Below are 51,789 nucleotides of genomic sequence, written 5' to 3'. Positions count from 1 at the left end.
ACAAATAAAGAAGTTGTTGAATAATTTAACAGTAAAAAAAAAAGAATTTATATTTGAGATGTCAACATTATCCCTACAAGCCAATGGAAAATGGATCCATCATGACTCCTACATACCGATTACTCTTCAAATATGTTTAAGAACGCAGTGCAAACCGCGTTTCTAAAATATTTATTTTTTTATTAAAATTTAATATGTTTTATATGTTTTAAATTGTTTTGATGTGTTGATGTTAAAAATAATTTTTAAAAAATAAAAAAAATTATTAACATGTATTTCAGCACGAAAAGTTATTTAAAAAGCAACCACAACTATACTGTAAAATACACTCTTCATGGAATGGATGTCAAGCCAACGCTAGAAATAGTAAGTCATGTACCTTTTACACTCTTGTTAAAAGAAATTACAAGAAACAATTGTTTAGTTCATTATTAAATTAGCATGTGCATGTAAACTGCAATGGACATTCTACATGAAAATAAAAAGAAAAGCAATTTCTTGAATTGCTAGTTTTACAAAGAAAGATTTGGTCCAAAATCCAAATACACCAAAGGCGTGAATAATATTACCAAATGAAAAAAACTGTTTAGACTCGTTATAACAATAATTAAAAGGGGTATTGTTACCTAAACATAAATTATTATAGATTAAAGTAGTGTAATGACAAAATTATTCTTGCTAAAAAAACTTGCTAAGCATACAGTTGAGAGTGAAATTGTTTTTTTCATGGAATATATTTGATATTGAAAGAATGATTGGGGACAAAATAATCTATTCGAGTTTTTTTGGCTGCAATATAAATACTCGTTTGTCCTTTAAGGGACAAAATTTATAACTTTTGGGTTGGGATCTATTTTTGTCTTTTTAAAAAAATAATAAACAGTAAAGATACAACCATTCCTCTAAGGAGGAGCAATATACATGTGTCGAGGGGCTTCATCGTCTTTTCTTTTTTTAAAACAGTTCAAATACAAAATTATCCTTAGGTTTCAACAAAAACAAGACTGCATGTATGAGTGTTTTCATTATTTTTATATAATTGCCAGACCCAAGTACCAAGATCTGACATAATTGCCAGACAAGAGTTTTTTTTTTTGTTTTTCCATTCTTTATGTATAATTAAAACATGTATTTGATCTTAGAAAAGACCTAAGATAAGGTTTGTATTCGAGAATATTTTTATACTTTCACATAGATTTATAAGAGTAATTACCAAGATCACGAGGGGTGCTTTAAGAATTGAAAATACAAATATAAAAATCATTTATCCCAACATAAATGAGATTAATCTCACGCTTACATACATTTCAAAGGTTACATACCACGCATGTATATCAAAACTAAAACTTATAATATTTTTACGAATGAGATTAATTTAACGTAAATATATCACTTTTTTTAAGAAATTAATGATGAAACTTGAATTACAAAGCCTACAGGTTGAATGAGTCCTTTCCTACCATTTAAGTTATATGTATTGAAGAAATTTTTTACTACTTTAAGAACAATGACTAATATTTAGTACATGTGTTCACTTTGAAGAGAGAAACAAACATTGAAAGAAAAAAATCTAATCAAAATTGATATTTTGACAAGAATATTTTTAGTTAGAACTAAAATATATATATATATATATATATATATATATATATATATATATATATATATATATTTTAGTTTTCTCTTCATCTCTTAAGTCCTCGTGGCTAGTATTATTAAACTCCGCCTATACCGGCGGATTAACTAGACACTTGATAACCCAACCATCTTACCAGGTCAAGTTGACATCAAAGACTGAAACTAGTCCAATCTAGTACGGACCCACCAGTTTAATCGGTGGTCAATTATTGATCTAGTTAAAAAGAAAAACTTGCAACTCTTGAGGCTTTTGAACTTGGTACTTGTAGGTTCTAAAATTATGCATTTACCACTTTATAATATCTTGTTTATGTTTTATATATTGTAAAATAAATTTATATTATTATACAACCAATGACATGTTATTATAATATAACCAAACTGATTTTTTAAAAAAAAAAACTGAAACCGGTTCTGGTTCGGTCTGGTTTTTTAGGACAAAAACTGGTTCAAACCGGTTTGGTTTGGTTTTTTCAGTTTGGCTCGGTTTTATTGTCGGTTTGACTCGGTTTTTTTCGGTTTGGGTTCGGTTCGGTTTTTTTGGTTTCAGACTTATAAAACCGAAACCGAACCGGTCGGTTTTTTCAAAATTTTAATCGGTTTTTTTTCACGGTTTGGTTTTTTCTGTTATTTTTTTCCGGTTTTCTCGGTTTAATCTGTTTTTTGATTTTTTTGCTCACCCCTAAATAGCACAATAGCTTAATAAGGTTGATGATTAAGTTAATTTTTATTTATTTATGGGTATTCGAACCAGTTTACATATAGGTTGATGATTAAGTTAATTTTTTATTTATTTATGGGTATTCGAACCAGTTTACATATATCTCGACTAAATTTTTAAAATTCTAAAATTAATAACCATATAAATCTCCAACATAATATCTTTCTTCTATGAAATAACTATAGTTACTTTTGAAATAATATAAAATCTCACCAGCGACTATACATATTGCATAATTTTTAAATTACATGCATTAAATTTAATAGGTTGAGCTACAAACACCAAGGGTTATTTTCCTTAGTAATTTTAAAGATTTAATATATATATAAAATTTCTTAAGGCAAGGACATTTCATAACCTATGTTGTTAGCGACTTGTACTAAAGAATACCGGATTGGTATTTTTCTTATTTTAAGGGTACGAATAATTTTTAAATAATACTTATCAGATTGAAAGATTATTCATTATTCAAACTCTAGTTTTTTATTATTCATATATAATAATAAACTGGTATTTTTCTTCATTATTCAAATAATTTTACATCCTAGCTGTTGATTTAGAAAACCAATCTAAGCTCGCCCACACCCAATCAAAACCCAAATAGATCACAATTGTAGGTTCAATTTAGAATCATTTAGATCTGGATCGTTTGATCAAATCAAGCACGATTGAATTGTCAAACCACATGAGCTCATGGATCCACCACGCCACACCTGAGCCTAATCCATGTCTCTTTCTCTCGTGTGTTTGACAGTGTGGTAGCGGTTACTTTTCAAATAACTTTTCATACTGAAATACATGCCAATGATGTTTTTTCATTTTTTAAAATTATTTTTGACATCAGCATATCAAAACGATCCAAAAAGTACAAACCGCACTCAATTTTAGTAAAAATAAAAAAAATTTTCAAAATTTGATGAAACGCAGTTACAAACACAATGCCAAACGGTCTTGTTTGACGGTGAAATAAGCTACCGTTTCTCCTATGTCCGACCAGCATACAGATATGCCTTCACTCCGACCAAAACTCGAGGAGTCCCCGTCGTCAACATCGCCATTAGTAGCAGATAAAAGCAAGAACGAGCTTCATCTCCGCTGATCTCCCTCCCTGGTTGGTTGTGATATACACGACCATTAACGGACGAGATTGAGAGCTCGGTAGTGGTCGTTCGATGCGCCAACACCTTGTTAGAATCGATGTCGAGCCACCGACAGTGGCGGTGCATGACACACACGCCGAGTAGACAGTGCAGGTGCACAATCAGTGGCTTAATCGTAATTTTGAAATCTGACAGGGCAAAATAGTAATTTCACTTAAATCAGGGGCATTTCGATGATTCATCATTCACATAGACAAATCCTATATATTTAATTTTAAACTTATGCAGATAAAAAGTTAGAAAGTTTTTTTTTTATTATTTCTTTTTAATTTTATTCTAGATTTTTATTATTGATTTTTATTTATAAATTAATTAAATTAACTGAATTATATTAAAATAAATCTTGCATGTTTAATTCTAAACTAGGTTAGGTTAGGTAAAGAGTCAAGCTTTCAATTTAGTGTTTTTTTATATTTTTTTTAATAATTATTTAAGTTATTAATTTTAAATGTAAACTAAATAAAAAATTAGATAAAAAAGTTTTAAGGTATTTAATATGTGTTTAAGATTATGGTTTTTTTAAAAATATTTTTTTTATATTATAATATTAAAATCATAAAAAAATAAATATCAATTTAATATTTTTTAAAACCAAAAATATTTTAAAAAAGCATTCAAAAGCAAAAACCAAGCATTTTAAATACATTCTTAGCCTTGGGCTGTATTTTTATATTAAAAATAAAAAAAAATATTATTTTAATATATTTATAAATAAAAATTCTTTTAAAAAATCGTTAAATATTTCGTTTTAGATATTTTTTTTTGGGTTATGTTTAACCCACAATGAAGTGGTGACACGTAAACAAGTAATTTGCTACAAAATGTAACTATAAGAGGCTGGCAAAGCAACAAAAATCACGCACCTTTGAAAGACCAACCCAAAACAAAAACAAAACAAACAAATTACCCGACGCACATATTTACGGACGCGCTTGCATAATCAGTTGAAGAGTTAGAGATAGAGCGACAAAACGATGGGGTCCAGAGACAAGGACCAAACGACACCGCATCACCAGCCTCTCCTTAGCAGCCTCGTTGTACGTCCATCCGTCAGAGACGGCGGTGATGGCGCAGGAGGTGGAGGCCTCACAGGTGGTAGCGATTACGAGCCTGGAGAGTTCCTCCGTGAACCCCCATCCTATTCTCGCCCCGAACGATACTCTGATGATCCTGGTTCGTCTCTTTCTTCTTAATTTTAGTTTGTTTACTTTTTTTTTGTATCTCTTCATATTTTAATTAAGATGCGCATATACGAATTTTTTTTTAATCATGAAATCTAGATCGAAGTAGTAGAGTTATTTGAGTCATAATATAATGATACAGTTGATTAATTCTTCCAGTGATATTTTTATTTGTAGATTTATTGAAGTTCTTGACCTAGTGTATCGAAAGCTATGTTTTCTTTTGTTACTTGATTATTTTATGAATTACGTTTGAAGAGTTGGACTAAAGAGTGATTTGAGGAGGAACTTTCAGAAAAATAATAAAATTCATGACATTAATGAAATTGCTATTGTTATTTAAGGTTGTAATCTGCACTTTTTATTTTTTTAATTTACGGAAAACAACTTTAATTATGTGTGAAGTCTTCTATGATTGATAGTGGGACTAATATTAATTCACTGGAAGGCTTTTTCTATGGAACCTAGCTTTTATCTCAAAGAATGAGAACATGTTAGTGTAAGTGAGCAACTTTTTGGATATATCTTAGTTATCCCGTGGTGCTTTTCATTTCTCTTACATTCTCTCCTTGTTTCGTTCTTAATTTTATTTTATTATATATATATATATTTTTTTTTTTCTTCCAAATAATGGTTTTGTAATCATGTATTGCTTCATTAGTTGCCTTCATAAAAGCTGATGGTGGAAATCATTTGACAGTTTGATGTTAAGCTGCCAAATAATTGAAGTATGGGAAACTTACTGTGGATAATAGCTTTGGGTATGGTTAAACATTTCCTTCTAGCATATGATAAAAGTTTTAAGCATTAAAATGGGAACGCCGAGTATTTTTGCAATATTTGAAGATTCAAGCAGGATGATTACTAGGATGTTTGGCATGACTTTTTAATTATGATTTTTGACATTGAGTTATAATCCAAAAGTTGTTTTTCAAATAATTGATGATAAAAATAAGTTAAAATGATTTTAAGTTAGAAATATATTTGGTGAAAATGACTCAAATCAACTTTTTTGAAGAATATATGTAGTCTAAGCTAAAATCTATAAGTTAAAAGTTTTAACTTTTGACTAAATAAAAAAATTGACTCAATTATGTAACAGATTTTTTATTCAAGTCAAGTTATTTCCAGCCAAAAATGGTTTTGACTTTTCTATTCATCAAAAGTTAAAGAACAACGCATATCGGCCTTTCGTTCTATTATATACCTCATTGTTATCATCCTATTCTTTCTTTACTATAAATATGTGAATGTTGTTTCTAATTTATTGAATGGACAACTAATCCTGTAAGTGAATGTCTTAATCACATTTAACTTTTCAGAGGTTAGATAGATCATTGAAAATATCGAGGATATGTTGGATACTTTTGGAGTATTTCAGCTGTTACTCAAGATAGGTTTCTTGATGTTGTGTGTTGCATTTCATGTTGAGCTTGTGGATCTACTACCATATGAGTGTCGAATTGCAAGTAAATTTTGCTGTTGTGTGTTACAGCTTGCCTACAATAACTTGGGTCTCAAGGAAGGCATGTTGGTGTGAGTGCACTCTTGGATCATGATCCCTGGGGATTTGGTTTCTGTATTATGGCTAGTATATTAATGGGAAATGCAACTATCATTATTTTGAGTGGTATGGGAACTCTTTGAATGCTGTGTCATTTTGCTGGAAAGCCATTTTTGTGTATGTGCAGGGATGTTAGGGAACTACGTGTTATGGTTTGGTATAGTATGGGGAAAACAAATATTGCATTTTACAAGGAATTTTCTCTCAAGGGTAACTGAGATGCAAACATGGCCTGTGAGTGGCTTTGGAATACCCACCATTATCAAGTGCAATTGTAACCTTGATTTTACATGGCAAGCAACAAAAAGGGTGGCATGTTTGGGGTGTGATCAAGTGTGTAGGCTTTGTTTTGACACCTGGCATTTTTGCAGCTAGCTGATGGGTATTTGGCGCAGGTTCTGTTTGTTTGCATTTTTTAAGTTGGTGTTAAATTGCTGGTAACTGGTAAATTCCAGAAGGTATTTGTATTTGTGTTGGAATTATTGTTGTGAGAACCAGTGGCTTGATTGGGCTTTTCATTATTGTAATGTACTCTTCAACATTTGGATGGTTGAATCGGGTTAAGTTGAGTGGTTCTTAGTAGCTACTAAGGAATTCTACTTTTCAGTGTTGTTATATCAAGTCTTAAGTCTATAAGAATTGTGGAATTCCACTACCATCCCATTTTTCTAGTCTCTGCTGTGCTGTTTAGGTCTTTGTTATTTGTTGTTGTTTAATGGGTTTCGTCTGGGAAGTTGCTGCATACCTCTTTAAAATCTTGGGTGGTCTCCATTGGGTTCTGATTTCCAATTTAGTTTCACTGGCTGTTCGGGGTGAGTACAGACGGTGCATATTGGACATGACAAAGTACCTTTTGGGTTCAGGAAGATCGTTATGGCTTCTGTCCACCATGTTGCTTTGAACTATTGGGTACTGTGGTTGCGTGGAATATATAATGTTACCTTATTTCTAATAATTCACAGTTGGTTGTGAAGATAATCTAATAATTCACAGTTGGTTGTGAAGATAATCGGATTAAATTGGTTGCCACTTAATTTGTGAATTATTAAGCTACTGTGAACCTTGCTGTCTTCTACTGGTGGAATGCTTGTTGGTCTTGCTGCCCTTGAAGCTTGTTTTTGACTGAAGTTATCGGGACATACTTGTGCTTGGGTTATGGTGGTCTGTGTTGGGCTTCACATATCAACCAAGTTTCATTCCCATTGCTATTGTGAAGTTAAGGCTGATCCTGATTAATTGATTTGGTGTTGTTAGTTCAGTACTTAGGTTAGAAACATATCTTTAAGGATGCTCTGGGTGATGAAATGGGAGGACATGACCTGTGAAAGTAGGAAAAAATGGACTTGTTGGTCATGTATGTAGATTTTGGTGATTTCAAGTAATTGGTTTTGGTTTTACTTATGTGCTGCTCCAGTTGTATTCATTGTAATGGGGGCTATCATTTGGAGAGATAGCAAAAGGCCATTATCATGTGAATGCCTTACTCTTCCACACTTGGTATCTCCTTTTATACCCACTTTTTATGGGGAAATGCCCTGACTGATGATTGATGTCATTGCTATTTTGTTGGATCGGTTTTTTCACAGTTTTTGGGTCAAATCTACAGCTAGCATTTCTACTTTGCAATAACAAAATTTCTCCCTTGTTTTAGGGGTTGCTCATCTTTAGATTTCGCTGGCTTTTTTCCAGGATATAGGCTTCGTGCAGGTTCTGGTTCTCCTGTACGTCGTAGGGATGCAGATCACAGATACAATTCTGATTTTGATAATTCAGGGGCAGATCACAGATACAATTCTGATTTTGATAATTCAGGGGGCCCATCTCGGGGTCGTGATTTTAGCAACAGGAAGTATCATGGTAGATTTCAAGATTCTTCACCCCCTTATGCTCGAGGAAGAGGTTTTGATGGGCCTGGACTTGGTCCAGGACCTCATAGAGGGGAGGACATGGGTATGGGTAGGAATAATCCAAATGTACGCCCAAGGGAAGGCGACTGGATCTGCACAGATCCTTTGTAAGTTCATATTTCATAGTTTTTTATTGTATGGTTTCACTCTCCATTCCTCCACACCCTTTTTTGTCTTTTCTTGGTACCTGATTCTGGCACTTTTGGGTCATTAAATTTGAGTTGAATAAGACTTGAAGTTGGTTATCTCCTCCCTGTCTTAATATCACTTCCTAATTGTATGCAAATGATAGAAGGAAAGGGTTTTACCTTTTAACGGTTGATTTTGTTTTAGCATGTTTCTTATGATACCATGAAGATGGAGCATCTTCAAATCTTACGTCATTTTTCCCTTTCAGATGTGGCAACCTGAACTTTGCAAGGAGAGATTTCTGTAACAATTGCAAGAGGCCTCGCTATAGATCTGGAGGGAGTCCTCGGCGGGGTTATCCTGGCCCCCCACCTCTGCATGCTCCTCCAAGACACTTTCCTGGTCTTTCATTGGATCTCTCTCCAGGCAGGACTATGAATGGCTATAGGTCTCCTCCTCGAGATTGGGCAAGAGACAGACCCAGAGATTATGGGTCTGGTGGTCCACCTCCCAGGCAAGGGGGCCGGTTTGCGTTCTCTGACCAAGACATGCGGAGAGATCGATCTGATTATGCAGATGATGAATACAGGGGGAGGAACAAATTTGACAGGCCAATGCCAATGGATTGGGGTCATAATGACCATGGAAGGGATAGCTTTTTCCATGAAAGGAAAGGGTTTGAGAGACAACCACCCTCTCCACCTCTACCTCCGCCTTCACTTCCTCAACGTGGGAGATGGGGCCGTAAAGGGAGAGACAGGAGCAGATCGCCAATTAGCACCACCAAAAGAGTTCATAATATGTACATGGAGCAGGGGCGGCGAGATGATCGGCATCGTGTTGGGCGAGGCAGAATGAGAGATGTGTATTGAAAGAAGTGAGGCTACAGAGTTTGCATAGTTCATCTTGGTATCATGGTAGTTCTGTGTTCTTCGCTGGGTGAGGATGGATGTTATGGCACAGCTGAAAACTTAAATAGGTTTTCTGACTACTATCGTTGTTGTTTGATTTTCGCTTTAATCCGGTCTTCAAGTTTTTCTTTCCTTTTCTTCTTTCCAAAAAGAAAGAAAATAATAATAATAATAATAATAATAATAATAATAATAATAATAAGAACTTGGAACCAGTATTGCTCTGTCTGTATCACTTTTGGCACTAAAACTGAACTTTTGCTGCTCGTATGAAAATCGACCCGTTACAATTTAGCATGCAGCCGTGTTCCATGGTTCACGACTTTGATTACTCGAGAATGCAAGGACGGTTGTAGGAATCTTATAGGCAATCACTTTATATTATAATTTGGATGTCACGAGCATCTCTTTTGCAAGAGAATTTTCCAACTCGTTCTTTCTTTTTCCAAATGTTGATAAGACCCGTGGATTCATGTTTTTTAGTGAAACACAAAATACAGGTTCCTTTTGTTTTGTTTTCAAATGGTTGATTTATGCACCCTTATTGAACACAGGACATCGTGTGTTGACTCGGATTCAACATGGTGTTTCTTAGCCCAGTCCATCTTGATAAAAAAGTAATCAAAAGGTTAAATTTGATTTGACGTCATCATTTCTGCGGATTAATATATAATTTAATTAAAATTTGATTATATATAACTTGGATTTTTGTTAAATTTTTTTTATTCAGTAGTTTGAATCTTATACCCCGAGTAAAGTTTAATAATTATACTACTAATCAAGAATTGGACAATAAAAAAAATGAAACTCGATGCTGGGCATTTCTGAGGCCGATTTTATCAAAGAAAATAATTTGATTTATGAAATGGGAGAACATTTGCAAAGTTGAAGAAGAAACCGTTTGGACCGTGTTTTTAAAAGATTAAATTTTTTTTATGTTAAAATTTAATATATTTTAAATTATTTTAATATACTAATGTTAAAAATAATTTTTAAAAAATAAAAAAAATTATTAACATATATTTAATATAAAAAATTATTTAAAAAATAACCTCACTCACACATTTATTTTAACTAATAAATATTTGGTGTCAGACAATTTCTCCCCGTATTTTTTTTCTCGTGTTAGTTACAATCACGTGCTCATATTCCTCTGCGTCTAGAATAGATCTTGTCCATCCATTAGTTACCTTGTAGTGCTGAGATTTACTTGGGAAATCTGTCACCAAATCTTAAAACCTTACCTTATCTCCAACTCTAACTCCAAGTCAACAGTTTAGCGCCAATTTTATATTTTATTTTCACTTTTCACGGAGAGTAAGAAGAAGTGAAGAACCCACTAAAAAAATTCCCTCCTCTTTTAACTCATAACCCAACCATCCAATAACACGTTGCCAACTAACCTTTTCCCTACGTGGCATGAATCCGTGGGTTGGGACTTGTAAATTCTTCGCACCCTGCACCACAGTGTACACTATCCCATTAGACAAATGGAGTCACACCATTAATGTTGAAGTTTTAGAGGATAGTTAATCAAACGGCGAAACAACGATACCTGATTCTCTATCTATGAAATATGACCGTCAGATCATGGAATTCAAGAAAACCGTCAGATTAGAAACAAAACGGAAATCCAACCATTGAATAAAGAAGAAAATTGAATTTCAAAATCACTTGAGAGAGAGGGAGGAGAGACACTCGAAACGAGAGAAGAAGGAGAAGAAGAAGAGCAAAACAACACCGCCAGCCAAACCAAAACAGAAAACAAAAGCAGAGCACAAAACAAAAACACTCCTTTGCTAACCTACAGTTACTTTTTTTTATATATAATAATTACACTCAAAACCGCGCCTTTTCGTTCTCTCTCTAGCCCCCCCGCTCTTCGGTTTTGGATCAAAGTTATCAGTAATTCTCTTTTTTGTCCAGTTTTGGTTTAAATTTCCTGTTGGGATTTATTTTGAGCTGATTAATTTCACATTTGTTAAGTAATTGTGTTTTCTGGATTATTTATTTTCATGTTTTTGGATCTGAAGTTTTGAGGATTTTTCGAATTTGTGTAATTATTGAGAGGGAAATTCTGTGGATTCATTTTTTTTTTGTTAAAGAATCTGGGAAGGGGTGATTTGGGGGAAAAATTGAATTAAGATGGGGGAAAGTGAGGGAAGTGAATTCCCTCCAAAAAAGCAGCAGCAACAATCGGAGAATGCATATTTTCAGACCAAGAAGCTAGCCAGACAGCTCGATTTTACACAGGGTGTACTTCCTGACCATACTCAATCGCAGCCGTCGCCACTGCAGAAGCCGCCTCTCTTGGTTTCCCCGGCGGCTGCGCAGAGCCAGCCCCAGCCCCACCCACAATCCCAACTGCAACTGCAGCCACAGGTGGCTGAGATTCAAGTGGTACCGCAACAGCAGACGCAGCAGCAGCAGCAGCCAGCCAGGGCTGTGTAAGTTACAATTTGTAATTTTTGAAAAGAAAAAATTGCTTTCTGAGATGGTATGTGTAGCTTTTGCTGTGTAGGTTACTAAATTTGCAATTTTCTTGGAATAATTGATTATGGAATTTTACCAATCTGTGGGCTTAATTGAAATTTTTGTTTGAAAGTTTTGATTTTGGACTTGCAAAGTTTTCATATTTGCTAATTTTGGAGGGTTCTTATCACTGCTCTTTCTCTCATCAATTCAATTTTGGATTTTTCATTTTTTTTTTCATTTGTTGGTAATGAATTAGAAACCATAAAAATTTTCCATTTTTGTGGAGGTTTTCAAAAATTTTTCCAAGGAGACAATTTGCTTGCTTAGTTTTCTTAAAAGAAAGGAACTCTTTTTTCCCTTTGAATAATGAAAAAAAGAGACAGTCTTGTAAATGTGATTCCTCACTAGGGTAGTTGTTTTCCCTTTCCTATTGATGAAGATATTTTGGTGTGTTTATTTTCAAACTGAGATGCATTTGGTGAATAATTGCCCTAAACATGAAGTTTAGAGAAGTTTTGGTAGAGACAGACACGAAATTAGTTACTTTGCAACTGTTTTCATTGTTTGAAACTCTGCATTGATCAAGACACACAATTAGTTTGCCATTATGACATTCTTCCAAATATTCATCCATTTATTTCTTTCCTAAGAGTCTAAGACTGCTCCCCCCCATGTTCAGGAAACCAGAATCACCAAAATCAATACCAATACCGAATACTGAATTGAAAGATGGTACTCCAAAGAAGCAAAGACAGTGTAACTGTAAACACTCACGGTGCTTAAAGCTGTAAGTACATCATCGTCATGGTAATGTTTCATCAGTGTGATGATATTGAGTTATGCTTTAGAGTCAGCTTTACTGTTTCTTTTGTGATGAAATTTAATTCAAATACATTTTGGTACTACTTAATTTGGTCGTAGGATTTAGTGCTTGTTGGCTTTTCTATTTAAGAATTTTAAAAATGGAGTTACATGTGTCGATTTGTTATAGGGTTTTATTTCAACATAAAAAGAAACAATTGAATTCCTTTTCCACTCTTATATCCAGGAAGTGCACGTTTTAAGTGCAACACTGAAGGTCTGATACTGCTCGTCTCATTCCATATGCTTGAAATGATTTTCATACATTTAAACAATGCCTAGGAAGCTTGCTTAAATCATTTTAAACATACGGTGCCTGCTTTCTGTGTTTCAGTTGCACGATATCCTAGCATTCTGTATAATGGGTTTCGGGTTTGCTTTGACTTTCCTGGTTTTCTGGGAATTTTATGTCAATTCTTGTTCTGCAGTGGTTGGTACAAGATATTTGCTGATATATAATTTTTTTCATGTCTGGAGCAGTTACTGTGAGTGTTTTGCCTCTGGAACATACTGTGATGGGTGCAATTGTGTTAATTGTTATAACAATGTTGAAAATGAAGCTGCCAGGCGGGAAGCTGTTGAAGCTACTTTAGAGCGTAATCCAAATGCATTCAGGCCAAAAATTGCGAGCAGCCCACATGGAACACGGGATAGTCGGGTATGTTGGTTATGCCTATGTAGACTGCTTTTCAGCTGAATGCTTTTATGAAGTTTATTAACCAATATCAAATCATGATGTTGTTTCTTTTTGTTTTAATTTAGTTCAAAAAATAGGAACAATTGTTATGGTATTCTCAACATTCACTTCACAAGGGAGTCTTTGTCATGTATAGCAATTTCTTTACCTTTGTTTTTCCTCTCTTCTTTTTGGAACCAGAGCTCTTTCCCCTTTTTTGATGGAATTTAAATGATAATTTTTTTGTCTGAAGTTATAGTTAGGTTGTATTTTTTATTGTGAAGATTTTGAGTGGTGGTTGTCTTTTTCCCTTGCTTGTGCATGAAAGTGTTACCACTACTTGAGATGTGATATGATTTTCAATAATAACAAAATAATATTCCTTTTATCATTTTCCTTTTGCCTTGAATGACATTTTCTGTATGTAATACCAAATAATCAATGGACAGTGGGAAAATAATTGGGGGTTCAAATTTTGAAATTAGAAGAGACAGAAGGGCTCTTGACATTGGAAGAGATTGTAGGGATCTTATATTCTCTCTCTTCGTTTCCCATTCTCCATTTCAATGGATGGCTTATTCTTTATTTTGTTATTCTGTTCTTTTTTCATTATTAATAAAATTTTCTTCTATCAAAATATTCAGTAGATATCAAATCTTTTTCCTATGAATTTTATCTGAAATAAATCCTCATATGCTGAACTTTGTAACGTGGAGTTTCTTTTATGTATGTGGAATTTATTCATTTAGAAAATTAGCACAACACCATTATGATAGACACATAGGTAATAATTAATTTCTTCTTGCTTGTTACTGTTGAATTTAAAGGAATTACCTTTGCTTGGAATTCAATTGAGTTCTTTTTTTTTATGAGATAACACTGTTTACTGGTGTTGTTGACCATCATATGAAATTGTTGGAAACAATTGCAGGAAGAAACTGGGGACGGATTGGTGTTTGTAAAGCACAATAAGGGATGCCACTGCAAGAAATCTGGATGTCTCAAAAAGTACTGTGAATGCTTCCAAGCCAATATTCTTTGTTCTGAAAATTGTAAATGCATGGACTGCAAGAACTTTGAAGGAAGTGAAGAGAGACAGGCACTCTTTCATGGTGACCACGGCAACAACATGGCATATATTCAACAGGCTGCGAATGCTGCAATAACAGGGGCTATTGGATCATCTGGTTATGCTTCCCCTCCAGTATCTAGGAAGAGAAAAGGTCAGGAGCTTTTCTTTGGGCATACAGTCAAGGATCAATCATTTGACAGGCTTGGACATTTTCAACAGGTAAATGTCCTCTTAGCATATTTGTTTAATTTGGTTTCAAAGATAATTTTTTTTATTGCAACTAAGATTTTTTAAAGCTACCTGATCTTAGCTGTTTACAATTTGATGCATAAAATAAGCTAGTATTTGTAGAGTCAAATCAGAAAGAAGAAGAAAGACATAATCATAAAACTTGCTTCTGTCAGTCTTCTGTATCTTTGAGTCATGGTTCACATTTGCAAAGTACATCCACATTGCTGTTTGTTAGATCCGTTGATTTATTACCACATCATCTTATTTGGGTCTGGTTTCACAACACATGACAGTGTTACTGTGTGATTTTTGTGTTCATCAGGGAAGCCATACCAGGCCTCCTGCACCCTCCTCTTCATTGCCCTCCAATCCCATTGCTCGTGCCGGTAATGCTATAACATTGGGCCCTTCAAAAATCACATACAGGTATAGTGGCTATCTTCATGAAAACATTACCAATTTTCTTGTCTTCAAAACTAACCTTCATGTCATGATTGCAGGTCTCTCTTGGCAGACATCATCCAACCACAAGACTTAAAAGAACTTTGCTCAGTTTTGGTGGTTCTGTCCGGAGAAGCTGCCAAGACGTTTTCAGGTATAACGATGCTCGTATATGTCCAAAAAAAAGTTTTTCCTGGTTCAGAATGTTTAAGCACAACTTTTCATTATGCTTCTATATTGCATCTCTTCATTTGCATGCCGAATGACTGCCTATGGCCATATATCTTTGATGAAAATATCAGAATCGCTCAAAATTGTTTCTCATGGTTTATCTATTAGAACTCTTGATCATGTTTTCCAACTCCTGACTTGTTCTAACAAGTGCATGCCTTAATTTGGTTGACGTTTGCTAAGTGTAGAATGCAGAACATTTGCATGGGTGAGTTTGGATATGCCAGTTGCTTATATGCATTACTAGAAAGAAAGTTAATTGGACAAGGAATGGGTTTCATGATGATCCTACAACTCCCTAATTGTAGTATCCATGGGTACCTGTACTGTGCATTACTTACATGCAAGGTTGTCAAAAACATTTTTTTGACATGACATGGAAAATACAATGTAAACTCGGATCGTAAAATCGTAAGTAAGTTTTTTTAACTAATTATATATCGACAATTTCAGCCAAGAAATTAAATTACATTAAAATTTGATGAAGAGAGTCATCAACATTATAATCAATGAGTGATCTAAATAAAATGAGAGAGATAGATAGTATGAATTAAGAAATTAATGACATGGAGAAATACAGTCTCAAAACAAAACTTCCCAATACATAGGAGAATCATTGAATGGTAGAAAGTACATAAGAACCTGATGACAACTTGGTTGTTCCCATCACAACAAGTCTCGATGGACCCCTTTTGGATTGCAAGCTAATGAGCCTAAATTACTAATTAACTAACATAAGTTTAATAATGAAATAAATCCCTAGACAATGTCTAATGTGCTATAACAAACCCAAAATAAAAATAATTATTCAACTTTAAATAAATAAATAAAATAGGATAATAAAAACAAAGTCTTTATGCTAAAATTCCTTCATGTAGCCTGAATCTTCAATTTTCGCACATTCTTGGCAGATTTTAATCTTGATTTCAAACACATTCTCTTTCGTCTGGATGAATTACTGGGCCTACCATATATGGTTGGAAAGCTTGGGATGTCTAGTTTCCAGCTCAACTTGAATTCTAACAACATTCCACTTGTTGCTCCAATATATCCCAAACAGTACACTAAGTTCTAGTTTGGTAAATTTGACAAGATTCGTTTAGTAATTTCGACCCTCTGAAATAATATGTTCCCGAACTCCATTTGACCTGAAAATTTATCACAATATAGTTTCATGTGTCCAGTTTTTCCCTGTAAAATCTCAGCTTGATCCGACGGTTTGAGAGATATGTTCAATCTCGTAAAACTGGTTAGCAAACATTTTAAGCTCAAATTCAGACCTGACTTGATTCATATTACAAATTTAGTAAACTCGTAAAATCGGATCGGGTTTACCGATTTTCCACGAATCAAGCCTGATTTTATTGGTTTTCGAGTTTTTAGTTCGATTTTGCACGTTAGATACATGTTGACTTGTAAAATTGTATGATTTTACGAGTCAATTCACGATTTTGACAACAATGCTTACATGTATTGTGGAACAAGCGAAAGCATTTTATCATTGTGAGGCTTATGTGAAGTTTTATACGAATAATTTAGTCATTCCAAAAACATCAATATGATATAAATTTAAGCATTCGGTACATGTTTCCTTCTCTATGAAGCTATTGAGATTTGAGAGTTCATGATTTGCATCAATGTCGAACTGAGCTGGCTTGGGAAGAGAGGAAGCTTACTAGGTTCCAGAAGATGGTTTTTGCTTCTTGGTTTGGGAAGAGGAAAGGAAATTTGTTATGAGATTGATAGTCCCACTAAACTGGGGAATATGGAGATAGTCCTACCCTTCAGAATTTAAACATTGAGTGTCTGCTCTTTATTTCTTAAAAGGATAAGTGCAGAAAAGAAATATAGAAATGCCTCATGTTTTTAGCTTTCTGAGCTTTCTCTAACAAGTCAGTGATATAACTTCCTGGATCTTGCTCTCTTTAAAACTAGAACCCCCTCATTTTCATACAGGGGTCTCCATTATCCACTTGCAACAAAATATCATCTTCCATGTCTGCATTCCTCTTGATATTCCATGTAATAAGTGTCATTCCCATTCTGCATCCCTTCTTGGCCTCCAAGAGCTTTCTGAGATGCTTGCAGCCATGCCAGCTTAGTTTCTTTTGACTGCATATTTTCTGAACTGATTAGATTATCTATCATTTCTATGTCCAGTTTGGTTTGCTTTTTCACTCTGAGCTGACTATGCTCTCAGGGTTAGCTTGTGATATATAAACCTCTGTCTGAGATTTTCAAGAAGTTTGTTTGCTAGAGGAAGAGGGCGGGGACTTTATGTGATATATCACATTTCCTCCACCATGTGACAAGAAGTCAGCTTCATATTTGTTACTATTTGCAATTTTTTTATGGTATACCAAGCACCGCTAACTAAATAGATATAAGAAGACGCCCAACTACTTATCCATTGTAAATATTTTTATGCTCTGTAGCCTTTCCTTTTCTCCAAAAATAAAGAGTGAATTGAATAGAACTATATCTGATCTGACAAAAGGGCGTTCCTTTTCATTATTTAAATGTTAAAAAAATAAAAATAAAATGTGAGTACTACAAACAATATCTAATGAATGGGCCTCCTTTAATATTTTTGTATGCCCAGACCAAAGAAATTCAATGGAAAAGCGAGTAGAAGATCAAAGAGAAACTTTGCTTGCTTCATCTACTCAAGAAAGGTTGCAGAGCCACAAGGAATCCGATGCTGATAAATTGTTGCTAATGATTGTTCTAGTGCAAACCATGCTGATAAAGTAGGTCCTGATGATTCCAGCTCGGATGGTGCTGATATGCCAAAAGGAAGACCAATGTCTCCTGGGACCTTGGAATTGATGTGCGATGAACAAGATACGATGCTTATGGCTGCTGCTTCCCCCAGTGGGTTGATGGGCCATGGCTGCAACACTTCTTCACAGCTGCCTTGTGGACAAGGCATGGCAGAGGCTCATGCAGAGCAAGAAAGAATTGTTTTAACGAAGTTTCGAGATTGCCTTAATAGGCTCATCACATTCGGGGAAATAAAAGGCAAGTTTCTCTTTCCTTTCTCCAATTTTTTACACTAATGGTTCTAGAAATGGAAACTGCCAGGTCTGGTATTTTGAGATGATAAACTCACGTTTAATGATAAGAGACTAGTATGTCCTAATATGCATTGCCAACATGCCAATTTTATTAAACTTTTTCCCTCAAACAAACATTGCTTTTTAACTCCTTTTGTTTGTGTAGTTTGGCATTATATTGCCCTAATTGAAGTTGGAAATAGTTGTTTTCTAATAGCGAATGCTAGATGAATTATCTCTTTGCAACCAGAAAGTTGCATTTACTAGAATTTCTACGTTAGGAGGCACATTGGTCCTAGGGTTACACACTGGGAAATAGCCCTCTTCCACCCCATACAATCATTCTTCGTTGGCTTTGAAATTTGAACTGAGGACTCCATAGTTGGAACAGGAAGATCAAACCATTGGAGTGTACTCTTGTGTATGTGCATTAACTACAATCAGCTACTGTAATTACATATACCACTTGTTGCATGATTCTCATTTTCCGCTCAATCAATTGTGATTGTTTTAAGTTTTCTTATTGCAACTTGCAAGGGCTGTCTTTAGTTGCTCCATTGTAAGGTGACATGGATTTCAAATTCTCAGTTGTTGTGATCTACGCTATTCTGAATAGTGAAATAATGACAAGATTTAAATTTCAACAGAAACAAAGTGTTCATCATTAGCCAGAACTGAGTTGGGGAATCAAAAAGATCCACTCAGCAATGGTATAGCAAATACCAGAACTGGAACTGGGAGTCAACGAGGGCCCTTTAGCAACGGGGTTGTTAAAGTTGTTCCACCAACTGCCAAACCAACCCAGATGGTTACTTCTATAGTTTCCACCTCTGGCAGTGATCTTCAAAAAATCCCAGGCCTCCCACAAAATGGAGATAACAAACTGAAGTCTTGAAAAGAACTGCAAGGATATTTCAGCTCTGAAGACTGGCCCGAGGTATGCTACAGAATTTCTATAATACTGCTACAATGCCCATTCTGGCTTCGATGCTGATGCAGTCTCTACGTAGTATTGGGCCTTGGTGTTGGAACTGACCAGGAATGAATTTATTTCTGACGTAATTAATATATCACATAGTAGTGTTTCTGCTTCAACCATAATTCAACTGGTGTAAATTTCTGAGCCTTACAATTGCACAGGATATGGTTTAATATTATTACTTGCAGTTACCATCATAGATTGTATCTTTAGATACTAGGAATTTTCTTGTTCTTTTCACATTGTTAAAAACAAAGAGCAATTTAACGAGTTCTCATGGAATATGAAATTTCAAGTTTGACCCATGAATTGCCTGCAGAAATTCTTTTATTAATTGTGTAATGATACTGTTCCTACTTGCTGATTGTCTTTGCAATCTAGAAGCTACATTCAATACCTAGGTAGATGGAGTTGCCTTTGTCAATACATTAAATTTGATAAATTTGCCTTTGTCAATTGGTAGCATTGTTTCTCGTCTGTGATTCTACTTTTGGCACTTGCTGATGCTGCACACAAGTTAGACACACCGGGGGCAAAATACTGATAAATTTGGCCTAAACCCTGAAATTGTGAAATTTCGCAGCCAATCAGCCAAGGTATGCTAAGCTCGTGTCAATATAGGCCATAAAGAAGTATGCATATGAATGTATATTTTCTATATACATTGGATCTCAACTTTTCTATATTTTACTCCGATTTTCAACAAATTCTCTTCCCTAAGCTATGAGCTGCGTTTTCAATGATTATACACTAGCTGATAACTAGATTTATTGCCAGTGCTATGCTGTGGCCCTGGATATGATTTTGGCATCAAATTGGTTGCCGATGATGTTCCCTTGTTTTAAAAAACAGAACCAGATCTGAATGCTCGAGTAACATTTCTTTTTCATGGGCAATTGTCCTGTACAAGTGTTGAAGATGGAAATAGTTTTGTTCTAGTGACACTGCAGCTTAACTCTTTTTTTAGATTCATGACTGGATCTGCATGGTTTGGACTTTGGACACGAGAAGGCTAAGCATGGCTTAGAAAAAAGATCTCAAATTCTGGATTAAAAAAAAAAAAAACAGCTGGATCAGCTCCAACAAAAACAACACTAGTTTTTTAGCAGCAACTAAGCACAACATGCACTGGACACCCTCGCCAACAGACTACACAAACTGGTCCTGCAACACATCGATCATGTCAGCGTCGACTTCTTAAGAAAAAAAGAAAAGATAATGCTATTGTCAAGCAAAAACATTGAATCTGATAGGTCACAGAGCTCTAGTTTCTCACGATGTAAAAGATCATCTACCCAGCTGAGCAAATGATTTGGCCTGGCTGCTTAGGTGAGCAAATCAAGCAATATGTTATTTATTGAAACCCTGCCTCTTTTAAAAAAACAGAGAGAGAAAAAAGGTTGGGCGGACTTTATCCCCAAAAATCTTGATAGTGTTTTCTTTCTTTCTTTTTTATTTTTCTTTTCCCCTTATTTCTTTTCTATTTTGGCTTCTTTTTTTTATAATCTTTCTTGATTTTGTGTTAAAATATGACATGTCTAACATGTTGGACACATGAAACTTGAACTTAAGGAACATGTTAGCATAGAATTAACAAAACTTGATAGAATATTTGCAAGTGGTCATTTGATGAGAAGAGGTCTTTTAAGGTATTATTTCACTTTCAAATATCATGAAAAAATAGATATGATCTCACTATGTTTGCAGGTTTCGAGTTGATTTGTTGTTTTTGAATTGTATTTTGGATTATTTGGTGGCATAATGAGTTTATTTGGGTCTCTAGGAAGGTTTTTGGTATAAAAAAATGCTTGAAAATAGATTTTTAGGTGTGAAACATTCCTGCCCCGACATTCTAGTAACCTTTATTGTTGGAATCCGCATTGCTTGCTATTGTTTTTAAAAAATATAGTCCGCCCCATAAAAAACAAAAAAATAATAAATAAACTCAGAGACGCGAGCCCGCATGCCTTGACTTTTATTTTTATTTTTTTTATCTTTTTTTTGTTTTTCTCATTTCTCAATTTTATCCTTCATACTTGAATTTTATTATTTATTTTTAATTTTATTGTTTAATATTTTATTGATTTTTAGTAGAATAATGTAATTTGTTTCGGTTTAATATTTGTAAGTTTATCACGATTTCAAACAAACACCTTAATATTTATTGTGTTTCTAGTTTTGCTAATGTTTTTTTATCATATCATTAAATAAAAAATCATAAAAAAAATAATATTGAACTTGATCGAGTTTACAATCTATATCACGAGTTTGGCTAATTAGTAATCGATTTTTCTAATTTATTTTAGTTGCACAAATAATTCTTTAAATTAAATACATGTATAAATTTTTAAATTTATGATTGTGATTTTTTTTATGTTAAAAAGTACATTTAAAATACCATCATATTCATTTTATTTTATTTTTGTGTGCTGAAACATGATGATAGTTAGCCTAATCTTCGCATTCTTACGTTTTGAAATAATTGCTGAAACTCGAGGAAGAAGGGAAAAGAGATCCATGAACTTGGGCTTTAGAAATTCGAGGCCACTGATAAGAGAGATATTTGGCACTTTTCACGTTAATTGCATGTTTATTAACTCTCTCCTCCCACCCCCATTCACATTAGAGTTAACTCTATGTCAGCTACTTGGAGCCAGTATCGGCTGTGCTCTTCTTTTTTCTTTTCCGGTATAGATCTCACATTTGTGATGGCTTAAATACCATTATTGCATATTATTTTTATTTTTGTTCGAGTGAAGAATTATAAGAAAAATAATGCCCAGGCATTAATACACAAGAAAGTCGAATATTATTTAAAGATGCAGCAGCTATAAATGAAATTCTTACATATTACATTTGTCCAGGATCAAAACGTAGGCGTTTGTGACTCGTGATAATCTTGGCCGTATAAACAAGCGTGGAATTGGAAAATCAAGAACAAAGGATTTTGACCATACAACGCGTCGTTTATCCATAGAAATACAATCACTTTATTCAACCATCCATCCACGAGGAGTTCCAAAACGATTACCAACTGACAACATGAACAGTTTCTTGAAAGAAATTCTATTGCCTTCCGGATTTCTGCTTACAGGGGAGGGGGGAAGGTAATAGAGCATTTAATTTATTACTCTTGATGAAATTATGCTTGACGTCTGGGCTAACCACTCAACATAGAACTGTAGACTACATGCGTGACCTTGACCCTGAAGACGATGAAGCAGGCGCACTCTGCAGGGAAGAGCGAGAGGTTGTCAGCGGTCCTTTACAACTAATGTCGTGTACATCTCCATGGTCGTTTTGACAAGTAATGCACTTGAGGGTAAATAAATGCATAAATAGAAGAAGAAGAAAAGATGACAGGGCCCTTACCAATGGTATGCCTCCTGTTGCTCTTTCTTCCAAGAACTTCGATGGTTTGTAGAAATCGCCAAATCTTTGAGACCATTTCTTCAGGCTATCATATACATGTTTAGGCCCAACCAGGTCAGCCCAAAAGACGATGCCACCACTGCCAAATAAAAAACACTTGCCATTAGATACAAGTGCGCCAGGTTTATCCGAAAAAGAATGGGCAGTCGATGTCCAATAAAAAACTTGCACGTGGATTCTGTAAGATATTAGAAAAAGGATTTTAACATGAACGGGTGCATTAATGCAAAAAACAAGGACTTGCAACTCATCTTCTTGCTGACTATAAGGCATCACTGCAGCGTATGAACTAGAATGATGTAATGGCCGACAAAGAACTAAATAGGATGGATATGAAATAATATAGAGCAATTAAGGGTTCTGTTGATAATAAAAAATATTTTGGGGAGCAATCAAGGGTGGCAACCCTCGAGCCTGTATTCCCCTCCTGGGAATCTGTTCAGTAAGATTACTCTTGGAAGAGCTACTAAACAAGGGCAAAAACTTGAAAATTGGACATGTACTCACCGATAAGATGGGAAGCTCATTCCGAGAACAGATGCGGTGTCGAGGTCCGAAGCTCGAACCACAACGCCCTCATCCAGAACACGGCATGCCTCATTCACCACTGGAAAGAGAACCATCTCCACTATCTCTTTGTCGGTGATATTTATAGGCTGCCACATAATTCAGTAAAGTAGATTAGCAAGTATTCAGCTAAGCAACCGAATATGTACTTGTGACATTGTCTCCAGCACTAGTGCGTTCTCAATATCATCTTAAAACATACTACTATAGAATCTCAACATAATGGCAGTTTTCATCGCAATAAAAGTACCTTTCCATTAGGCATAATATTTGCGAGCCGTCTCGACTCCTCAATAATTGGTAGGACTGATGGATCAGGCCTTGGCTTGCTTCCTTTCTCATATATGTAGTATCCTTTTCCATTGGTTTTACCTGAAATGCCAAAAGAGAGTATGAACCCCCGACACAAGATTACAAAGCAAAGCATCACCACAATATATAGAAGCAAATGTCATTTGAATGCCAATATAAATCTATACAAATATTTTATTACCATTTCTTCCACTTTTTACTAGAAGATCAATTAATGGAGACTGGAATGTACGATCAGGGAATGCATTAGCAAATTCTTTCCCAACTGCAAGGGCAACTCCATATCCAGATAAATCCTGAAGCCTGCAAGAGTAACCATGGAGCAGTGCAAAAAATTATGATCACCTATTTAAAGTACCCTAAAAGTTAATGCACTTGAACACATTTAGAGACAACTCTTTTAAGACATTGATGCAAAAGGTAGTCCTGATATTGGCAGACAAAATATGATTTCAACGATGTATGAATGCACAAATACTACACGCCAAAGGAGACTTCACCAGCTACCAATATTTTATAAAAAATGAATAATGGTGGTACTTTTTTTCTGAATTTTAAATTCAAATCAATTGGTTTTACGGTTGATAAGGGTTTGTTATGAATCTCTACCCATTAAAGCATTAGATCTGGAAGACTTTACGTTTATGCAATTGACTGTGACAAAAATGCATGTTTTAAATCATCCTTCAAAAAGAAAAAAAGTGATGCAAATGCAAACTAAAACGTTAGAGGATAAAAACATTACTGGTAAGGACCCATTGGGAGGCCAAAACTGCTGATCAGCTTGTCAATCCTGAACACGTCCACTCCTAAATGAACCAAAATCAGTGCGCTTTGGGTGTATGGGAAGAATGCTCGATTGACTGCAAAGCCAGTGCAGTTACCCACAACAACTGGAACTTTCTTTATGGTTTTACCAACGGTCATGAGATCAAGAATTGCTTGGGCAGAAGTCTTCTCAGTCCGTACAATCTCCAGAAGAGGCATTATGTGAGCAGGACTGTCCATAAAAGAACATGTCAGAGATAACATATAAGTAAACCATTGCGGTAAAAAAATATGCTTTAAAATAGTTGACATAACAATAAAAGAGAAATTTAAATGGATTATCCAATGTCATAGAGCACCATGGCACCAATAAAAGAGTCATTTGGTATCCTTTCATATCATATATTCTCCTAAAGAAACAAAGACATAGGAACAGTAGTTCTATAACTTCTATTCAATAATCCTCTCTTCTTTTATGTCTTCACTTTTACAAAACCTAAAAGGCAAACTGCCACAAACTAGTCACGTCATTGTTTTTTTAGAATTGGGTGAAATTCCAAAACATCATATAACACAAACAAAGCCCAATGGTGTTACAAAACCCTCAGCATGCAGCTGCTCCTTGTACTAAATAGATGGGTACGGGGTGTGATATTTTCACAATTTCAGTAATCAAACAACCAAGAGTTCATATAAAGTGGGAGATAAGTTTAAGAAAAATAGAAAAAAAAAAAAAAAACCTTCACATGTTTTCTATTGATTTCTGGATGGCTAACATAATGATAAAGAGTGAGAAAATCAAAATGAGTATAACCTGAAAAAGTGGGCACCAATAATGCGATCTTGAGAGCTGGTCTTTTCTCCAACCAAGTTGAGGTCAATGGTAGATGTATTTGTCGCCAAAATGCAGTGAGGAGGACAGATTTTTTCAATCTCACTGAAAATTTTTTGTTTCAAAGGAACACTTTCAATTACTGCCTGCAAATCAAAGAAGCTATTTCAAATGGCTTTTAAAGAGACCGTAACTATGGAAATCCATCCCAATGTCATTGAACAGTAATATACTGAAGAGAATCAATTTGTGAATAAACAATCTCAAGTGTGGACAGATCAAATTCAAAGTAAGCAATCACCCCATTCCAATGGCAGATTCCAAAATATAACCAAAATTTCAAGATTTCATAGTCATAAGGGACGGCAAGCTCTGCTCACCTCTATGACCATATCCACATCTTTGAAGTCTGAGTAGTCCAATGCACCTTTGAGCATTGAGAGGGCTTTATCTGCCTTATCCCGTGTCAACTTTCCTCTTGTCACTAAGCTTCGAACATTTGCTGTGAAGTGAAATAACAAGTTATGAGTTTTTTTAACCATAGAACACAAAACAAGAGTAATACATATCAGAGTAGTTTTCATATTCTGGAAAACATTTGACCAAACTCAACTCAAATATTCAGTTTGAAGGATTTGAATTCAAAAGGGAAAAGGTAAATTTTCGACACTGGCCATCCCTAAAAAGTGGCTGAGGCTATTCTCATTTTTTATTTATATGAAGTCCTTCAAAGATGGAGACCTGATAGCACTAAATCAATAATTTAATGGTCAATGTCAGTCACATTTGTGTACCTTCTATTGTTTTTGTTCCCTTCTGAAGATATTCAGAGTTGATTTCTTTAAGAACAACGTGTATGTTGCTCACAATTAAAGCAGTAGCTATGCCAGAACCCATTAGACCACCACCAATAACAGCAACTTTCTTTATATGTCGTGGTTTGAGCCCAACATCAGTGACTTTAGGTATCTGTCCAAGTTAACAATGATGAGATTGAAAGAAAGAAATTGGATATACTGATTGCTTATTTGAGCATATCAATAAGTTCACTTCAAGAATAAAAAAAATATACATAGCGAGAGAGAGAGAGAGAGAGAGAGAGCAGTAGACATGAGACTCCTGTGAAGCGAGAACAAGAACAGAATGGAGAACAAACATAAAATTCAGATGTTATGTACTGCAAGAATGTTTTTAAAATCTATGAACATGCAATGTTATCTAAACTACTTAAGAACAGAGTATTGATAAGGTTACAATTATATAAATAATTCTTAAACCAAGCATGTTCTTATGAATAAGCCCCCAAATGAAGAGAAATCTACTAGAACAATCCCTTAGTGGTGACAGGATGCATCAATAGAAATCTATATGCTAGCACCTCAAGTATTTCACAATCACAAGCTTGATCATATCGAGCAATTTCATTCCCTTGCAACCTAGATTTTCCCTTTAAGTGGAGGAAAAATCAAAAGATGTTTTTAGAATAAGAAAGAGAATTAAATATTTTCTGGGACAACACAAAGAAAGCACTTACCAAAAAAAAAAAACACAAAAAGCAAACAATTCAAATTGTGAATTTATGTTGGATCACATCTGAAAATCTTTAGAGTATCCACAAACACTTTAATATGATGAATCCGTTGATTTTCATAAATTATTAAAATCTTGTAGACCTTGATTCATATGGTGTACCTTTGACGTCATACGCTGGGCAAAAAAGACATGCACAAGACCTTTTGAAGTTTCTGTCAAAACTAACTCCTTGAAGACTTTTGCCTCCTGCAACAACAACTCCGTTAGAATGTGCATGGACAGATCCCACTTTTTTATGAAATGACACGTTCTTGTCAGTCTAAGTACAGTACAAATAACAAAGGTCAATTACAGCACAAGCTAACACCTCAAATAAAAACTTAATAAAAAGGCCACGTTCCAGAGAAAAACAGCCACAAACCACTAAAAGCAAAAGCATTTTGTTCTCTAATGAAGACTTCACATCTATATCTACAAACAGCAAATCCTGAACTCAAAAGTACCTTTAGAACACCATTATATCCTCCATGAATGATGCCTTCCTCCATTACATCAAGCAATGCTTGATGCTGCGGCACATTTGGGGCAATTTTCTTCGCTTGTTGTCTAGCAGCTTTCAGTACCTCACGTGCTTCAGACAGCGAGCCAATTTTGTCTGTCCTATGAAGAGAACGCAGCCATGGTTTGCGCCTCTCTGAGATGTCTAAAGCCCATTGTCGAGATACTTTCAGCAGTTCTTGAGAAGGCACAATAGCATCAATTAGACCTAGCTTCTTCCCCTCTTCAGACATGATTGGTTTGGATAACTGCAGAGGGTTGAAAATATGTTGAATGAGCATGCAAAGAAGATATAGTTCCATATGATAAAGAAAATAATATATTGAATAAGCATTTCTGAAAACTGTTGAACATAGCAAACCATCAAGTTCCAAAGGATGAAATTAAGCTTTGGTCATCTTTCCCCGACTTAATATTAAGCAGTTTGAAGTTTTGTAACTTTATTGAGGTCTGTCATTTTATTTAACATACACAGCAAGCCAGGTAAATTAAACAAAATTTGCTTATTCACTTTCCCATCACTGGGAATAAAAAAATGTTATAATGGTGATTTTTACATATAACTTGTTTAAAACTCTCTCACAGGCTAACAGCTAACAATTCAGGAAAAATTAGTTCTTCAATTTACCTTTCCCAGGTATAAGTTTTCTTATAAAAAAATATGAAGTGCGACCTCATCCCTAAAACCCAAAGAACTGGATTACCTGGAATTCTCCAGTAAGAACGAGCCCAAAAATTAATGAAAACCTTCTAAAGTGAAAGGCTATTAAATTTAACTTCCAATGTGAACATTAATAGAAGGGGAAACCAGGTCTAAACAACAGCTCAAAGGTTGGTTTTTTTTCTCAATCTTTCTCCACCTAAAAGGAATACCATAATCTCAAGATTCATTTAACAGGTTTTCAAGCATAAATTAATAGAGGATTTACCAGCATAATTTCAATGGCCTTCGACAGCCCCAAAAGCCTTGGAAGACGTTGTGTACCTTAAAAAATTAAACAGGGTTTCACATGTTTAGTCCATTGTGGTAAAAAAAAATACACAGCTGAACTTGAAAGCATGTGTTCATGTCGATGCATTCAAGTTCTACATAGAAAAGTAGCCAGACCTCCAAATCCAGGAATAACTCCAAGTGTCAGCTCTGGCAAACCAAGTTGAGTTTTTGGAGCAGCAATACGCGCATGGCATCCCTTCATGAAGATAATTTAGATGATCAAATGGGAAAAGATGATGATAATCAAAACAAAGTTCTTTAAATGCTGCTTCATAATAGAAAACACAAACCATTGCCAATTCCAAGCCCCCTCCAAGTGCTAGTCCTTCCACGGCAGCAACAACAGGTTTTTTACAATCTATAGTTGTGAAAGAACAAAAAAAAAATCAATCAAACAAATAAATACAAACACCGCATTCCTTGTAAGAAACTTGCCGTATTCTCATTTAAATATTCAAAATGAATGAAAAAAGACTCTGAGGGTTAAAGTCGGATAAATACCTTCAATAGTGTTGACCACAAGCTCAACAGATACATCAGGCATCAATGAAATATCTCCTGTCAAGCCACAAAATAAAATCATATCCGCAAACACTCAAATAAAAAAAAAAACGAAGTAATTTGAAATTTTTTTAAAAAAAAACCTCGATAGTACATGAAATTATTATAAAAACAGGCATAAATATACCTGTCGCATGAACTTTCTGGAAAACATTGATGTCAAATCCACCGGAAAACCTTCCACCCTTGCCTTCAACAAGAAAAAAATAAATAGAATTAAAATTAAGGAAAAAAAAAGAAGAAGAAATGAGTATATACTTAAACCAAACCTCCAACAAAAAAGATAAAATGAAATAATCAGATAATTTTGTTTACGCAATTCGTTATTAATCCTTTATCTTCCAAAACAATTAAATCTATAAATAGTCAGTCAGTATTATAAAATAAATTACCAGTAAGAACTAGAGCCTTGACGTCATTTCTCCGGGTGGCTTCATCAAACTTCTCTTTCAATCCCGCAATGACTGCATCACCGCCAAACTCAACACAATCAATCACAAAAAATCCTCAAATTTATAGTTAGAACAGATAAAGGAAGGAGGAGATATTTACTTGGAATAGCTAAGGCGTTGACAGGAGGATTGATAAGGGTCACCACAGCAACGCCGTCGTTTCCAACCTCCATGGTGACGTGAGGCTTAGCCATGACTCTCTCTCTCACTCTCTCTCTCTCTCTCTCTCTCTAGATCGGTTGTTACTACTTGCTTGCAGAAAGTAAAGGAAATAATTGTTTGAGTGCCACCTTTCTCTCTCACTCTTTTATAGATAAACATGAATGGTTAAATACTAGATTAGTCCTTATATTATTTTTATTGTTTTAATCCAGTCCCAATCTTTTAATCTGTTAATGTAAGCCCTGGACTCAATGACTTTTTCTAATACTAACCGTTTCGCGCTAAGGTTGTATAACCATTTACAAGTTAGTAAAATTTATATTATTTTCATTGTGTTTATTTGGTCACAGGTAAAAGTGATGGATTTTTTAATGTATTATTTCTTTTTATAAAAGTGTTTTTAATTTTAAAAATAAAAATCACTTTATAATTGATATTTCTTCTTTTAATCTATTGTTTTAGCTTAGTAATATGTTAAATTTGCAATAATTATTTATGTGTTTTATGATTTTTGTTAATATTAATAAAATTGTTGGTTTTATAAATAAGCTTAATTAGTTTTAACTTTCTCAACCAATTTTTTAATCATTAAAAAACAGCTCTTTCCGATTTTATTAGAGTTTTTACATAAATTTCTTTTATATAAAAAAAATAATTTTTTTATATATTTTGAATCGTTTTAATGTGTTGATCTTAAAAATAATTTTTAAAAAATAAAAAAAATATCATTTTAATATATTTTAATACAAAAAATACTTTAAAAAATAACCACAACTACACTTCAAACAAAAAAAATTAACGACAAGCGGACCATTTTATGGAAGGTGGGACTCATTACCTCGCGGGAATGGATAGAAAGATCATATTAATGAAAATCAGATTGATAAAGGGCTAGATTAACATTATAACAATAGTACAGGGACCAACCAAGGCTATCACCATATCTTATGACTCGATTAAGGTTCGGCAATTAAGTTGTTTTTGTTTTTTTTTATTTTTATAATGATTCAGGTTATAAATTTAGTAGATTGACTCGGATAAATTTTTAAATTAATTTTTAATTAATTTTTTTAAAATTTTATCATTTAATATAAATTTTATTAGAAATTAAATCTTTTAATTTATTTTATTTAATATTCTATAAGATTATCATGATTTTATAATTTAGTATGTGAATTAATAGAATAACTTTAACTGACCTAAATCAAATCAATACTCAATATTTATTAAAAAAAATCTTATTTTAAATCCCTCTATATTTTTACCGATTAAGTTATTTTTTAATCAATCCAAATATAATTTAATTTTTTTTATTAAAATAACATAAGTTTGTACCGGTGATTAAGCACATCAAAATGAATTTCTCGGTACGACAAAAGTGCCCGGTGGGGCCCAAAGGTTGGTGGCGCTGGAGGAGTAATCATCTACGTTTGATATTTGATGAAACTGAGATAATAATTGGTTGGAAAGTTTGGTAAGAGAAGCAAATGGATTGATATATGACTATGAAAGTATTGGCTATCAGACAACCGTCCCAACCCTTACTTACCGTAATTTTGTCTCAACCTGGTCAACGTTAATATTAATAAGTATGTAGCAGATACGGTTGTTATTAGGTAGCATTAAGAAAAATAGATTATTTTATATTAAAATATAGCTTTCGTAAAGAATATTTTTAAAGACCAAAAAAAAAAAAAACTTAAATACTAAGTCTTGCACTCACGTTATGATTAAAAAATAAAGCTTGGGATTAGAATATTTAGGTGCTAGCGAATTCTTGCAAGTTGCAACCCATGTGATGATATGTTATAGGCAATTTAGTTTTTCCATCCCAGAACGAGAATCATCCATTCTGGCATATTTGTGAAATTATTTTTTATTTGATTTTATGGTGATTTTAAAGATATTGAAATAATTTTAATGATTTAAATTTTTAAATAAAAAACATATTTTTTCATGAGTAAACAAATCAAGAAAATATATTTTGGATAGGAGTCTATTAATACAATCACTAATTATGAAAAAAATCAAGCACTAATATCATCATGAATCTTGAATAATTGAATATTATAATTTATTTTTATAATTGTTTAGTTATACTCTTATTTATAATAGGTTGATTGTAACCACATATCATATTGATAAAAACAAAATATTTTTAACATTTCCAATCAATATTCTCTGTTTTTTTTTTATTTGTGCGTTTTTTTATTTAACAAAGCAATGGCTTTTGTGTCAATAGCATGGTTTTTTTTATATATAAAAACATAAAGCAACTAAAATAAATATTTATTTGATTTAAATTTAAGAGAAAAAATATGTTTCTTTTCCAAAAATCCCTTTTTGTTATTCATTTATTATTTTTTCATAAAAAATATCTTTCTTTATCAAAAACATGGTCTTTCATATAAAAACTTCTAATAAAAAAATAATGTCTTGATTATTTTCACACAATTTTATTGAAAAAAATTAATTCAAGGAAAGAATATAAAACATTGACAATAAAAAAAACATATTTATTTAATTAAATATTCATGTGCGTAGTATTTTTTAAATATTCTACATGTACAATTATTAAAAAACATTGCAAATATAACCCTAAATATCTTTAATTTTATTTAAAAAATGTGGCATAATTGAGTAATTTTGTATACATCATTGTAATTGTTTATTTTAAGATAATTTTATTTTAAAAAAGAAAAAAATTAAAAGAAAAAAAGGTCAAGAGAAGTTCGGTGTTTTTAAAGGTACACTGTCAAGCCTACATGTCTGGCCTGTAAAAAAACCCCAAGAGTACTTGGCCTTAGAAGGTTAGGCTCGCTTACCTAATTCCCTTGAAAAGAATCAAGTTCGCTTGATGTTTTATTAAAAATGATAGACGATGTGTCCTCCACTACAACAAATCATAGCCATTGAAGGTGGTTGAAAAATCAGGTTTCGAGATATTTGAACACAAATAAATTTATTTTTTAAAATTAATTTCATTAAAAAAAAAATCTAAGAACCTCTACAACCCTATTTATAACTCCAAAAAAACCTTTTAATGAGTCTGAAAACTAGCATTTTTTTTTTAATGAAACTCCATAATTATTTTTAACTAAAATAGACATTTAACATGTTATCATCCGGTTCAATTTCAATTTATTAGTTGGATGAAAAGTTGGGTCTTAGTTATTGGATCTTGAAAACTTTTTTTTTTTTAACTTGTGTTGACTTGAAGAAATAATAATTAAAAAAAAACATTATAGTAATCTAAGTAAACCTATTTTGAACTCCAAAACATCATGCAATCAGTCAAAAACTAAAAATTCAACCAAATAAAAAATATTTAAAGCTTCGAACTATTTTTTTAACAAGATGTTTTTTTTTTAACTTGTGTTAACTTGAAGAAATAATAATAATAAAAAACATTATAGTAATCTAAGTAAACCCATTTTGAACCCAAAACATCATGCAATCAGTCAAAAACTAAAAATTCAACCAAATAAATATTTAAAGCTTCGAACTACTTTTTTAACAAGATAAAACTTTTAAATTGTCTCTATAAAAAATTCACTTTATAAGATGAATCTATTAATATTAAAATCAATTTTTTTCATGATGAAAATATGTTTAGTCAACCCTACTTTCTCTTTCTATTTTTTCAGTGATCTTTTCTTTTCTCTTTCAACGTTTAAAAACTGAAACATAATAAGAATAAAGTTTAGAATCGAAATATAAAAATAAAAAACTATATGGACCAAATATGCAAAAATTAAATATCTAGAAATAAAACTATATTTGAGCGTGCCACAATTATTTTTTATAGATTAAATGTCACACTCACAAGGTCAAATGACACGCATAAAAGCAATATTTTTTTGTGAATAATATAAGTTGATGGAAGTTGCTAGGATATTAGATAAAAAAAATTGAAAATGTTAAATTTAAAGGGGCATAATATCCTTGGTTTTTTAGACAAACATAATTAAAATTGTGGATGGACAATGTGTTGTTTGCTGTAGTTTTCTGGAAAGAGGAAAGGTAGGCACGAGGACTTAGCTTGTTAAGGCTTTGTAGCATAAATTGTCTAGCCATGGCCAATTTTATTTTGTTTTTGTTTCTTTTCTTTATTTCTTTATATTTTTTAAATTAAAAGATTAATTTCTATTAAAATCAAATGATTAAATTAATGTTTTTAAAAGATATCTTATTACCATCATACTTTTCGAATGTTATTAAATATTTTATGATATCAGTATCAATATAAGCTAAAGATGCATAACCTAAAAAATATTTTCTCATGAATATTAAATAATAAAAAAATATATTTTTTGTATTTTTTTATTGTTTATACAATTTTCTTAAAATTAATTTTTGATTTAGTTTTTTCTTATAGTATCTCATAAAATTTATGAAGGCATATTTGTTACTTTTTAATTGAAAGTTGATCTTAAGTTTTTTCTTAAAACAAATATTAGCATAAATAAAAATAAATCATGTTTTTTTTCCAAAGCAAACTTTTAGTAAAAAACAAGGAAGAATTAGCTATACATGAATCTTTTCTTGAAAATCATTAAATTAAATGAAAAATATCTGAGTGGACCTTAATGCGTAAACATCGTCCTATTTTTTTTTCAAACATCACCCTCACCCTCACCCTCACCCTCACCCCATTACTATCACCTCAATCATAGTAATTTTTTACATCATTACTTACAAAACATAATAAATATTTTTCATGTATATTCATAAAATATTTATGAAAACAAAACACCCCTATATATAAATAGATAACATTAATTTAAAAATCTTATACAAACTTCCATAAAAAAAAAAAAACAAAAAAATCCTATACATTCACTAACTAATACTCACTTTTAATTGTATATGTACAAATAAAACTTGTTTGGGAAGAGAAAAAAATATTTAGATGGCTTGAGTATGATTGATAGAAATATGATATTTATATATAGTTGAAAACGAAAAGTCTTAATAACATGTTTTTGGTTCTTTATTTAGGTAACGTTTGGGAACACGTTTGAATCTGTGTTTCTAAAAAAATTGAATTTTTTTTTGTTAAAATTTAATATGATTTGTACGTTTTAAATTGTTTTGATGTGCTGATGTTAAAAATAATTTTTAAAAAATGAAAAAACATCATTGACATGCATTTTGACACGAAAAGTTATTTGAAAAGCACCCGCAACCACACTGCCAAACATGCTCTTAGTATTCATAAGGAACGCAAGCAAGTTTATCATTTTATCTATAGTTTTTAGACCCAGTCTGAATTTCAGGTTTTGATCGGGTCACTGGGTTTTGACCCGGTCGTCCAGGTCAATTTTTTTTAAAAAATCAAAACGACATCGTTTTAGTAAAAAAAAAAATACAAAAGTCAACGGGTTGCAACCGAGTTTTTAACAGGGTCTTGCCGGGTTTTTCCTCCCCTTGTTTTTTCTTCAACCCAACCCGGTTCCAACCCCGGGTCGGCCGGGACCCGGGTCGACTTGCCGGGTCGGGTTTTAAAACTATGATTTTATCCTTAAAATCTTAAGCATCTAATTTTACAATAAAAAGATTATCCTTTTCAACACATACACCCATGTCTAAAACTAATATATTGAGATAACTACAATAATAAATTAAATTTTATAAAATGATTATAATTATAGAGTAAAATAATGCATTACACACACCAATCACTTAAAATATTTGTCTAATTATCACTAGAAATAAGGCTACAAGAGACAACTTAAGAGGGAATTTAATTAAGGAAAAAAAATAATCACAATGCCATAGCATTTGGTATCCCAAATTCCCCTCATTTTAGAGGAATATTTAATTCCAAGGTTTTTAAGCAATATAATATCCTAGGATATGCGAGATTCAATAAAACCTGGCATCTCAAATGACTTTTTGTGTAGAACCTAAAACATCCTCAAAATGCCTGTGTGAATCTCATAAATTAATTTAATAATTTTGATTTAATTGACTTTTTTTTTATAAAAAAAATCAGTTAACATGAAATATCAGCTCTAAACACACACTGTTCTATCTATATATTCTCTTACAATTTATGATAACTTATTTCATGGTCTATTAATTTTAAGAAAAAATATCTCATCTCAATAAACGAACAAAAAATATAATTATTTTTTGAATTTTAAAAATATAACTGTTTTATCCCTTAAAAGAGAAGTAAGAGCTGATAAATTGCATTATCTAAAAAAAAAAAATACTTAACCGATCATAGTTTTCAGACCTGGCCCGGTCCAAGGCCTGGGTTCCAGGTTTTGACCTGGTCACCGGTTCGTCTGAGTCAATTTTTTTTAAATCAAAACGACATTGTTTTAGTAAAAAAATAAAAGTCAACGGTTGCAACCAGGTTTTTGACCGAGTTTTGCCGGGTCACCGGGTCAACCGGGTTTTTCCTTCCTCTATTTTTTCTTCAACCCGATTCGGTTTCAGCTTCTGGTCGGCTGGGTCCCAGGTCGACCCGCCGGGTCAGGCTGAGTTTCAAAACTATAAAACCAATAATCCAATATTTCAAAATCGTTCCATACCCTATAATTAGAAAATTGCATATTAATTAAATACTTAATCATGCTATGAATTGATATTGAAGGAATTGTTGACTAATTGTTATCTTTATAGCTAATGTTTATCGAAATCGGAAAGAAGCTTGAAGTTACAGCATACAAGGCGGTAATTGAAAAAGGATCAAAGTTTAGGGGTGATTGTGCAAAGGCTGAAAGAACTGTGGAAACGACCTGCCGTTGGCTTCCAAACCAGCATACCATCCTCACGAGTCACGACTACTTGGCCCTGTCTGGCACGTAACAAGTAAAACCCTTGTCAAAAATCAAAGGCCTAAGAGACAGAGACAGGCAAAAATGGCTTCCACGAAGGTAGTCTCCAGGTTATCAACAAGGTTACAGCCTTTCCTTTTCAAGCTCAACAAGAAATCTTTATCTGCTGAGCTCTCTTCACTGAAATCCAGCTCTCTTCCAACTCCGGTTTCTGTTCCTGCAACAACAAGACGCCTCTCTCGCTCCTCAAGGTGACATCTTTTCCTCTCCCTCTCTTAAAAGCCTTTTCGATGTTCTCTTTATTTATTTTCTTACTTTTGTTTTAATGGATAGATTACCACTGCAATTGAGTTGCGTCGAATCGATGTTGCCATTGCACAGCGCGGTAGCATCAGCGAAGTTGATTTCGAGCTTGTCTAGCGAATCTGACTCCTGGGCTTTAGTGCCTCAAGGTGGGTTTGGTTTTCAGTTCCTATCATTTTCTCCCCAGCTTTATGCTCGCCACCTGTTTGTTTATTTTACTGGCCGAAAATGGTACATTTATATTGTTCTCCACAATGTAAAATATATCAGCTTGTTCAGTGAAATCATTGCGGTAGACTATAAAGATTTTTTTTTTTTGCAATAAACGGACTTGTGGAAATCTAATCCAGAAACATCTCCCACAGGGAGCCATGATCATGACCAATAGAAAGCATAAATTGTTTTGGATTTTGTCACAGCCCTGTGAAGTGGTCAATTGATTACAACTGATGGTCTAGGCTTTTCTTAGATTCAGAATCCATGGGGTAACCGTAGGTTGCTATCAATCACATTTTTTAGGGGAAAAAAAATCCAAGGATCCTTACTGATCAATTTTCTATGGGTTTTGGTAATTTTTAAAGATCCTGGGAACTTCTGCAGTTCTGATGTTGAAATATCTCCCCTTTATTAGTGTTCCTTTATATCTGCCAGGATATTTTCCTTGCTTCTGTTTAGTAACGTTCGTGCTCATTGTTCCAAAAAGAAGGGTTGGGGGGGGGGGGGTTATATAACTCATCTGGAATCTGCAGAAGATCATCAATGGTGTTCGATTAATGAAATAAAATGTGAGGTGGTTATATGGTGGGAAGAACAGCACATTGTTGTGATGAAGCTTGATTATGAAAGTAGAAACATCCATTGGTGTTTGATGTTCAACTTCAACAGTGTCTCTGGTGATAGGTTGAAAATTTCAAATCTGAAATTGCTTTCTGCATCAAAAGAGCGTGGTGCTATGGTGGCAAGAATGTTATATGGTTTTGACCCAGCTTGATAAGGAAAGAAGAAATGTGTATAGGTAATGGTCTGAAGAAGAGAGAGGAAAGGAGAGACACATATGATTCTAAATACTTTCATATGCTGGAATGATTTTTATTGATCTCAGTTATTAGGTAATGCTGATTGATGTAAGTACATTCAGATTTTGGCTGCAGTTTGATTGGTTGATTCAGTGGATTGATGTCATGTTTTCTCAAAGAGAACTTCTGTGAAAGGAACAGTTGCTAGCCATAAATTAATGATTGGTTCTCTATGAAAGTCTTGTTTACTATTCAAAAGGTTGTGCAAGCTACTATTTTTCCATGCTGCTTTTGCTAGTTGTTACTATGAACTGAACTGTCATTTCTAACCCCTTTAACTGAGATGATCCTTTTGTATATGCTGAAAGAACTTTGTTTTTTAGTGAGTTAGATAGCCATAGTGGCATTTTATGCTCTCTACTGTCAATACTCAGGAAATGACTATTATAAAACAGAAATGACAATAAAATCACCATTCACATGACAGCCTTTTCACTTTATTTATTTATTTTTGAATTGTTTAAGAACCATGTTACTGAAACATACATGTTTTCCCAGTCTGAGTGAGATGTAACCATGAGATTTGTTTCTTTAATAACAACAAACATGACATAACATTTGTCATTTTCGTATGATGTTACCACCTACCTGACTACTTACTTTGTTTATATTATAGGTGTCTCGATGCCTTTATGACAGTCTCTTTCATGGGAACTTTTGACAAGGTGAAGATGAGTGGCTGTTTCATGTTGCATTTCTTTGCTCTGAATCGTAACATTGAAAATGAGTGTTTGTTACATGTGAAACTGAGGAGGACATGCTTCGTTATGTTCATCTTTCATTGTTTTTGCTGTACTCCTTTATTACTTCCTTCGACTGTCTATATCCAGGAGGCTGGATGATTTTTGTTCTCTAAATTAGCTTTTATGGAAACTGTAGGAGATAGCGCTTCTCTCTTAAATTTATATTCAGCTGCAAATTTCATGTCATGCTTGCATACTTTTGATTGATAGATAACTTTTGAAGGATAGGAGTAACTACCATTAGGCTATGCCTCAGACAATTACAGATCCTTGTATACTGAGTTACAAGAGGCATTTATTTAGAACTCAGCCAATAAACCATACCTTGCCAATGGATCTATTAGTCGACCTGTACCACTGTTATAGCAACCACTACCTCCTTGTATTGTTTGTAGCATGCTGCAAAACTGGTGTACTTGTATGCTGTGAAATTCGTTGTTTGCTGCTTGCTCAGCCATTGCAACTTGGTAATTAGATGTCAAGGAAGCAGAATTACCATATGCAGAGAGGGCAAGTTGGTCAAACTTTAGTGGCACTGCATTGTACAGTTTGAGCTCGATAGCAGAAGATTCCTAATAAATTTGACACTAGACTGATTATGCTTGGAAAGTTTCTTTCAAATGTAAGCAAACCATAACTTGAATGAAACTGGACATGATTCTTACGATACCTGCTATGAAGAAGCTCTGCCCACGATTTAGGCTGTGTGAGATTGTGAGATTGTGATAGCGGTTGCGGTTCAAAGTGTTTTTTGCTTAGAAATATATAAAAATATATATTTTTTATTTTAAAAAAATTATTTTTGAGATTAGCACATTAAAACGATTTAAAAACATGAAATTTTTGTTTTTAACAATTTTGTTTTTTAAAATTTGAGGTAACCGTTTTTTAAACCGAGTTTTAAAACATGCTTACTTGTTTTGACAGTGACTGATGTCTAGCGCACGTTGATTGTTTCAGCTTCCTTGCTGGAGTTGGTCATCCAGAAGTATGGATTTGAATATGAATATATAAATTCCCAACCTGCCATTGGAGATTTGAGAAAGTGAACGTTAAGATGTTCCTCCCCCTCCTTTTGGACGAGTTTGAATCTATTGCTGAACGTGAAAAATCGTAGAAACTTATACTACCAGAGTCATACCTGAGAATGCAAACAAGCAAAAAGAATATTCGAATTTATATTTGGTATTGTTAGAATATTTGAATTTATATTTGGTAGTGTGGATTATGATATTTTTCAATTGAAAATGTATCTAATTAATGTTTTTTAAATTTATTTATTTATTTTTGATATTAATACATTAAAACCATTCAAAAACACGTGCAAAAGTATTAATTAAACTAAAAATAATTTAAAAAACATTTTAAAAAGCAAGTTGTAAGAAAAAAACAAACACATTAAATCTCAATTAAGAATAGAGTTTTTTTCTAGATTAGCATATAGGAAAAAATATTTTTCAAACTATCACAATTAACTGAAAAATAATTCCTAAACTAGCAATATATCCATGCTTTACCAAACATTTAAATATACAAAAGTTAATATACATGTTTTGTAAAGATTTAAGGTATTGTTTGGGAACGCCATGCAAACCGCGTTCCCTTATTTATTTTTATTTTTTTTGTATAAAATTAATTTTTTTTTGTGTTTTTAGATCATTTTGATGCGCTGATATCAAAAATAATTTTAAAAAAATAAAAAAAATATATTATTTTGATATATTTTCAAGTAAAAAACAGTTATGAAAGAAACAAAAATAATTCAATGAATAGAAAAAGAGAAGACATGACACAAAAAGACAAGAGAGGAGAGAGAAAATAGAAAAGAAAAAGAAACAAAGAAAGAAAGAAATGTTATAGACATCACAACTCTAATGATGACATTCTTGATACCATTAAAAGATCTTGACAATACGAATTTATAGACACCATGGAAAGCGAACTTTAGAGCTGGTGATGAGATGTCAACAAGTGAGTATACCACCATCTTTAGACGATACATGTGGCTCACCAACAACTCCAAAGTCAGCTTTTGATGGTGTCGATGAATTCGTCTCGTCGAGATCTTTTTGATTATATTATGAGTGTCATCATTAGAGCTCTGGTATATCTCTAATGTCTTATTCTTTTTTTTTTCTTCTTCTTCTCTCCCATTTCTTGTCTTTTTATGCCATATCATCTTTTTTTTTTAGCCAATAGATTATTTTTGTTACTTTCATGATTTGTAAACCATAGATATGCAAGAAGAAAAATTAAATTTGCTAGTTGCAGAGGTAGCACTTGCACAACACACCTAGTTGTGCAGGCAATACCCACATGTATTGATTCTTGTATTATTTTTGAAATTATTATTTTTTAAGATGTACTCATTTGAGAAATATTTTTTTTTATTGTACTAGTATAGTAAAAAACTCTTTAAGAATATGCATGATTGGGACAATGCCTAGCAAACCTACGTCAAAAAATAAATGGAAATCATTGCTTAACAATGTGTCAGCATTTAGGAATGTTCCTAAAGTCAGCTTTTTTATTCGAATATTCACGGGTTTCAACCTAAAATATCAAACTCATAATCTAAAAATTACATATAATTCTTCGGAATTCATCCCCTGACGTCCTATTATTTCCTACAAAATTTATTTCCCCTTCAAATTCCTTTCCAAATTCTTGACATTCCTACTTGAATTCTGTTGGTATATAAAAATTAAAAAAAAAAAACTATTCCAACCATTTGAGCTTGCTAAAACAATTGGAGTTTATTATCTCTCTTCTCTCCCCCTCCCCTGCCTCTCATTCCGCTATTTTTTCTTTCTTTCTTACCAGGCCAGACTATAGAAGCTGTTAGGAAACGTAGTGGGAACCGTGTTCTTAAAAAATTTAATTTTTTTATTAAAATTTAATTTTTTTTTTATGTTTTGGATAGTTTTGATGTGCTGATCTCAAAAATAATTTTTTAAAAAATGAAAAAACATCATTTTAATGCATTTCAGTACGAAAAACACTTTGAAAAGCAACCGCAGCCACACTCTCAAGCAGGCCTATATAGCGTTATACCTAGCACATACCTTTATGCATTTTTTTAGTTCCTAGTACCAGCACTACACTTTTCTATTTAGAGTTTGTAGCCCTGCAATCACCTCCATATATTTTTCAGTTAGTAGAACTATGCAACACAGAACTACATTTCTACGCCAATGGTTGTTTTTTCCATATTGAAAATCACCAACTTCTTCATCAAGCACCGTAATCTCCACTAATTATACAACTTCATTCTCCACACCCTAAGATATTGTAACTACAACTGAAACATAAAACGTAGCATACGTGACCAAGATCTATAAATACTTTTATTATTAAAAAAAATAAAGTAATTTTATATATAATAATCAATCATCGAATAATTTCAAGAACCACCATCAACTACCAAACAATTCCAAAAACCATAAACAACCAACAAGTCATACAAGTTTATAGATAGAAATATAAAATATACAAATACACACTATAATTTTATTATATTTTCCCTTAGTATATTATATTTTATCCTTTTATATTTACTAATTTAAACATAAAAGTATCCCTTATTTCCACAATAAACTTGTTTTGCAGGAACCACTCTGGCAAAAATAAAAGCTTACATTCAAGACTAGTCTCTAGCCTAGGATGCAATCATGGGAAGTCCAATTCCTGTTTGTAGTTTTTTTCATGACTTCGTCAAATTCAATACTATTTTATATAACGATGACACATCATGTGTTTTTTTTTTCTTGACTTAGGTTGATACTTAAATTGTTATTTAGCATGCACGCACATAAGTTTATGAAAACAAATGAGATTATTAGATGTTCTACAAATATAAAAATATATCACATAAAATAAGATTCGTGATTCATGTGGATGTGGAGGCAATATAGCTAGTTATTCCATCTCCTCTCTCTCTCTCTCTACACATACACGCTGCTAGAAAATTGATAAATACAAACGAAAATACTAAGGGAATATTTTCGTTAGTAAATTGCCGACGGATTTTACCAACGGAAATATTCTCTCCGTATTTACCGAGGGAATTACAATGGAAAAAGAATAATTAAAACAAAGCAAAAAAAACGATGACGTGCCATTTTTACCAACGGAATTTATTCCGTCAGAAAATTTGTTGATAAACTGTGAACACTATTCATCATGTCAATTACAAAGGGAATCACCAACGAAAAATTCCGTCGGTATTTTTTAGAGAACTCTGGAACTGTTCATTTCCCAATTGCACTGTTAATTACTGTTATTTACAACCAAAATCACCGACGGATTGAAAAGTCGTCGGTGTTATTTGACGGTTTTTTGAAAAATTTTGATTAAATTAAAATTTTAAATTAAATATTATAGATGGAATCACCGACGGATTGAAAAGTCGTCGGTGATATTTGATGGTTTCTAAAATGTTTTTGATTAAATTGAAAATTTAAATTAAATATCACAGATGAAATCACCGATAAAATGATTAAAAATATTAATATTTAATTATCCGTTGGTAAAACCGTTAGTAAAACGCCCCAATAAAAAACCTAAGATCCTTAATTTCACAACAGACGGGGCTCCTTTCTTCTTCTTTCCCATATGTAAAAAACATCAATATCCATTTCTTTCTCTTCTCTTCTCCTCTCCTCAACTCCTTCTCTTCTCCTTCATGCTCATGTGTATGTATTCTTCTCCTTTCTTCTTTTTCTTCTCAGTTTTTTTAATTAATATACTTTACGAATTGTTTTTTCTCTTCTTAGCTACTTGCAACCACATTAAGGTAAGATTTTTCTTTTTTCTTCTTTTTTCATGTTTTTTTTCACTATATTTGTTATTTTATTTTATTTTTAATTGTTTTTGTTCTTAATAATTGTATGAATATTGTTGTAGAATTTTTTTTCATATGATCTTCTTCTTCTCTTTTCCAAGCGTTTTGAGTATTATAGAGTGTTGATTTATATTAATTTAATTATTTTATAGTTTTGTAAAATGGATTTTTTGGTAGTGATATAGAGGCAACATTGTTAATATTTATTATCTTGACATATGATAAATAATGTAATCAATATGTTCAAGCCATGTGTTTAATATATAAATCCTACCCATAATTCCATCAATTATGTAAAGTAAGGTGACTATATTTTTTAGAGAAATAAAAAAAAATATCATATTCTTTTGTGCTCTATTTATAAATATATTTTTTCCTTGTCTATTTTTTTTACGTGTGAGAATGTATGTTAGGAATTTTTCTCAAGTCTCGAGATATATTCCTTCCTTGTAATTAAATTTGAGTTGGGTCAATGTAAATTTTATCAAGCTTTTATTTAATGCAAGCGGTGGCCTTTGAGTGCATGCATTCAAGTGGTGGTGGGTGTGTTTCTTCCTTCGTGATTTAACACTTTAACGCTTGATTCATGGATTTATACAGTATGATTTAAAATCCACGTACGTAAAAGTTTATGCAAACTCCTGGATATTGAGGTTACTAATATTTATCTTAATTATATCATTTACACAAACAATTTATCCACATCATATGGTGGATATTTTATTGATGACTCCATAATGAGTTTTAATTTAAATATTATACAATCATACACTTCGTGGATAAGAAGACGTACAAAGTAGCATATATTGTGGTGATATATGCCTTGAAAGTAACCAAGGAGTAACAATTAGAAAGCAAGTATTCATAGAGTATTTATTTTCCGAATAAACACGAGAGGCAATGTCTCTAATTTCCTTCTCCATGACTTGGATGTGATCCCAGAATTGTCCCGGTCCCAGCAAGAATTGGAATTGGATTACCCCCACCACTAGGAGAGGACGGCGGTGCTGGGCCCCTAGGAAGCACATTCAACACCAAGTTTTCCGGAAGGAGGACGTTACCCTTCTCTGGGCATGGAATCTTCCTAGCATCTGATGAACCGTGGCTAAGCGATAGAAGAATGAGAATGAGTGGTAATGCGATTAAACGAGCCATGAAGAATCTTGAGTGATGAAGGAAAGCAAGGTTAATTTGAGAGCAGAGCAATGTGATATGGTATTCTATCATAGCAATAATTTAAGCTGTGTATACGGGTATATATAGATAAATAAATTACTTGAGGATCAAGAACTTTGCAAATCATGGACAAGAGAATATTAATCTTGCAAGCATGAATGTTTTTGGAAGTTGGGTTAGGTATATATGAACTAATTAATAAGCCGTCAAACCTTGTACGTGTTGTAGTCATGGCGGCCGGTGTTTTCAACTCTCGGATCCATGCACCACGGGCTCATTCAAAAGGAATGGCGTCTTTACAGTTCTTTCACCTTAAAATCAAGGGAAAGCACTGGTTGAGTGGCAATACTGTTCAAAGTCTCAAGTAACATCCTCTTCAATCATGTTTTTTATTTGAAGAATCTACGCACTGAGAAAGTGATATATCTGAAATGTGTTGGGGATTCTTTTGAGTTGTTTCTTCGACCAATGAGTTTCTGTAGCTATTTAACATTCGAAACTGCTAGCAATCCCAGATCGGAGCCTGCTTGCTTTTGCTGATTCCAGTCCTTTTCCTGGTATAGGTAACGCAAGTGAGCAAATAGTGGAAGGACAACAAAGTTTTGCTAATTTGTTTCAGGTCAGCAGCCATGCTTCACTGTTGAGGTTGCATGAGGGAATTTTAAGGATGTATATGCAGAATAATTAAGTACTATTCGGAGTCAGGGATCTTCCTCATTCAATGGATTGGATTCAAGTGGAAGCTGAAGGCGACATAATTTTAACATCACTTTCACTGGTGGAATTCTGCTCTGTGCCATATTTGTTAGGTTTGATCCGAATTACTAATCTGGAAAAAGGTATGATTCATTGGTTCAGGATCACCCTAGTTCAATAATTTTTAATAAAACAATATTGTTTTATTCTTGAAAAATTAATAATAAAAATTAATGTTAACCTGGCTAAGTTTTATCAGAGTTTGGTTAGATAAATTAGGTGTTTCACTGGCTAGTTAAACTAATTTTCTCTAAGTTAACGTCTTTTATCATCCAACTTCAATTTAATTCAGATTAATTATAAATTTTTTAAAATTAATCCATTAAATTTATGCTTTAATAAATTAGTTACTAAATCTAAAAATACATATATAAAAAATTATTTTTATGATTTTTTAATATGCTAAAATATACAAATATAATTTATTTTTGAGAGAATTGACCATATACAATTCAACACAAATAACCACATCATTTCATAATAAAAAATACACATAAAACCAAATTAATAGTATCCAAAAAGTCCAAATATTATACAAATGATAAGCATTTGGCTCCAAAATTTCACAATTTTAGCAATTAGTCCAAAAAATATTCTAAGTTTATTAATCAACCTTTCAAAATGCTTAACATAACATGTCTAGGAGCTACTGGAATCAAGGCTGAAGGAGTCGTGGAACAATGGTGGAACGTGTACCACGAGCCCCCACCACTGTTGGTGTGTGGATTCACGCGTCACCGCTACTGAAGGAGCGTGGGATGGTGGATCTTGTACTCCTCTGCCCCTCTCTGTTCCTATATTAGTGGTGAGACAAATGAACATACGAGGGAGGATATATGCTTGATTGAAGGTTCAGTCTTCCTTTCTCTTCTTCTTCATTAGATATGTTATTTTCTCTTTCCTTACTGGTTTTTTGTCCACTGTCCCCTACTATGACGAATTGTTATGGGTCGTTGTGAAGGTGGTGTTGTATTGCGGTGGTCACCTTGGGTTGTTGGCTATGTGGAAGGTTGCTGCTTGATAGGGGTTGTTGGTGGCTTGCTGGTTTCGGTATAGAGGCGAGTGGCTAAGACAAATTTGGTGGTAATGGTTCCAGTCGTTGGATTTTCAGCATGGTCACGCTATGAAGGATGCCGTTGCTAGGAGGATGAGACGATATTGTTGGGAGGAGGTTGCTGGTTAGAGGTGCGTGGTTGGGTAACGATAGAGCTGGGTCGAGAAGCGTTGGTGGGATCTGCTGTTGCTCATGGTGGCTAGCCATGTTGCTGTCGTTTGTGGCTGTTGGAGCTACTAGGCTGAGAGGAGGTCGCTGGTTGGCGGTGCATTATTGGGTTATGATGGAGCAGGGCTGAGGACGATGGCGCTGCTGACTTTAATGGCATTTGGTCGTGGGGGTTGCTTGTGGCTAGTTGAAAAGGAAGGTGGTTGGTATGCTCTTGGAGGGTCAAGGAGAATTAATTATTTGGGTGTTTTTTTTACCTTCTTTTCACAAGGATCACCTATTTTTTGTGTAGGATATATGGAGAGAAAAATGTTTTTGACTTTTTTAAATTTTTTTTTTTTTACCCTCCCCCATTTGTTTGTGGTATAACCACCTATTACAGGCTAAACAAACTTGTCTTTTTTCTCCTAATTACTTGGTTCTTAAGCAACCTAAAGTCACTTTGGTCCCTCATTTTCTTCCTTTGCATGTTTGATCCCCTTGTTCAAATATTTTTGTTTTTGATTTTTTAATTTTGATATTTTTGAAAAAAACAATGTTAACATTGACTCAATAAAATTAATCAATGATTTTGAAATGAGCGGGTTAAAAAACTAAACGTGTCGAAAGTAAATTTCTGAATTTTTAATTCTTTTAAAAAGACATTGAAAATACCAAAATGACGCAAACATGTCAAAAATATACTTTTTTGAATTTGTTTTGTTGTTTTTTGCTATTTTTTTAGATTTTTTAAAAAGAGTATAAAAAGGGTAAAAAATAAGATTATGACACACACATATAAACTATTTATTCTAAATAACAAATAATTGTTTTTCTATGATAAAAGGAGTTCCTCCGAGTTTTGTGTGACTTGTTTGTTTGTATAATATTTCTAGTGAAAATAATTTAAAGGAATACAAAAATTAGAAAATTTTCAAAATTTTTGGAAATTTAAAGAGAGTGGCTCATAAAATATTATGGTAGTCACTGGTTTCATCCACCCTCAAACACCTCATTTCTTATAATTAGTAACTTCTTTTTCGCCTTTTATTTTGATTAGCTAATGGGTTCGCATATGTGGCAATTTTGCTCATACATTTTGTTATAATTTATTTAATATTGTTTTTCTTTAATTTGAACAGGAAAAAAAAATATAAGTTCAACAAATAGGTTAAAAACCCAACTTAATATTCACCGTCTTCTCGGGTTCAACATCTATATTTTAAAAGTGAGAATTAAGCCTTGTAGCCAGACTTAGATCTCAAATCATTGTCGTAGATCTTTACCTTTAACAATGAGTTAGTTTAGATAAACTATTAGCATATGGACATAATAAATATCTTTATTATAAAAATAAACATGAAGCAACTTATTCTATAATAGAATGTTTTAGAGTAGTAACTTTTTTTTTTTTTTTTAGCATAACCAATCTCCTTTTCATTTGTACATCTAGCTTGCCAAGATATCTCATGCGATAAAGACTAAAAATAAGGTTGGCATTTCAGTAGTAACTTGTATAGAGGATATGACCTTTCTCTCTTATCTCTCCTTGCCATTTAGCCATCTTTCCTAGCCAACATACTGCCATAATATCAAGAACGACACATATTTAATACAATTAATGACTAGATTTGATGCCCGCACTCCATCACATGTTGGGCAATTTTTTTTTCAATGTATAAAAAGAATGCTAGGTAAACAAATTGAGACCTAAATCATTCATTTAATTGATAATTTAAATAATATTAAAAAAAATACAAGAACAATAAATAAACTGAAAAAATAAAAAAAAAATCTAGACCTAAGTCTATCTAGATTATCAAACAATCGAGAGTTGAAGGGTGAAACTATATATAAAAAATTTAAATAAAAACAAAAAAAAAACATGTTAAATTAGGTGAATTTGCAAATTTCGCGATCATGGGCATAAAATTGAGATAATTTCATAGAAAAAAAAGTAGGAAAAAATTAAGTAAATCCGAGCAAACCTTCTAAATCTGTTTTAATCTCTAAAATTCTCAACCCATAATAATTATGGACCTGGGTTCAATTGAGAAGTTTAATTCCCAACTAATTTAATTTTGAAGAATGAAATCGTGAAAAAAATATTAATAAAAAATCTTGCAAAAGCAAAAAATATAGCAACCAAAAGAATGAGGATAGAATTTATAAGACAAAAAAATTGTACAGGGAAGAAATTAAAAAATATTTGTAATTTGATAGATTATTAAAAAATAGTAAGGGGTGAAATTAAAAAATATTTCTAATTTTATTGATTATTCAAAACTAAAAAAATAATAATCAAAACGTGCCACCTGAACAGCACGATGACAATCCACATATTTATGCATGCTACACACGTGCCAACAACTTTTTAATAATATTTAATATATGCTAATTACAACAATGCCCCTGAGTAACCTTTAAATGTATAATAAGACCAATGTAAATTTACAAAAAAAAAAAAAAAAACTCTTATAAGAGAGTTATGTTGATTTTGTCTTCAAGAACTTCAAAGTAATTACATTATTTTAAAAAAATTGAAAAGACCAAAAAGCTACTTAATAATTGGCATTATAATATTTTATTATGGGGTTATATTGATAATTTTAATGTGGGAAAAAACAAAATGACTAATCTAACCTTATATAATCTTTGTGTTATGATAAAAAGACAATCTTGCTATATATGTATGCCTAGTTAAAAGACTTAATGACTATGGAATAATTTTGGCATTACAATCTAGTTTGGAATGCATTTGAAATTACATTTTCTAAAAATTTTATCTAAATTTTATTTTTTTATGCTTTTTAATCGATATTTTTATATAAAAAATAATTTTTTAAAATAAAAATATTTTTTTAATATATTTTTAAATAAAAAATATTTATTATTGCATTTTTCAACCAACCCTCAATCATGGAATCATGTTGTCAGTTAGGGTACTGCACTTTTTTGAAAAGTGAGAGAAAAGAGAGGAACATAAAATCACGGGCGGGCGATATTTTCTTGTCATTCTATTGTACTTACAGAGCTCATTAATGGTTTTTGGCACTGTTTTGTTCGCTCCTGCTCGGCCACCTCCAACGTGATAGTGGAAAAATCACGAGTTCTCTGTAACACAAACCTTTTTGTTTTTTAGCTTCCATGAGGCACACTGTCTAGCTAGTTCTTGTTTGTATCTAAATATAAACTAGAGGCACAGGGATTGATTAGCTAGGTTGCATTATCTTTGGAAATTCTTATATCTATATTTTCCTTCTTCCTCTTCTATCTTCTACTGTAATTTTAAAGGAACTTCATCAAAAATAATGCAGATCTCCAAATCATATCCCTCTCAAAATCCTGAAAGTCATGAATCGCAAGACATTATCAGCTTTGACAGATCTCTTCAAGTATATATACTCCTTAATTGTTTTTGCCCTTGTTTTTGTTTATGTTTTTCTTTCATGATTCTTTAATTTCCAGGGAAATCATATATAGATGTTGGGTTTCATGATTCATTTATAGGAACTTCGAGACCTGCGTTCTCAGCTCCACAACGCAGCCAGTCACTGTGAAACAACTTTCTTGAACACCAACCAGAAAAGAATGTGAGCTCTCAACCTCCGCTAGAGTACCATTCTACTTAGTTTGCACTATTTTTTTGAAGCACTCTCACTTCTCAAGTTCTGTCTGAGAAAACGAATACTTGCTCATGGTGAAAAAAGATGATTATCTGTTTATATTCATGGTTTTGCAGGGTTCTGGAAAGCACAAAAGAGTACCTCTGTAGGGCAGTTGTTGCAGTTGTTGATCATCTTGGATGCGTCTCTGCTAATCTTAACAACAACATTTCTAACAATTGTGCGTTTTCGGAGGCTGAGCTTAGAATTAATTGCCTAAAACAAGTCAGTATTAACATTAATCCATTTTGAGCCACTTAGTCACCATCTGAACAACGTCCTTAATTAATTTATAGCCTCTGATATTAATCAATTAACCCTCCTTTTTGTGTGTGTGTGTGTGTTGTGTTAGAGGCTACTTTCATGTGAAAAATATGCTCACAGGGTTGCTCTCACAAGAGTAAGGTGGAACGCATATTTACCGAAACATCACCACCGCTATTTGTCAACACGTAAATATTTACTCTTTTTTCAATTTGTTTTGCTAGCTAGATTCAAATAAAAGTCAATTTTGCTGCTGATTTTCTGTAAATCTTCATATTACATGGCTTGTTTCTCTTGACCAGAAATTACAAGCGTTGAGAAATCAAACGAGGATGCAAGGTACACGCTGCCATTTGTCTCCTAGCTATAACCTACTTATATGCCTTCATAACAATTACACAACCAAGACGTGCATTGATCAAGCTAAGCTTATACGTCACTGCAAGAATCAATGGAGATAAATTAGAAAACAAGAGCTTTGATGTCATGATGTATTTTATTGTATATATGCAGAGATTCGAATTCTCAAGCTCCCACAAAAATATTGTTGGCCAAGCATGAATTTGGGGCAGAGCAGTTGCCTCTTTTCCTTCACACCTGCTCTCAGAAATCAGCCTCAACCAAGAATCTGTGGTCGGGAATTTCCACCGGGAAAGGAGACCCTAATGCAGGTAACATATTGGATCATGCATGACATATCTAGCTAATTAACGAGTTAGATTAATACATATTTTAAAACATAGTATTGACTTGTGTAGCAGTGCCTGTTCGTGATGGCCTTTCAATACTCTCAAGGATTTCAAATCCCACTTTTCACTTTCAGGTGAGGATTACGAGCTTTCGATATATGTTAATTATTGTATCCGTCACTTGGTATTGAATTAGTTTTACTAAGCCAGTTCATGGCCTGGTGCAGAAATGTTCCTCAAGGCATGGACGGAGCACCATATTTAGAAAATCATCAGCACATAGTAGAGACATATTTTCACTCCTTCGCCGGGCAAAACGAACACCATAATGCAGTGATCGGAAAAAGTTATGTCATAGTGGTGGTTTTTAAGTGCCTTTCGTATTATAAAGGCCTTAGAATGCCTCTATAGATGACAAGTGGTAAAAAAATTCCATGTCTTGATGGTTTGTATTTTTTTATGTGCTATAACTTGCAAGTATTTCTTACAATTCTATTTGAAATCCTGCAAATTAAGAGTGTGTTTGGTAGTGTAATTGCGGGTGCTTTTCAAATAACTTTTCGTGCCAAAATGCATGCTAATGATATTTTTTTATTTTTTAAAAATTATTTTTGACATCAGTACATCAAAACGATCTAAAACATACAAACCATATTAAATTTTAGTAAAATAAAAAAATTAAATTTTTTTAAAATACAGCCGCAGCCACGTTACTAAACGTTGCTAAATTTGATTAAGAGGGTTAAATGAATTTTTGTGTTTGGAATTAAAGAAATCAGAATGAATGTCCTTTGATTTACTATAATAATCTTTCTTGAAATTAACGTTGAAATCAATATTTCAAAAATATCCATATTTTAACACAAACTTTATTTTTG

General features: G+C 33.0%; 5 protein-coding genes across 10 annotated transcripts; 4 read left to right on the top strand and 1 right to left on the bottom strand.

The window, feature by feature from the left end:
• The first annotated feature begins 4,377 nt into the window (after positions 1–4,377).
• On the top strand, positions 4,378–9,340 carry LOC7476292 (uncharacterized). 4 transcript variants are annotated; one of them, XM_052449002.1, is made up of 4 exons: positions 4,378–4,692; positions 7,954–8,040; positions 8,080–8,278; positions 8,569–9,340. In XM_052449002.1, exons 1-4 carry the CDS (start codon positions 4,494–4,496, stop codon positions 9,170–9,172), a joined length of 1,089 nt encoding a protein of 362 aa, XP_052304962.1. In that variant the 5' UTR covers positions 4,378–4,493; the 3' UTR covers positions 9,173–9,340. The 4 variants fall into 4 exon arrangements, with proteins under 4 accessions (XP_052304962.1, XP_024446033.2, XP_052304963.1 ...); XM_052449003.1 differs by lacking the exon at positions 4,378–4,692 and adding an exon at positions 6,206–7,761; XM_024590265.2 differs by having other exon boundaries at positions 7,954–8,278.
• Positions 9,341–10,767: 1,427 nt separating this feature from the next.
• Positions 10,768–19,538, top strand: LOC7458773 (protein tesmin/TSO1-like CXC 5). Its single transcript, XM_024590665.2, is given in 10 exon segments — positions 10,768–11,116; positions 11,245–11,658; positions 12,366–12,473; positions 13,028–13,205; positions 14,155–14,514; positions 14,849–14,952; positions 15,027–15,121; positions 17,801–17,905; positions 17,908–18,219; positions 18,902–19,538. Coding segments are annotated over 9 exon segments (1,812 nt in total). The 5' UTR covers positions 10,768–11,116; positions 11,245–11,356; the 3' UTR covers positions 19,150–19,538.
• A 2,481-nt stretch (positions 19,539–22,019) lies between these two features.
• On the bottom strand, positions 22,020–29,523 carry LOC7476291 (peroxisomal fatty acid beta-oxidation multifunctional protein AIM1). Its single transcript, XM_024590271.2, has 18 exons — positions 29,343–29,523; positions 29,183–29,254; positions 28,918–28,980; positions 28,731–28,787; positions 28,520–28,587; positions 28,344–28,425; positions 28,165–28,220; positions 27,181–27,483; positions 26,837–26,923; positions 25,939–26,113; positions 25,525–25,646; positions 25,127–25,290; positions 24,290–24,544; positions 23,726–23,847; positions 23,483–23,604; positions 23,173–23,321; positions 22,606–22,744; positions 22,020–22,464 (listed from the first exon to the last, which is right to left on the bottom strand). Exons 1-18 carry the CDS (start codon positions 29,434–29,436, stop codon positions 22,420–22,422), a joined length of 2,175 nt encoding a protein of 724 aa, XP_024446039.1. The 5' UTR covers positions 29,437–29,523; the 3' UTR covers positions 22,020–22,419.
• Positions 29,524–36,203: 6,680 nt separating this feature from the next.
• On the top strand, positions 36,204–38,503 carry LOC7476290 (protein NUCLEAR FUSION DEFECTIVE 6, mitochondrial). Its single transcript, XM_002324963.4, has 3 exons — positions 36,204–36,446; positions 36,529–36,647; positions 38,191–38,503. Exons 1-3 carry the CDS (start codon positions 36,280–36,282, stop codon positions 38,208–38,210), a joined length of 306 nt encoding a protein of 101 aa, XP_002324999.1. The 5' UTR covers positions 36,204–36,279; the 3' UTR covers positions 38,211–38,503.
• A 10,837-nt stretch (positions 38,504–49,340) lies between these two features.
• Positions 49,341–51,446, top strand: LOC7476289 (probable protein ABIL5). 3 transcript variants are annotated; one of them, XM_024590087.2, is made up of 8 exons: positions 49,341–49,688; positions 49,804–49,886; positions 50,036–50,183; positions 50,311–50,410; positions 50,525–50,561; positions 50,736–50,893; positions 50,966–51,045; positions 51,139–51,446. In XM_024590087.2, the coding sequence occupies exons 1-8, from the start codon at positions 49,605–49,607 to the stop codon at positions 51,238–51,240; spliced, it is 792 nt and encodes a 263-aa protein (XP_024445855.2). In that variant the 5' UTR covers positions 49,341–49,604; the 3' UTR covers positions 51,241–51,446. The 3 variants fall into 3 exon arrangements, with proteins under 3 accessions (XP_024445855.2, XP_024445856.2, XP_002324998.4); XM_024590088.2 differs by having other exon boundaries at positions 49,344–49,688; positions 50,981–51,045; XM_002324962.4 differs by having other exon boundaries at positions 49,348–49,688; positions 50,984–51,045.
• Positions 51,447–51,789: the final 343 nt, after the last annotated feature.

Source organism: Populus trichocarpa, chromosome 18 (genome assembly GCF_000002775.5).
Source record: "Populus trichocarpa isolate Nisqually-1 chromosome 18, P.trichocarpa_v4.1, whole genome shotgun sequence".
Taxonomy (NCBI): domain Eukaryota; kingdom Viridiplantae; phylum Streptophyta; class Magnoliopsida; order Malpighiales; family Salicaceae; genus Populus; species Populus trichocarpa.
The sequence above is the reverse complement of the archived record's forward strand: the minus strand, read 5'-3'. Positions and strand labels throughout refer to the sequence as shown.

Coding starts and splice junctions, on each gene's coding strand:
- LOC7476289 (XM_024590087.2), top strand. CDS start 49,605: ATGCAGATCTCCAAATCATATCCCTCTCAAAATCCTGAAAGTCATGAA. Junction 49,887..50,035: donor AACACCAACCAGAAAAGAAT/GTGAGCTCTCAA, acceptor ATGGTTTTGCAG/GGTTCTGGAAAGCACAAAAG. Junction 51,046..51,138: donor ATCCCACTTTTCACTTTCAG/GTGAGGATTACG, acceptor GGCCTGGTGCAG/AAATGTTCCTCAAGGCATGG.
- LOC7476292 (XM_024590265.2), top strand. CDS start 4,494: ATGGGGTCCAGAGACAAGGACCAAACGACACCGCATCACCAGCCTCTC. Junction 4,693..7,953: donor ACGATACTCTGATGATCCTG/GTTCGTCTCTTT, acceptor GCTTTTTTCCAG/GATATAGGCTTCGTGCAGGT. Junction 8,279..8,568: donor TGGATCTGCACAGATCCTTT/GTAAGTTCATAT, acceptor TTTCCCTTTCAG/ATGTGGCAACCTGAACTTTG.
- LOC7476290 (XM_002324963.4), top strand. CDS start 36,280: ATGGCTTCCACGAAGGTAGTCTCCAGGTTATCAACAAGGTTACAGCCT. Junction 36,447..36,528: donor CGCCTCTCTCGCTCCTCAAG/GTGACATCTTTT, acceptor TTTAATGGATAG/ATTACCACTGCAATTGAGTT. Junction 36,648..38,190: donor CTGGGCTTTAGTGCCTCAAG/GTGGGTTTGGTT, acceptor TTTATATTATAG/GTGTCTCGATGCCTTTATGA.
- LOC7476291 (XM_024590271.2), bottom strand. CDS start 29,436: ATGGCTAAGCCTCACGTCACCATGGAGGTTGGAAACGACGGCGTTGCT. Junction 26,924..27,180: donor GATATAATGGTGTTCTAAAG/GTACTTTTGAGT, acceptor TTGTTGTTGCAG/GAGGCAAAAGTCTTCAAGGA. Junction 23,322..23,482: donor ATATTATGCCTAATGGAAAG/GTACTTTTATTG, acceptor ATTATGTGGCAG/CCTATAAATATCACCGACAA.